The 72089-nt window shown below is 38.1% G+C and overlaps 4 pseudogenes; 2 read left to right on the top strand and 2 right to left on the bottom strand.

Annotated features, from left to right (window-relative positions):
- The first annotated feature begins 1596 nt into the window (after positions 1-1596).
- On the top strand, positions 1597-8933 carry LOC142434575 (serine palmitoyltransferase 1-like; annotated as a pseudogene).
- Positions 8934-34233: 25300 nt separating this feature from the next.
- LOC142433562 (E3 ubiquitin-protein ligase SIAH1A-like) lies at positions 34234-37123 on the bottom strand (annotated as a pseudogene).
- A 10086-nt stretch (positions 37124-47209) lies between these two features.
- On the bottom strand, positions 47210-48308 carry LOC142433561 (E3 ubiquitin-protein ligase Siah1-like; annotated as a pseudogene).
- A 2831-nt stretch (positions 48309-51139) lies between these two features.
- On the top strand, positions 51140-52236 carry LOC142433560 (E3 ubiquitin-protein ligase SIAH1A-like; annotated as a pseudogene).
- Positions 52237-72089: the final 19853 nt, after the last annotated feature.

Genomic DNA, 72089 nt, shown 5'->3' with positions numbered 1-72089 from the left:
AGCCTATATTTGTATAATTTACTTTTCTCAACAATGTCTCAGTTAGATACCATTGGCTAAACCAATGATACTAACAATTTAATTGCCTTATGCCCCAGGGGGATGATTTATAATGTTCTCTGTAATAAAACGATAATAATAACTCTAAACTGAACCAGAGACCTGTGTAAATCATAGGTAAATGAATGGATTTTGGCTTGCGCTTAATTCTAGACTGAATCTAAGACCAAAGAGTTCTTATTACATGTACAATTACTACACTGATTGCACTTATGAAGAGATCATTCAAGATATCCTTATTGAAAAGGGTGTGAAGAAATCAGATGGTGTCTGTCTATCAGAAAGAATATTGTCTGGGCTGTTAATGATTTGTCTTAAAAACAAGCTGCCAACTAATTAAGGCATCAACTACACCCACATTGAAGTAGCACAAAAGCTTGTATGATCCAAGGATTGTGAATTATAAAATCCAAATTGGAAATAGGAACTGGTTTCAGAGTTTAAAACATGAAAATCCAGTTTTCAGATAGGTATGGATGACAGTGGAAGCCAAAAATCCATTTTCAAGAATCAGACATGGATTATGATTCTAGTGAATCCCCTCTGACAATAATCAAGAGATGTGAACTGCATTGCTATTACACAGACAGCATGGTAAAGTTAATGATGACAAAGATAGTTAGGTTAAAATGTAGTACCTTATCATTTGATCTCCCTTTGACCCATTTTAAAGTAGTTTCAGTTTTTAATATTCTCTGCTATCTTTTTGATTGAGGTTTTCCTATGTTTTTTCTACTCATTTTTGTTGGATGGCTTTTTACGTATGTTTTTTGTTTGATTGCTTCCTGTTTGTGTTTCTATGATTTTCTGTGTATGAAATCCAGGATAAGTAGATGTGTAGAGACAGTAACTGGATTGATAATTGCCTACTGGCATGGCAAGAGAGGTTGGGGGAAATGCAGAGCTACTAAAAATGAGTAAAAGAAAATATTCTGAAATTGATTGTGGTGATGATTGTGCACATTTTACTAATATGATTGGATGATTAACTTGGATGTTATATGAAATATATCCCCAGAACTATTTATAAAGTAAGATCTAGGTGGGAGTAAAACTTATTGAAAACATTAAGGTGGCCTGCCTTCCTGAAGGAATTCCCTGGAGCAAATATTTTGGCTAGCATGGAGCAGTGAGTATTGGTGAAAATGGTACAGGCACTTTATGAGTATCCTGCTTACCATCTTATTTTGGAAGGAATTCTAATATTCTAGATAATTAGACTTTTTTTATCTAAAACTTTTAAATTGCCAGAATTATCAGATCTCACAGTAAATGAAAAGGAAGAATAGATTGAAGACTAGTAGTGAGAACCACTTGTTCATCCTGTCTCCAAAGACCATCCTGCTCTAAAGTACATATGGTTTCAGGCCCTCCAAGGCACAAAAATGTGGTGAAGGGAAGATAATGCATAAACTTTGCCTCATTTAATTTTCTTGGAATGTTGGATAACCCTAGGGTAAAAGCAGCACCATTGGCATTTCTTAAAATGTATAGCATAAGCACTTGTAGACCTAAAGAATTTTATGGCATTTTTATATGCACTTGGATTTGGAATATTGCCTAGCAAAATTTATGGAGACAGAAGAGGCCATTATCTACTCATATGGATTTGACACAACTATCGTGCTATTGCTGCTTACTCTAAGAGAGGGGATATTTTGTTTGTAGATACAGCTTTCTTCTTAGTTATTCAGAAAGGATTACAGGCAACACGTAGTGACATTAAGTTGTTCTAACATAATGATATAGCTAACGTAGGGAAACTACAGAAATAACAAGAGAGGGGGATGAGGAGTCAAGCCAGCATCCAGGTACAATCACCTGCCATCGCTCTTGTTGTTACCTCAGAAAATTAAGCGGTAGAGAGGCCAATATTGGGAGACTGGGTGATAAAAATAGAATCGGTGTAATAGAGTCTGATTCAGACCTTCTCCTGTGATTTTTGCCCATGGAGTAATTCCAGAACTCACTGAAATGCTTTAAGTTTACTGAGGCTGCCTTTGCACTCCGCTTATTTCTCCACAGATCCAGTGGTACAGTGTCTGCCCCCTTTTCTGCACCTAAGATACAAGACTTGCAATGTGTAGTAATTTCCCCAGGCTGCTGCCTAAAGGTAGTCATAATTCCAGGCTCACAGAGAGCCTCCAAGAACTAGCCACAAGACCTCACACTGGTTCCCCTATCTGCTATCCACCCTGCTCTTGCCTTCTCCATCCCCAGCCAGGGATGAAAGTACTATATCAGCAATCCCCTTTCCATCTCTCCCCAGCTCCTTGCCTGCCAGTGTGGGTAACCATAGATAATTAGTCACTAATTTGCAGCCATTTGGGAGCCCCTGGAATGGCATAGCTGTTCAAGAGAGTCGAATGTAACACAGGAGTGAAGCCAGGGTACGTTTAGATTCAGTTGGTCCCCAAACCACTCAGCTAATCTTGTCCCACTTCCCTGGGAGACAGCTAAGCATAGTCCTAATACCAGGGAATGCCACAAGCCCAATATAAAAAGAAAAATATTTTTTAAAAATGCTTATGTTTCCAGGCTGTGTTCCTTTGCATAACTTTAAATGAAAACCTCCAGAAACCTGACTATGATCGTGATCTACTAGCATGATAATAGCATAAAAAGACAGGCAGAACAGTGATCACCAGAGCACACCCTAGGAATGTAACATAACAACACAGAAAATTCAGGCGCTGAAAAACACAGTCTGAGCCCAAAACTCGTTCTACCAGTCTTGGACTCCATAGAGAATCTTTTAATGACTGAAAATTGTGATCAAACAATCCAGACCAGCCCATGCCCACACTGAAGGCTTGGCTAAACTGGGTCCAATGGTATACCTACAGTCACTGGATTCAGCACACCTTTTAAGCCCCACATCACCTCTGGCCTCTGAATCACCACAGCACATCGCCTACACAGCAGCTTGTCCCACTACCATAGGAGGCCACAAGTGGTCCCTGAAAACAATCTCATCAATCACACAGAGAAAGAGCTCAGGGCCCCTTGGTCTCTGAAAACATGACACCCAGTTCTTCCCAAACTACATGTAAACAGCAACATATCTCAATACCCTCAAGGTGAACAAGAAAAACAAAATGCAACAGTGGAAGAAATCCTGAACCTAAAGATGCTCATAGAGGAACAGATGTTGATATGCAACCAAAAGAAATTTTCAGAATGCTGCTTTGAATAACGCAGAATATGAGGGAAATAATGAAGAATAAGGACAAAATGATAGAGGAGATGAAGTCCACAATAGAGAGGATGGTATCAACCATATAAGGAATGAAGGTCACAAATCAAAGGGAAATACAATAACTAATGGATGAGGTAAAAGAAACAAAATACAAGATAACAGATCTCACAAAAATATTAGAAGAAGCAAAGAATTGTACCAGTGATCTTGAGGACAATCAAGCAGACTTCGGCAAACAGGAAAGAGTAAAGCAAGATAATCAAAGAGGCACAAGAAAACCTGAGACTAATAACAGATGCTATGAAGAGAAACAACATTACTAGAACAATACACAATGAAGAAGTCTAAAGATAAATTAGAGAGGGAATTCCTGGAAGAAAACTTCACACCTTAATGAATGAGAATCAGACATTCATACAGGAAGCAGATAGCACACTGTGTTAGTCTGGGTATTTAGTGAAACAAATCCACAGCAACTCATGTATAAGAGAGAGTTTTATATAAAGGTTAGGTGTGCATCAAGAAAACATCCCAACTCAGCGTTTCCAAAGCCCACAAGTCCAACATTAACCCATATGTCCAACACCAGTCCACAAAGTCTTCCTCCATCTCACAAAACAGATGCAATGATGCCAACTTCAGGATGAAAATCGAGTCAGTGAATGTGTAAACATCTCCACGCTGGCAGGGATCTCCACGCGGGTGCTCCAGCACCCAGGGCTGCATCAGAGTAGCTCCATGTGGCTTCTCCTTAGGAATGTCTTGCAGGAAGTGAGGCTTGCCAGCTAAAGCAGGGAACTGCCTAAGGCAGTTGGGCCCTGGTCCGAGCTCATTAAAAAAGAGACCCAAGAACTAGAAAGGCGAGGCTCACTGAGTCATTTATCCCTCCGCCCTTCAATTTAACTCACATGTGCTTATCGGCCAGGTTGTCACAATAAACTAACTACCTCAGACACCAATTAAACTAAACCCCAGGAAGACCTCACAAAGGCATATAATAGTTAAATTATCCAATTTTGAGGAAAAAGAAAATTTTAAGAGCAGCAAGAGGAAAACAAAAGATGGTCACGTACAATGGTGACCAGGTAAGAATATCCTTAGACCTATCAGCAGAAGCCATAAAGAGGAAGAGAGAGTGGAGTGACATCTTCAGAAAGCTGAAAGAATAAAACGCCAACTTGAGAATCCTCTATTCTGCCAAATTATGTATTAAAATAGACAGCGATGTACGAAAATTCATGGACAAGGAAAAACTCAAAGAACATGCAGTAAAGACCCAACCATGCAGAAAATACTTGCTGACACATTATGGTCAGAAGACCATCATCCACCAAGCACAAGCAAGAGTTCACCATATATCCCAACTCCATCCAGTAGCAAATGTACCAGTAAAAATTACCAAGATAACATGACCTCAGAGGGAAAATAAGGCAAGAATGAAACCCCACACACAAACATAGCACACTGATATGAAGGGAGATAGTAAAACACACAACACAAAAAGTACAAGTTGACAGCAATGAATCCACAGATCATAATAAGAACTCAGATAATCAATTGCCTCAATTCATCCATTAAAGACAATGGCTAGCACTGGTTCAGAAAACAAAACCTATCTATGTGTTTCCTGCCAGAGACGCATCTTAAGCTCACAAACAGAAATAGACTAAGAATATAAGACTTGCAGAAAATATCCCAGACAAATGTCCTAAAATCTCACAAAATTGACATCAAGGTACAAACCATTACAAGAATCAAGAAGGGGTACTATACAATGCTCAAAGGATCAATAGACAAGGAACCAGTGAGCATAATAAAAATATACGCACCTAACAAGAAACCAATGAAATTCATCAAACAACTATTCAAGAGATGAAAAAAGAAATCACAGACTCTACAATCATAGTAGGTGACTTCAATACTCCACAATCAGAGAAAGCTATATCACTTGGAAAGAAACTCGGCAAGAAGGTTACAGAGCTACACACTACAATTAGGACACTGGACCTGAAAGACATTTATAGAGCCAGAAAAACAAGGGCAAACAATTGGAGGATGAATAACAATCTTCTGCGACACAATTGGGTACTGGCCCAGAAGGGAGGATTTTAGGAAGTTTCCAGTAACTAAAGAGAATGAGAATACAACATACTAAAACCAATGGAATATTCCAAAATCAGTTATCAGAGGTAGCTCGATAGAAATAACCGCCTATATGAAAAAGGAAGAGAAACATACGCTATCACAAAACCTCCAGAAACTATAACTGAGTCAAAAACCAACCCCTCCAATAGCAAAAGAAAAGTAATAATAAAAATGAGGGCAGAGTTAAACCAGTGGGAAGACAAGAGAACAAATGTAAAAACTATACAGCAAAAAGTTGGTTCTTTGAACGGATGAAAAAGAATCAACAGTCTTCTTGCAATCCTAACCAAGGAAAGGAAGGAACAAACATCAATAGCCAGGATGAGGGAATAAACAATGACAATAAACCCTGAGATTGAAAGGATACTATGAAAGTCTGTATTTTAATGAACTCAACAAGGTGGTAGACGTTGACAAATACTTGGAAAAACATTCCCTCCCTTGATTATCCCAGATAGAGGTCACGAATTTCAACAGAACCATAGCAAAAGATGAAATAGATATGACTATCAAGTAACTCCCAATGAAAAAAGTTCCTGGACCAGATGGCTTCACAGGATGTACATGTCATTCCAACACAAAGAAGGGGAAACAGGGGTGGTAGGGGGAAAAGGGAGAAATTTAAAATTTAAAAAAAAGAGGGAGATGATGGCACTGGGGAAGTAGGGCAATAATCCACCAAGGGGAGGGTATCTTTTATATCTTTTATATCTTCACAGAAATGTGAGTGTGAATGCAGACCCTACTCAAACCTTGAGTGCAACATAACCACATGAAGCAACTCGAACAGGGAGGTCTATAGGGCTGGCCCAATCACAGTCAAACTGACCTCTCCCTAAAATTATGTGCTACGGAGGACACTAACCCTGTAGGTTAGGCAAGGCGCCAGCCTGCCACGTCCATACAGAAGCAAATCAATAGGGGAAAATAGAGAGAGAGAGAGGGACTAGACCCCATACTGGCACACCAAGCCCTGAGGATGATGTCCCTGCATGGAGCTGTTAAGACACAGAGAGGACCTGTTGTAGGGCTGTCAACAGCTTGAGACTTGATGTCCCCTCGCTGGAGCATACTGCGTCAGAAAACAATAATAGGGACACATGGCAGAAGTGTGTCCAGTATGACTACCCCCACAGTGGGGCCAACCAAAGAGGGAACATGGCAGACCAATAAAGGGAGCATAGCAAAGCCACAAAAACCCTGAGGGCTCCCAAAATAGACTTCAGGTTATGAGGGGCATTTCCCAGAACCCCACAGGACTGGTGGGGAGATAGTAATAAATGTCATCTGGAATTATGCATGCTTTCTCGTTTTGGGTTTTGTTTTGAGCTAGCTTTTTTCCCTTTTTTCTCTTTTTATTCAGCCTTTTATTTTGTTTCTGTTATTGTTCTTTTGCCTACCAATATGATAGGCATGGGAAGCATGCCTGCGAGGAAAGTAATTTAAGTCACAGTTCTAGAGGGCCCTGGGGAAGGAGGAGGCCAGGCAAAGGAGTGGTGATCAAACAACGTTATAGGCAGGGGAATAACTAGGGCATTAAAAGCCAACAATGAGGAGGACATAGACATTTCAGTGATGTTGGAGCAAAAGCAATCTAGCTGAGAGTAATTACTAAGAGGTAGAAGAAGGGTGAGTGTGATGATGGGGCAAGAGACAGGTAAAAGGAAACTGAGGAAAGATCTTGGAAGCAAAGCAATCAATACAGGTGTAAACACAGGTGTGGACCTATGTAAATATATTAATTCACAAAAACAGAGGTATTGGCCTATGTACATATATTCATATGGCAATACATTGAGGAAGGTGATGGACTTTGGGCCTCTGCCCAATCCCTACCTCAATGACAGACCACTTTGTTCTAATAATCTGGACTTCTGTGATGCTCATCCTCCAGACATGATCGGACATGATCGCTGAAGACAATGGGTGCAAAAGCAAATGTGGTGAAGAAAGCTAATGGTGCCGGCTATCAAAAAATATTGTTATCTGACATTTTAAAGGCTTGAAGTAAAACAAGTAGCCATCTAGCAGAGAAGCAAAAGGCCACATGAAAGAAGCACACCAGCCTGTGTGAACATGAGATGTCAGCGGAATTGGGTAACAGGCACCAGAAGACCCAAAACAAGCAAACAAACAAAAATCATATTGTTGAGAATGAGATGAGGGTGAAGACCAGAGATACCAAGCCCATCCTTAGAAAATGGACCATTCCCTCACAGAAGGGCCACAAGGAAGGGATGAGTAAACCAGGGCAGAGTCCACCACTGATGAAACACACAATATCCCTTTGATTTTTTTGAGGGTTCCTCACCCCCCACTATCATGACCCCAGTTCTGCCTTTCAGTCCTAGCTAGACTATAACATGTACACTGGTACAAATATGAGCTATTGAAACACCGCATGAAATCCAGTTCAGATAAACCCCTCAGGAACATAATTGGAAGAAACAATACCAGGAGTGTAGGGAGAAGGTGGGAGAAGGAGGAGAGGAAAGGGAAATTAATCATAATGCTCAATGCATAATCCCCACCCCCCACTGCCAACAACAGAGACAAGAGTGATGGTAGACAGTGGTTGCTGTAAGACATGAAAACAATAATAATTTTTAAGTTATCAAGGGATTGCGAGTGGAGGAGGGGGGGCGGGAAAGGGGGAGTTGATATCAAGGTCCAAATAGAAAGGAAGGGTTTAGAAAATGACAATGCAACATATGTAGAAATATGCTAGAAACAATAGATCTATGGAATTTTATGAGCTGTAAGAGCCCCCAAAAATGTTTAAAATAAAAGAATAAGAGATCAAGCAACAAAAGAATCCTCACAAGACTCATGTAACTCGATGTTTCATTGTAGTGAAAGAGTTGTGTATGAATACTGGAACTATTTTTCCTTGTCCAGAATTGGTTAAGTTAAAGTATAGATACAAAGCAAGAATCTTTCTGTAAGAATGCCTTTTATTTGGAGTTCCAGGAGAACACGACTGAGGAGTCACTGAGCATTATGGAATCAGCATAGATGATATTGATCTTATCAGTGCAAACATGGAGAACACCCTTGCTCTTATTGGTGGCTTCTGCTGTGGCAAGTTATTGATCATCAGCAATTTTCTGGCCAGGGTTACTGCTTCTCAGCTTCATTACCTCTTCTATTAGTGGCTGCTGCTGTAATTGAGGCCCTCAACACCATGGGGGAAAATGCAGGTATTTTTGTACTGTTGAAAGAAAAATTCAAACAAATTCATAAAGCTTTACAAGGCATGGCGGGGAGCAATTTTCGCCAGTGTTTCACCTACAACTAGAAGAGAACACTGGTTCTCAAGAAAAAAAATATGTTAAACTGTTTCAGGAAATTGTAAATCAATGCATGCACAGAAGTATTGCCTTAACTCGGGCACACTACTTGGAGAAAGAACAGTGTCTCCGCCCCCCCTCCAAGTATTAGAGTTGTGGTTACAATGGTACAAGCAGTAAAAGAACTGGAGAAGGCTGCATCCACATTCAAAGATGTAGCTCAAGCCATTCTGCTTTAGGCTGTGTCTCTGAGCACGGTGGCTATCTTTCACATAAGAAGCTGAAGGTTGCTGTGGAGCATGGACTTCTCAGAGACCTTGTGCTGGCCATGGAGAACTTAAAGGAAGATTTATTGATACTTGAAAGATTTGTTAGCAGACAGTATGGATATGGACCAAATGTGTGACCATAAGGAGAATGCTAATTATTTTTAGAAAGAAAACACTTCTACAAGGCTTGGAAGTGATTTTTTATAGAGGAAAATTAATGACAGTGTATAACTGGTATTTAAATTGTGCTATTTAGTACTTTTAAAATGTTTTATTATACTAGTATTGTATATTTTTTGTTGTTTAAAAATGGAGCTCCACTGTCTCTTCTCTTCCTTCTAATAGTAAGGAATCTACAAGTACTCTTTGGCACCCTCCTGGTTGATATAAAAATAATTTTGGAACATTTATATATATGTATGTGTGTGTAAATATATATATTTGATTATATGTTTATGTATATATGTGATTATATATGATACAAGATTTATTATTGAAGATATAATTCAACCACATATTTTCCAGTCTTCATCATGTGTATCTATTTAAAAGAACACATTTTGTGTGATTAAACTTTTAACTATAAAAGAAATTTTATATACACTAAATATTGGTGCTAGACCCTAACAGCTAATCTTGATATCACTAACCACAAAATATTTATTATACAACCCAAGTGAACAATAATTTTAAACTACTATTTTATTTTAATATATTTTGTTGACCTTTACAGTTTTATGAATTGACTTCCAATCTGTTTTAGGAAGAGGGTTACTGTGATGATTCCAAATTATAAATTATGTTTTTGATATTTTAAAATATCTTGAATATAGGAGTCCTGGTGGCATAATGGTTACACTTTGTGTTGCTAAGTGCAAGGTCAGCAGTTTGAAAACAGTAGTTGCTCCACAGGAGGAATATGAGGCTTTCTATTCTCATAAAGAGTTATAGTCTTAAAAACCCACAAGGGCAGTTCTACCCTGTCCTATAGGTTCTCTGTGAGTTAGAATTGTCTCAATGGCAGTGAGTTTTAGTTTGAATTGATTTTTTTTGTATAATGAATTTGCCTGTTGTTAGATGCCATTTGGTCATTTCCAACTCACAGCGACCCTATGTACAACAGAGTGACATATTTCCCAGTTGTACACCATCCTGACAATTGGATTTGCCTAGGAATGTGTAATTGCAAGCTTTTTTTTAATTAAGTAAAATGGAGGGTTTGATATTTATTGTTTTTCAGCTAATGAATACCAAATAGCTAAAAATAAAAAAAATGCCTAAAGATAAACATTTTAAGCTGTACTTTAGCTACAGCTACTTTTTTTTGAGTAATACAAGTAAAATGGCATAAAAATATGTGATATGTGCCACAAAGTAGCTCATAAATATTACACTGCTAATCCTTTTCTTATTGATCAATGTTAAAGGAATAAAATGGTAAAAGAAAAAAAAATCATTTTTATAAGCTATGCCCATATTAACAGATGGGCTTCAACATCTTTTAAAATTACACACACTATATTTTATTAATGTTCATTTATATTTCTCTTGAGGCATTTCATACATATGTTCCTTGTGACTGCTGATGCTTTCTTTGGATACCATGCTCTTTGGGAAGATGAAGCTGTTTTATTTCTTGATGAAATAAATGTACATTTGTGATTATCAAAAAAAGAAAACATTCAAATCAGTAGTTTTTAAGAATATCAACCATTGTGCAAACTTCAACAAAATTGATTATAATATTTTCAGCATTTTTAAAACCTCATATTCAGAAAGCAAGAAGCATCAGGAATGAAAACAAAAAAACAGGAAGGAAGTGGGATACATGATATTACATTGTAGGAATTGCAATTATAATAGTAGTTTCTTTTATAAGAATTAATACCAAACTAGTCCCAAGAAAATGGAGATCAGAAAAGCCTCAAAGTCCAACTCTTGCAAGATGGTAGTTTTCTCCACTTCCCCTCCCCACCCTCCATTCCCCCATTGAACATATTTCCTCATGTCTCTGGGTTCTGTGAATTGCTGCAGTGTCCGACAGAGTTCACAAAAGTTCAAAAAAATGTGTCATGCAGTAGTGGGTGCAGTTTTGTCTGAAAGCTAAAGATAAAATAGGAGTAAATCAGAGGGTGGGGCTAGAGAACATATTCTATTCCTGGCTCTTGCCAATGATAAGTTCACACCCTCTGCTTCTCAGCGCACTAATTTTCTATGAAGCAGTATGGCATTTCAGGGAATCCTGTTTACAACTACTCACCGGTCTCCTAGTATTATCCCTTATCTTCTAACCAAATCCATGAAGGGAAGGTCACTGGGTGGGAATTACATGGTGCAATCAAATGTCATGCCAATGTCGTAATCTATTTTCAACCCCTGGACTGTATCTTATTTACGCATAGATGACTTGGGCCCTCTGGTAAGATGTTTCCAGTAGGCATTGCCCTGTGCCTAATCTTAATCAGCTAGGCTTTTCTCTCTTCTCTCAGCTGTAGTACACAATTCCTTACATCCATTGAAAGTAATAGTAATTAAGATAATCATTAAACAAAGAGTGTGGTACAATTCACACTTCTACTAAGATCAGAACTCAATCTCATCCTACTCTTGTTTGTTAGAAGATAATGTCCTCCAAAATGAGACCACAGTGACAGATAAGAAATCCAGAATTATCATATATCATATAAGAGATTATGGCTGGAAGGGACATTCTAATTAAGTATAACTCAGCAATCAATGATGTGAAATAAAATGTGTATTATTTGTTTAAGGTAAAAGTGATCTGTTAATTTTCATCAAATTCATAACAAAATGTTTTTAAACAGTTATAGGACACAAGGCTTATTTCTGAAGTAAAGAAAATATTCTGGAATTAACTTATGATTATAGTTGGACAACTCTAACTATATACTAAAACGGAATTATACATTTTAACTGAGTGAAGTTTATGATATGTAAATTATATCAAAATAAAGCTACATGGAATCCCCACTGTCATTGGATCTATTCCAACTCATAGTGACCCTATATGACAGAGTAAAACTGCTAAATAGAATTTCTGAAATTGTAAATTTTTGTGAAGGTAGAGATTTTCATGTTTGTTCCTAGAATTGGCTGGTGATTTTGAACTGCTGACCTTTTGGTTAGTTGCCTAATGCCATATTCATGGCATCATAAAGACTTCCTAAAAATATTTGGAAACTGAGAAAAAATTATGTGTTCTGTTGTTTTTAGGTGTTACCAAGTTGATTCCAACTCATAGCAACCCAATGTACAACAGACGAAGCACTGCCTCGTCTAGTCCCATGCTCACAATTAGTCTAATGTTTGAGGCTATGGTTTCAGTCAATGTGTAAATCTTGTTGAGAGTTATGTTAGGCTGGATTTTCGAGAAATACAAATCACTTACATATGTACATAAAGAGAAAATCTTATATCAAGAAACACAACTCACACAGTTAGAGAAGCAGTTAAGTCAAGTTAGGTTGTCAAATATTACTCTAGAGGTTTATCCTGACTCATGTGGCTCTCTGGAATTGGGAAACTGGGAAGCCAAAAGATCATAAACAAGTAGTGGCAGAGAGGTATCAGTAGATCAGATGTTGACAGGCTGTGGATAACGCCCAGAATTGGCATGCAATATTCCAGACCTCAGGTACATGTCCCAAGAGACCAGATACAGAAGTCTTGACAATAGGAAGGCGAGAGAGAGAGAATCTAGTTCTCTACTGTGTCTTATTGATAGATATAAAAATAACCCACGTCCCCAAGAAAATATCATCAGGCACTTTATAGGGAAAGGTGTATTGTCAAATCACAGAGAATCCTACCAGACCAAGGTGACTTTTCAAAGTTCAGAGTATAGGAAGCCAAAAACTGTCATGATGAATTTCTAACCTCCAATTCAATGGAATTAGTGTTGCATCTACAAATTGGGGTGTTCCTATCTTTGAAAGTAGGAGCTCCAGAACTGAAAAGAATAAGCTTATAGGGACAGAAAGCAAAAATATTGCGGGCATGTCTCTAAGAGTAATAGTGAATATAAAATATAATATAAAATATAATAGTGAATATAATAGTGAATATAAAAACCACTCCTTGGTTCCTAGACTTGTGAATCCTGGCTATTAGAGAAACCCACACTTATTTCGTCCGATGGTTTAGGGAATAAACAGTCATCTGGAGAACAAGGAGAACCTGGAGAACACCTAGCAGGCACTATAATTGTGTCTTTAGAAGATCATTCCATAGTTCTATGAAGGCAGCTTTCAGTATTTGGCAAGGCATTGATGCTATGCATAAGGTTTTCAGCGGCATCTTCCTCTGAAGTGGGGAGCGGAAAAATTTGCATTGTCTGTTCTTGGTCTAAAAGCACAGCTGCAACCTGTTCACTTTGGGTGACCCTGCTGGCATTAGAAATACCAGTGACATAGCTTCCAGCATCATCGTTTCCAGCATCACAGCAACACACAAGCCCTCGCAGGACAACAAACTAACAGACAAGTGGTGGCAGCTGCAGCAGTGCATTGACAGAGGACTGCCAGAAATTTAAGGCAGATCCAGAAGAGGATGTAGGACAATGGATATCATTGCTGATGCCAGATGCTCTTAGCTCAAAACAGAAAATACCAGAAAGAAGTTTACTTTTGTTTCATTGACTATATAAAAAAAAACATTTGACAATGTGGATCATAAAAAATTTTGGATAACCTTGAGAATAATGGGAATTACAGACACTTCATTATGCTCATTCAGAACTTGCACATGGTTCAAGAGGCAGTTGTACGAACAGAACAAGGGAATGCTTTTAGGTTTTAAATCAGAAAAGGTGTTCATCAAAGTTGTATTCTCTCATCATATGTGTTCCAATACAGATCAGTCTGTCATTTTAGTAGTACATGACACTTTCAATATTCCTCTCCAGCACCACTATTCAAATACATCAATTCTCCTATGGTCTTCCTTATTCAATGTCCAACTTTCACATGCATATACTGCAATGGAGAATACCATGGCTTGGGTCAGGCACACCTTAGTCCTCAAAGTAACATCATTTCTCTTCAATACTCTAAATAGGTCTTGTGAAGCAAATTTACTAATGTAATATATCATTTGATCTTTATGCTGATTTCATGACACTTGATTGTGGATACAAGTAACTCACAATCCGGGACTACTTCAACCTTTTCTCCATTGGTCATGATGTTACCTGTTGATCCATTTGTGAGGATTTTGGTCTTCCTTATATTGAGTTTTAATTTATACTGAAGGCTACAATCTTTGATCTTCATGAGTAAGGGCTTCAATTCCTCTTTACTTTCAGCAAGCAAGTTTGTGTCGTCTACATCCCGTAGGTTGTTAAGCAGCATTCCTCCAATCCGGATGCCACACTATTCTTCGTATAATCCAGCTTCTCCAATTATTTGCTCACCATATACACTCACACATTTGGCCATTTCTCCTGCCAAACAAGATGAATGACCAGGCGTTCTGCTTGAGTTACTGCATATTGTGGATTTTCTTTCACCACTGTCTTTCAGGGAGGTCCCAGAAAGGGACTGTAGTACTGCTCCTGTCCACATTCCAGTGCTCCTTGCACATCATAAAACCAAGCATGTGTTATACTTTCCTCAGAGCACCAATCATAGGGAATTCCCCATGAGGCCATTGGTACAGACTGGGAGGAGGATGGCACTTTGTCCAGTATGGAGACCACAGCATTTGAGCCACTTTTTCATGCAGTTTGCTTGTACTTTCATGTCCCACTATTCCTGATCTCATATATACCACTTCCATTTCATAATGGAGTGCTGCTGTGCATGTGCAAATTTATGCCTCCATGGATACAACATTCAGTTCATTATAGATAGCTCAGGCGACATAGTGACTTGGTGGCTACTAGTGAGGTGTTCAGTCTCAACTAAGGCACAGTAACAGGACACAGCTGTCTCTCTAAAGGAGATCAGATGTCTAAAGATTAGGAAAGAGCTTTGCTCAAAAACCCAAGTGTGTGTGCTGTGATTCACACTGCCAAAAACTCCAAATGTAATGTCTGTCTACCACAAATACTTCTAAAATTATTAACCAGCTAAATCATATGAACAGATGAGGAAGAACAGTTTGCATGGTAGCCAAAACCTGCTGCAGGGCCTTCTTTTGTTCTGGGTTCTACTTAAAGATAGCAACTTTTGGAGTCACTTGATAAAAAGGCCAAAGTAGGAAACCCAAATGAGAGATATGCTGCCTCTAAAATCAAAAGAGGCCCAGCAGGTATTATGCCTTAGTTGTGGGGAGGGCCAGATATGATAACTTATCCTGCACGTTGGTAGGAATACCTCTGGAAATTTTACTGAGTTGTTTTACAAATAAGTCTCGAGTTATAGATACTTCTTCCTTCGTAGATCCAATCAGCATAATGTTATCAATATTAAGGTCCAGTGTGACATTTTATGTAAGGGAAAGGTACCTTTGGATTAAATCATTATGTAAAGCTGAAGAGGTGATTGTGTTAGGCCAGGTTAACTAGTAAAGTAAGTCCAGAGACATTCATATACAAAGGGGTAGCAAAAAAACCCAGGATTGTTCTGGGTGGAGTGGAACTTTCATATTACACATTTTTTCCCATTAGGCAAGCTCTGAGTTAGTGCACACAGTGGCATCACCTGGGAAGGTTCTCTCCGGTCACAGTGAATTTTTCATAAAAGCAACTTCCTTCAAACCGCATTTTTGTTTTTGTTTTTTTGTAATGGACTATTTAAGCGAACAGTATGCAGCTGTGAAATTTTGTTTCCTGCTTAAGAGAAATGCTGCAGAAACTGCTTTGGTGGTTTAAACAGCTTACAAGGGCAGTGTCATGGGGAAAACTCAAGTGCAAGAGTGGTTTTCTCCTTTCAAAAAACGTGAAATGTCAAATGATTACAAACCTTGTTCTGGACATTCGTCAACTTCCCAAACGGGTGAAAATATAGTGCATTTGGAGTTCATTCCACCAGGTGTTAAGTGTTAATCAAGCTTTCTATTTAGAGGTTCTGAAAAGATTACATAACAGTGTGTGACAAAAAGGCCTGATCTGTGACAGGCAGGGGACTGGTATTGCCACCACAACAATGTGCCTGCTCATGCAGCCATCTCATTATGCCAGTTTTTGGCAAAAAACAGCATGCCTCTCTTGCCCCCACACACCTTACTCACCTGACCTTTCTCCATGTGACTTCTTTTTGTTTCCGTGAATGGAAGGATAGTGACATGATTAGGATGAAGAGGTGAGAAAAAAAATGAGGGAGATGCTTGCTGCCAGCCATTCAGATGAGTCTGAAAAATGTTTCCAAGAATGGAATCACAAATTTGACAAATGTATTAAGTGTAATGGAGAGTACTTTGAAGGTGATAAAGTTGTTTTGTAAAAAAAAAATTAAATACCTAACACAATGTAAAAAAAAGAAAAAAAATTAAATACATAGATTTGAAAAAGAAGTCTTTGGGGGGGAGGCACCCCTTCTATGTATAAAGAAAAAGCTTTTTATCAAGAAGTAATTGTATATAAGGAAAACATCCCAGATCAGTTTAACTCAAGTCCATAAGTCTGACCAGTCCATATGTCCCTCTTCAGACTCACAAACCATCTGTAATGATGTGGAATGCAGGAATATCCACATTACATGGATCCAATGGTGGTGGATGCATCTCCAGGGCTCTGGCAGGCCAAAGTGCAGCTTGCCAACAGGAAGGTAAAGGCAGAAAGAGAGAGGAACTGGCCTCCAGAGAGCCATTTATCTTGGTCTCACCTCCAAAAATGGTCATCAAGCTGCAACCTGATTGACAGGTTAAACTCCACTCATGCATATTTACAAGTGCCATGTTGGCACAAAAAATGTAACTATCACAGAGATATAACATGGAGAAAGTCATTAAATTATATTGCTTCCCTGGACAACGGAATGCAAATGACCTCTGGTGGTCTTGCAAACTTGGAATTAAGAAAATCTTTGGCCAGATCAATAGATGCATATCAGTCATGAGGAGAAATATTAATTTGCTCAAGCAATGAAACCCCTTCTGGAACAAATGGAGTCATCCCTTTTCATTAGCCAAGTTCCACCTTTTGTTGTTGTTGGTGAGTTGGTCAAGTAGGCGAGTTGAATAGGGATATGGGGGGGGTGTCACCACCCCTACATCCTTCATTTCCTTTATGGTGGCACTAATCTCTGCAATTATTTTAGGAATATTGTATTGCTTTTGATTTACTATTTTCCCAGGAAGTTGTAGTTGTTAGGTGCTATCAAATCAGTTCTAACTCATAGCCACCTTATGCACAACAGTATGAAACACTGCCAGGTTCTGCACCATCCTCACAATTGTCCCTGTGCCTGAGCCCATTGCTGCAGTCACAGTGTCAATCCATCTCTTTGAGGGCCTTCCTAGGAACAGACGGTTCTAATGACCTCTACTTGGCTTTTTGTGCCGTAATAATACTTATTCCACATTACAGGGATCCAGTATGTGGGTTTTGTCAGTTGCTGAGTATGTCTATTTCAACGAAGCATTCTGAGACTGGGAAAATTACTACAGAATGGGTTTAGAGACCCACTAAACTCATTGTGAGACAAACTTGAGGTAAGACTCAATTAATAACTTGACCTCCATATGTCCACAGTCTAGCTGGTAGGCCTTCAAAATACTTTGGGTCTCTTGGAATCAGTGGCAATTCAGGGTCCGTGTCGAGTCATCCCGAATTTCTTCTAAGCCAGTGAACTTTACTCTTTACTTGGTAAAAGGTCACAGATCCTTTTTGTGAAAGGCTAGGAGAGAAACTAACAGCATAAACCTTTGGTAATGTAGCACGGTCCTTTCTCAAAAGGACCTGATGTTCCCTTCATTGACTGTAGGTTTGCAAACTGACTTAAATCTGGAGGTTAATGGAAGGGAACGTGACTTTCTATTCTTATGATTCAAGTTAAAACGTTATTTACCTGATCTAGAATTCTTCTGCTTATACAAATCAAGTAAATATTTAGTAGGTTTCCCAACTATTTCACGCCTCAGGGCACCCTACCTAAATAGGTAACACTGTAAGTCCATACAAGTCAGGCTATTCTGAATATTGCTTTGACTCTTTTGTTTATTATGGTAGCCGTGTCCACCTTGTCACTGTCTATTATTTTGCTGTCAGTGGACCCCAACCTCCATAAAACCTAACTACCTCCATTACAGACAAGTGTCTGAATTCGATTAAGGCAGATCCCACTGTCAAGATTGGTTGAAATAAAACATCATTCCCAGGAGTCTTCAGATGCTAAGAATCCCTTCATAAATTTGCTCCTCACTGTTTTGGTAAAAGGTGTGCCCTCAGAGCACTCTATTTGTGTATCTATGGATTTTCCGGATAAATTCACACTACCATGCCAATTACTTAAAATGTTGGATACTTTCATCTACAATATATACCAAGGTAGGTCTAGTACTTTGACCTGACCTATTGCAGGTCATCTTGCAACCCATGTTTCAGTGAACCAAGAAAATAAACTATTAGATCCTCTCTTAACCACTTAATCTGAAACATTGAATGAAGAATCGATGCTTAGTGATCCCATATGAACAAACTCTGACTAATCCAACTTTATGTTCCTTGCACCTTTTTTTCCACACCGATAATAAGCATTCTCAAATATATTCTCCAAGTTTCCTTCTTTTTAGAAAAATCTGGCAGTTATTTAGTACTATAGTGTGCCTCTTCCTAAGTCATCATTTGTACTACACCTTTAAGGACTCACTGTGACTCAGATCTCATTATAGATTGAGAAAACACCTCACTGTGACTTAGGTATAGTTATAGGTTGAGAAAAAACAATGGATGATGAGGGTGTTTCTTGGGAACTTGCAGCAATATTTCATAAGGCATCTGCCTCAAGCAATGTTCTAGATATAAGTCCCATTTTAGCATGCACATTTGGCCTAATCTCCTCAAGCATAGGTGGAGGGACCAATGGTTCTACTGATAGTTGGCTAATCTCTTAAAATAGGTGACTGGAGTGGTCTTTCTGATTATCAGTTGATGTTTCCCCATCCTAAATTTCAATGCCTCATTTATTCCCAACGAGTGCCCTCACCTTGACATCAGACATGAATCTAGGTTGTGAAGTCAGCTGCTATTTTATTTCATTCACTCAGGATAAGACTCTGATTTTGATTATCCGAACTAACAGTTCTTTTACTAGAAGAAGTAAGACTTTCTTTCAAGCCAGAAATGGGAAGTTTCGAGTCTTTTGTGACATTTAAGCCATGCTTCTGAAACTCGGAGTTCACCTCTTTCATTTACCATTTTGTTTATTGTAATTCCAGTCAACCCGCTTTCCTATAGTGCTCATCCTGGAAAAATATTGCTTAAAAATAGAAAATATGCAAGAACCCAGAATCTCTCTTCTCATCAGTAAATTATCAATTGGTAGTGATATATCAGGTATTACCATTGTCACCTCACACCATGGATTAACAGTATCACCTGTACTAATAGTGGCAGACAGAGCCAGAATCTGCATTAGTGCAGACAGATTCAGAATCTCAGTGTTTTTAGGCCTAATATACAAGAACCTATTTAGAAAACTCATCTTTAAAATGTTGTTTCTCCAGAACCACTTATAGTACCAAAAGTGTTAGGCTAGATTTCCTAGAGACAAAAACGGAGACACTTATATATGTATAAAAAGTAAGATGTTTATTCAAGAGAATTGGTTTACACAATTGGAGTAGTTGGGTCATTTGGTTGTCAGATATTATGCTGAAGGCTTTTCCTGACCTTCTGGCTGCCTGGGATTCAGAAGCTAGGAAGCAGGAATGTCATAAGCTTTTGGAGGCAGAGATAAATCAGCAGATCACTGAATCCATGATAGCCGGAGGGAGAGATTCAGTTCTTTGTAGCATCTTTTCATAGATATCAAAATAGATCACACCTTAAGTAGATACCATCAGGAGTATGGGTGAGGATTTACTGCCAATCCATAGAGAATACTCGCCAGACCAAGTTGACACAAAATGCAACTATCGCTAGGCTCTTCCTTAAAAAAAAACAACTGTTCTTCTACTTTACTAAATATGATATCCTTTTTCTGGGACTGATCTCCACTGATGACATGTTCAAAGTACATGAGACGAACACAATTGTTGAAAGAAATGGAAAAACAATTCATCAACCTTATATGGGAAGGAAAGAAACCTAAGATAAATAAAACATTATTGAAAAATAAAAACCTAATGGGAGGCCTTTCCCTCCCAGAATTTAAAACCTATTATGTAGCCACGGTAATCAAAACAGCCTGACACTATTTCAATGATAACTATGAAGACCAAAGGTTTAGAGTTGAGAGCCCCCAAATATTACAAAATACCTATAGACACCTAATCTATGATTAAGGATTAAAACTCATTAAATGAGGAAAAGACTGCTGAAAAAACTGGATCTTCACCTACAAAAGAATGAAACAGCACCCATACCACACATTATGTACAAAAATCAAACTCAAGATGGATCAAAGACCTAAGTAAAAATCACTGAATTATAAAGACAATCAAAGAAAATAGAGAAAAACTTAAGGACTCTAATACGGGGCACAGACAAATTACCAAACATAATAAAAATTTATCTACACTCTAGAAGACACAATAAATAATGGGGACCTGGCAAAACTATGACATTTCAATGACATTCAAATGACCTCATCAAAAGAGGTAACAGAGTACCCACAGATTGGGAAAATATATTCAGTAATAATATATTAGATAAAGTGCTAATCTCCAAAATCTATAGTAAACTACAATATCTTAACAAGAAAAATACAAATCATCCAATCAATAAATGGAAAGAAGACATGAATAGACAATTTACAAATAGACAGATGTAATCCAGGTGGCCAACAAACATGAAGAAATCTTTGTGATCGTTAGAAATAAGAGAAATATAAATTAAAACAACAATAAGATATCATCTCACACTAATTCTTTTTAGGAAATTCACACAAGATAATAAATTGTGAATTGGATATGGAATGCTTTTACATTGCTGGTGGGACTGTACAATTTTACAACCACTATGCAAATCAGTATGACACTTACCTAAGTAAATGCAAATACAAATACCTTATGATCCAGCAATCTCTCTATTGGAAATATACTCTTAAGAAATAAAGAAAACAACTTGAATAGACATATGCACACCTATGTTTATTTCAACAATTTCCATAATAGCAAAAATATGGAAACAAAAACCCTGGTTATAGAGAAAAGAATAAACAAACTCTGGTACATTCTTACAATTGAATATAGTTAAAAAAATCCTCCCCCCCAAAAAAAACAAACAAAAACAATGAAAGCTCTCTTAAACATTTATAGGTATGGACAAAATTAAAGAAGAGAATACTAAACAAATTTAATCAATATTACAAAAATACATTAAAATCATTTTATTAGGGGCTCCTACAGCTCTATAACAATCTACACATCCATTGTGTCAAGCACATTTGTACATATGTTACCATCATCCTTTTCAAAATATCTTTCTACTTGAGCCCTTGGTATCAGCTCATTTTCTTCTCCCTCCACTACCCTCCTTCTCTCATGAGCCCTTGATAATTTATAAATTATTATTGTTTTCATATTTACACCAACTACTGTCTCCCTTCTCCAACATTTCTGTTGTTCATCACCCTTTGGGGAGGTTGTTATAAGTCAATCATTTTGATCAGTTCTCCCTTTCTTCCCCCATCTTCCCCCTACCCTCATGGTATCGCTGCTCTATTATTGTTCCTGAGGGGTTTATCTGCCCTGGAATCAATGTGTCCAGAGCTCATATCTGTACCAATATACATGCTCTAGTCGTGCCAGATTTGGAAGGTACAATTGGGGTCATGATAGTGGGGGAAAGGAAGCATTAAATAACTAGAGGAATGCTATATGTTTCCTCGCGCCTCATTGGCATCAATATGATTGGTTATTCTTGGTTTTTGATGTCTGATATCTGATCCCATCGACATTTCATGATCACACAGGCTGGTGTGCTTCTGCCATGTAGGCTTTGTTGCTTCCCAGCTAGATGGCTGCTTGTTTATCTTCAAGCGTTTAAATCCCAGACGCTATATCTTTTTTTTTTTTAATTATTATTTAAGTCTGTGTGATGCCACTCATCTCTTCTCTAATTCTAGATATGTGTGTCCGGTGTTTCTTTTCTTTTGTTAAGTTTGGCAGCAGTTTGTCAGTTTTGTTGATCCTTTCAAAAAATCAGCTTCTTGTAGTGGAATTTTTCCACTGTTTTTCACTTCATTTATTTCTGCTCTGTTTTTTTATGATTCCCTTTCTTCCGTTATTGGAGCATTTATGCTGTTGTTTCTATTCTCATTCTTGCAGATGTTCTGTTAAAGTGTTGAAAATTATTTTCTTTTTGTGTCTACATGTGCATGTGTGTGCATTAATTGTTATAGTCAATTCTGACAACTGATTTTTCTATGTCCCATGATTTTTGGTATGTTGTGTTACCATTCTCACTAGTTTCAAATAAACTACTAATTTCATCTCTTATTTGGGCTAATACAAAGTGTTTTTTTGAGGAGTGAGTTGTTTAATCTCCATGTGTTTGACTATGTTTTTGTTCTATTTTTGAATTTCCAGTTTTATGACACTGTGGTCTGAAAGGTTGTTTTAATGATCACTTTGCACGTATAGGTGTTAAGATGTGCTTTATGGCCTGATATGTTTTCTATTTTAGAGTATGTGCCATGTCTGTTGGAGAAGAATGTGTATTTTTTGCTTTGGGTTGGAGTACTCCATGAATATCTCAGAGGTTGAGTTGTTTGATTGTGTTTTTCAGCACATCGGTTTGTTCAATGAGTTTCTTTCCTCTTGATCTACCTTTCATTGAAAATGGAATCTTGAAGCCTCCTGCTATTAATGTTGATCTGATGATTACTTTTTTGATCTCTTTGAAGATTTGGTTGATGTATTTTGAGGCCTTTCTTCAGTTGCAAAAATATTTGCTATATGTTCTTAATCTATTGAATCTTTTATCATTATTCAGAGTCCACCCTTGTCTTTCATTGTATCATTTACTTTGAATTCCATTTTTGGAGAGTAATATTTCCACACTTGTCTTTTTGTTGGTTGCAATTGGCTAAGTAAATTTTTGCTATCCTTTGACTCAGACTTTTTTGTCTGCTGGTGGCTGTTGTTTATGCATCACAGTGGCCAAGCTGTAGATGGTGTGTAGGGTTTGAGTTTGTGTGTGTGTGGGGGGGGGGGTTGACTCTTTGAGTTAAAGGAGAAATATTATATAATGGATGGAAATTTTCTTGTATGATGACAAATAAGTAATGATAGAGTTGGGTGAGTTGCACCAACGGGAGGTAGTATCCCAAGAATATAATTTATTAATTAAAATAATCTTCTTGTTAAATATTACATTTTTAATACATTGGAAAAAGAGATATTGAGATGTGTACTAGGTCTTGTCAATTTATCTTAAAATGTGTGTCACTGAGAAAGAGGCAGCAAATAGGGTAGGGAGAGTACAGGCAACTGGTGTTAATGGGGATATAACAAAGGACCCAAGATTTGGGGAAAGTGTGCTTTCTTGGCTCTCAATAAGCTGATTGGTTGGTTTGGAAAATGAGCTCTTATAAGGAGAGGAAGAGTCTACCAGGTAAAAGGTGTGTGGTATGGAGATTTCATTCCATGCTAGGAGATCTAATCTCCACGTAGGGGTCCCAGGGGGCAGATGGAATGGGGCCACAAAGTGAGAGGGGCTTCTGATCAGTAAGAGTCCGGGAAAAGGTGAAGCCCATGAAAAGGCAGGGAGCCAAGCTGGGAAAAAGGAGGCCACAGACCCTTGCTGCAATGTGAAGTTCCAGATTGGGAGGAGGAAGGTAGTGGTTGTGAGGAGGAATTTTTTGCTTGTTTGTTTTAAAGAAAAAAAAATAACCTTGGAGCAACCAGAATTCAAGTTGTGCATCTGATTTCCCAAAATGCATTCCCTAGCTGTTAGATACTGCCAGGGACTGGCAGAGATTTGGATAGGAGGTGCTATCTGGTGACCTCACTTGGAGTTTCTGTATATGCAAAAAACTTTTGGATATGTTAAACGAGTCACAACATGACTTCTACAAATCCTCAAATCTGTCAATATAAACCTTTACCTGATGGTAAGAGCTTGTATTGTCCTCAGAAAGTGTCATTCCAGTTCTAAAAGGAGTAAAAGCATATCATTGGATGACAATTATTGCAATGTCCTGAAGTCTATAAGACCGTATAACGTGCACTATAGCAATCATTTGTGGTCAACTCCAACTGAACAGTGAGCCATCATTCTTCATCCTAGCAAATTCCATGTTTTAATTTGCCTTGAGGGTTCACTCTGGTAGATCATAGTACTCACGACCATCAAGTTGATTCTGAAGGTGTAAAAGCCCAAATTACAGTTTTAACAGTTCTGTGGATGAAGAGACTGGCAACCCAATGTGGTGACAGAAGAGGTAGTGTCTTCACTGAATGAGACCATAGAGTGACTTAGCATGCGCTCTCTACTGCCTCAGTTCAGGCATGACTCGTGTGTCCTTTCAGGGTAGATTCAAGGCCACCTTTTTTCTGGATGTCATTTTTTATGAACAGCCTGTTCTTGTTTTCTGCCCACTTTTAAATTTGGTTAGTCATTGTTTATTTTAATTATTGAAGTATTACAATTTTCTGTATATTTTAAGAATAAGTCCCTTGTATTTAATGTCATTGATAAAGATGATTTTTTTCAATTCCTGGAATATCTTTTTATTAAGTTTAACCCTAAGTTTCAGTGATTTTTATAGCTCTGGGATTTACATGTATGTCATTGATCCACCTTGAAGTCATTTTGGGTATATGGTCTGAGGTATTGGTTCTGTTTTATTATTCTGCAGATGGAGACCCAATTTTCCAGCACTATTTGTTAAATGTTTTCAAATGTAATCACTTTAAACTCTTTTCAGTGATCACTTGTCTGTAGGTGGGTGAATATTTTCTGAGTTTTCTATTCTGTAACATTGGTCTCTGTACCCATACTCAGATTAATTCTATTACTATCTTAGGTGACTAAAAAATCCACTTTTTGGGGGGGGGAAGTCCAACTTAAATTATTACATTCACTGCTCTGTTGTAAAACCCTGGGGTCTTGGTTGTCTTTTAACTTTGCTTTGCAGTATACTCATAACTTAAGAGAATAATTATTTTCTAGTTCAAAAAATAGTTTCCCAGCTCAGTTGCAGAGGTGCATCAGTGTAGGCAGAGATCATTGTTAGTGGTAACAATATTATTTAAAGGATCACAATTCTCTTTTGTGGGAAAAAATACAGGAAAAGGATGAAATGATAGAGGAGATAAAAGCCACAAACCAGAGAGAAATAAAGGAACTTAAGGAGGAGATAACAAAAACCAGTAGCAGAAACATGGACCTCGAGAATCAACTGGAGGAAGCAGAGAACCATATCAGTGACTTGGAGGACAGCCAAGCAGACTTTAACAAATGTGAACAAAAATCTAATAAGATCATCAGAGAAGCTGAAGAAAACTTAAGAGCTATGTCTGATGCTATGAAGCAAAATAACATTAGAATTACTGGCTTACCAGTGGAAGACACAACAAAGAAGTCATCTGCAACAATAGTGAGAGAATTCTTGGAGGAAAACTTCGCCAGCTTAATGAATGAAAACCAGGCAACCATTCACGTGGCTGAAAGAACACCAGCTAAACTCGATCCCAAGAAGTCACCAAGGCACATAATAGTTAAATTATCCAACTTTGAGGAAAAGGAGAAAATCATGATAGCAGCGAGGGAAAAAGAAGCATTCACATATAAAGGTTCCCAAATAAGAATATGCTGAGACCTATCAGCAGAAACTATGAAGAAGAGAAGAGTGGAGGAACATATTCCAATATTTAAAGGAAAACAATGCAAACCCAAGAATACTCTACCCAGCCAAGTTATCGATCAAGATAGATGGAGAAGAGTCTTCCCAGACAAAGAAAAACTCAAAGAATACATTAGAAGACACCCAGCTCTACAAAAGATCCTTGCCAACCCAGTATGGGCAGAAGAACAACAATCACCAAGCATAAATAAGATACTGCCATATAGAACAACCTCACCCAGGGGGCAAACAAAAAAAGAGAAAGCACACTTCAAGATAGCTTTGGCTTAAGGTTGGAAAGAATTCAAAGTCTGCTGAGGTAAGCTTTAAAAAAAATGCGAAAGGGGCATATGGAAAAAGCTACGGTATACGAACATTCCTGGTATGAGGACCAGGTAATATGGCAGGGACCAGACCAAATACAGGGATACACATGGTAGACAACTAAAAAGGAGGTGGAAAGAAAAATAATAATAATAATAATAAACAAATGTGTAGTGGGGGCACAGGGCACTAACCCAACCAAGGGGAGGATATTGTTTATATCTCCACAGGGAAAGAGGGACCAGACTTCAAGCCAGTACTCCAAGGTGTGAATGCAACATGCCAGCATGGAGTAGAGAACCAGCAGTGAGGTCTGGGGGACCAGCCCAACCCCAACTTTTAGGTGGATACCTGCCTGTCCCCTAAGAAGAATTTATTTCAAAGGACGGCACTGAATCTGCAGCTCTGGGAGAGGCACATATCTGATCAAAGCACATGGGAGCAGATGAAGGCGGAGGAGGAGAGAGTGGAGCACATCCTGGCCCACCAGGCCATGAGCACGATGTTCCCAATTAGAGCAGCCAGTTGACAGAGAGGACCATATGGCCAGCCCCACTATGAGACATGAGGCACATCACTGACCCATAGCCCTATAGAGGACACCAGAGACACAGTGTGGGAATTGCACCCAATCTGATCCTGGCACATCAAGGCAAAACATTAAGAGGGTGCAACAGAATGGCAACAGAATGGAGTGGCGATGTCCCCAGGGCATCCTGAAGGTGGACTTTGGGGCCATGGGATAGTGCCTCAACAGACTAGCCTGGAAAACATTCCTAAAGGCCAATAAACAGTCCTTGAACTAACTGCAAGCTTTTCTTTCTTGTGTTTTGTTTTGGTTTTTTTTTTTTTGGTCATTGGTTTGTTGTTGCTTTGTTGTATATTGTTGCTTGGTTTTGCTCTGTCTTGTTTTTGTGCATGTTATTATCTCCCCAGGTCTGTCTAAATAAAATAGGCTGAATGAACAATGGGAAGAGAAAAAAGTGGGACTGACAGTTCTGGGGAGACATGGGAGAGGGGGAGTTGGGAGAAAACATAGTGGTATTAATAAACCCAGGGACAAGGGAACAATAAGTGAACCAAATCGGTGGTGAGGAGAGCCTGGTTGGGCATGGTCAAGGGTAATGTAACCAAGGGGAATTGCTGAAACCCTTATGGGGACTAAGCATGATAGTGTGACAGGAGAAAAATCAAGGGAAATTGAGGAAAGCGCTGGGAGGCAAAGGGCATTTATAGAGGTCTAGATAAAGACATGTACATATGCAAATATATTTATATATGAGGATGGAGAAATAGATCTATGTGCATATATTTATAGGTTTAGTATTAGGGTAGCAGAAGGACATTGGGCCTCCACTGAAGTACCTCCTCAATGCAAGAATATTTTCTTCTATTAAATTGGCATTCTATGATGCTCACCTTCCTGACACAACCGCTGGAAACAAAGAGGGTGAACAATTAAATATGGTGAAGAAAGCTGATGGTGCCCAGCTATCAAAAGATATAGCATCTGGGGTCTTAAAGAGTTGAAGGTTAACAAGCAGCCATCTGGCTCAGAAGCAACAAAGCCCCCATGGAAGAAGGGCACCAGCCTGTGTGATCACGAGGTGCCGAAGGGATCAGTTATCAGGCATCAAAGAACAAAAAAAAAAACATATAATTGTGTGTTCACCTCCTTGATAGGACCGCTGAAGACAAATGGGTGCATAAGCAAATATGGCAAAGAGAGCTGATGGTGTCTGGCTATCAAATGATATAGTGTCTGGGGTCTTAAAGCTTGAAGGTAAACAAGCGGCCAATTAGTTCAGAAGCAACAAAGCCTACATGGAAGAAGCACACTAGCCTGTGAGAGCATACGGTGTCAAAGGGATCAAGTATCAGGCATCATCAGAACAAAAATCCTTACCATAGTAAATCAGGCGGGGAGTGCGGAGTGGAGACCCAAAGCCCATGTGTAGGCCACTGGACATCCCCTTACAGAAGGGTCTTGGCAAGAAGACGAGCCAGTCAGGGTGCGACGTAGTAACAATGAAAAATACAACTTTCCTCTAGTTTCTAAATACTTCCTCCGACCCCCCACCCCCCCCCATGATCTGAATCCTATCTTTCAATTCTGGCTAGACCAGAGGATGTACACTGGCACAGATGGGAACTGGAAACAAAGGGAATCCAGGGCAGATGATCCCATCAGGACCAGTGGTGTGAGTGGTGATACTGGGAGGGTATAGGGAGGGTGGGCTGGAAAGGGGTAATCAATTTTAAGGATCTACATGTGACCTCCTCCCTGGGGAAAGACAACAGAAAAGTGGGTGAAGGGAGACGTAGGACAGGGAAAGATATGACAAAACAATTTATAAATTATCAAGGATTCATAAGGGAGGGGGGCGAGGGGGAGGGGAAAAATGAGGACCTGATGCCAGAAGCTTAAGTGGAAAGCAAATGTTTTGAGAATGATGAGGGAAATGAATATACAAATATGCTTTACACAATTGATGTATGTATGGATTGTGATAAGGTTGTATGAGCCCCTAATAAAGTGATTTTTTTAAATGAAAATGAGAAGCATTGAGATACCAAATATATGCTGGTTCTGGGTCCCCTTTCATTGGACACCCTCTAAACCAGCAGTCTTAACTAAGGTTCATCTATAGTCATTTTCACAGTGTTAAGCTGGACATACTTTGCTTGCTTTTCCATTGGGGAATTTCAGTCCCAAAACCAAGGGCTACAGGTAGTTTTGAAGTAGGGCAAAGTTCATTCAGATCGCTTTACATGTTGAGTTCTTCTGGCCTGGTCTTTGGAGTATACTTTGCTCTCTGTAAGGTGAGCTTCTAAAGTCATCATAATGGTAAGCCCGTGGCATCATTCACCAAGGGTTGATATGAAACATATTCTAATTATCTACTAGGAACATAAAATCAGGTTTAATCTCCCCACTGGTTCCCTATAAATATTGATTTTTTTTAAATGTCTTTTAAAATAATTTTATTGACCCTTTTTGCACCTATCATACAATTCAATACATCAAGTATACTGAGAAGTGTTGCAAAATCTTTACCACGTCAATTTTAGAATATTTTCTTCTCCCTTGTACTAATGTTATTCTTCTGAATATTTTTTAATTGCGGCAAAATTATATGGAACAAAGCATTCTTGAATTCAGCTACTGCTACAAATTTAATTCAGTGACATTGATTATACTTTTCATGTTGTGCAACCAGTACTGATGTCCTTTTCAAAATTATTCCACCACCATTAAGATAAACTCAGTGGATCCTAAATAAAGCCACTTTCTCCTTTAACCAGGGTAGCCATTGTTCAGCTTTGCTTTTTTTTTTCTTTCTATTTTTAAGGGTTTTTTTGGATATAAAATTCAGGAAACATACAAGTCCATAGATAAAATGCTTTGGAAAAGAATTGTATATACATCATCACATTCAGTTCTATTCCTCTCTCCTCCTCTAGCATTCATTGTTTACTCCCCAATTTTCCTCACCCTACACCCCTCTCACTACCCCTATTCCTTATCAACCCTTATACCAATTATTGTCTGCATGCATCCCCTCCTACTATTCTTCATTACCTGGGAAACATAACAGAAAAATTTTTTTTAAATCCAAAATGAAACAGAAAGAAGAAAAATAATAATATAAAGATACAAATAAAGAGTTACAAAGAAAGAAAGACAACCAAAATTATTTTAAAAGCCAGATAAGAAACTTCTGTGGAGGAACAGGGGAGAAATGTTTGACAACCTATCTTTTAAAACAAATTATTTTTCTTTTAATTACACATACTGTGTAAAGTGTATCTTCTTTGCAAAATCAATAAAGGACAGATTTTAAACATGATTTAGCCAAGATATTTGAAATGAAAAACATTGCTCAATTTTCTCATCTTTTTGAAAATCAGAATTCATTACCTACCATTTCAAATGATACATTTGAAGGTATAACTCAAAAGAAATATAGTAGAATGAGACTATTTCATAACTGTTTTTAAATAACTTTTGATACTTTTTCCAATGTTATCTTTCCTTCCAGAAATTGTCATCTTCACAAAATTGCTAAACTTGAGGTAATGCTAGTGAACTGATTAAAGGGGGGAAAGAACCAAACATATGTAGAAACTTACATGCTAAAAAGACAGTAAATTTTAAAATATTCAAAAAAAGTGAAAGAAAGAAACCTGAATTAGCAACTAATCATTGACACAGAACCTGGAATTATCCAAAGGGACAAAGCCAGCTGCTTCAATAAATGGTGTGAGACAAACTGAATTTCCATATGCAGAAGAATGGAATAAGAATTAAACAAGCATTCCCTCCATGTGCACAAACAGAACCAAAGGTGGATTAAAGACGTAAATGAAAGCCCAAGAGCTATCAGGATCATCACTGAGAAAACTGGAACAAACTAAATGGTCCTATTAGAGAACATATATATATACTCCCAGGTATACTAAAGGAAGTACACAAAGGGGAAGATAAAACGAATAACTGGGACATGTTCAAATTATCTCATTTATGCACATCAAACACTTCATCAAAAATGTAAAACGAGAGCCCAAGATTAGGGAAATATTTTTACCAATGGCACACTGAACAAGGATCTAAATACCAAATTATACAGAACTCTATAATAGCTGAATAAGAAAATAACAAATGATCAAATGAAGAAGTGGGAAGAAGACATGAACAGATGGTTCATCAAAAATGAAGTACAAATGGTGAACAAAAACTTGAAAGAATTATCACAATCATTAGCCATACATAGATACAAATTAAAGGTAAAATGAGATATCATCTCATACCCACAGTGCTAGCCCAATTCAAAAACATACAAAGGAACAAATGAGGAAGAGGCTGTGGAGATAATGGAGATAATACACGGTTGACAGACTTGTAAATGCATCCAAGTACTATGGAGAATTATATGGCACAACTTAAAGCAACTGTGAATTGAAATTCCAAACCATCCAGCAATACCACTATTAGGCATATAACTCAAAGACATGAGATGAGACATGACACTAGGGGATGTATGCTCTCTCATGTTTATAGCAGCACAGATCACAATAGCAAGAAACTGGAAGCAGTGCAAAAACCCAGGGTGGAAGAATGAATATATAAACTATGGTACGAACACAAAACAAAATACTATGCATCTCTAGAAAGCTGTGATGAAAGTTGAAACACTGCATTACCTAAAAAGGATGTGGAAATCATTATACTGACTGAAGTTCGTCAATCACAAAAGAATAACTATTGGAAAAGTCCACCACTATAAAGAGAAACACCAATTAAATCTGAGACCAGATCCCAAAGTGGAGGAATGTCTACCTACCAGACAAACCTTACATCACCTCCCTTAGATGCACTTCATAAGATGCATTTTGAAAGAGGAGACTCACATCAGCTCATGTCACACCTTCAAAAGGGGGGAAATGGAGACCATCCACTTCATGCTATACAACAGGGGTTCTCAAAACGTCGATCAAGATCTACTAGTTGATGTCAAATATAGTGTGGGTAGATCGCGCATTGCATTAAAAAAATAGATGTAAGCCTATCATCTATCGCGACACTTAATTGATATAAAGCACAGATGGAATCTTAGGTGTTAAACGCATGCACAAACAACTGCCATAAATGCAGCAACACTGACAGCCTAAGTTATCGCCTATCTTTGGACCTTGGTTTATTTCTCATAAATGTAAGAAAGGGTATTAAAATGAGTGGGGGAGCTGGACCAAGTAAGAAGACAAAAATGTATCACTTTCATATGGAATGGGAGATTTTGACACTATAAGCCGACATGGTGCTGAAGTCCAGAGCACATGAACAGTTCTGCAACTTGCTCACAGAGGGAAAGTACCCAAACATGAGAAAATGTGCTGCCTCCTTGACTGCATTATCCAGCTCAACTTATTGATGTGAATCAACCTTTCCCATATAAGGACCATTAAGTCCAAGTACCATTCCACCATGACTGATGATCATTTGGAAGTGTGCTTGAGGCAGGCTGTCAGCAGTTCCTGTCCAGAATATGCATCCCTGGCTCGTTCCATTCAGTGCAAGTTATCAGAGTAAACTCAGGTAATGACAAAAAATGTACATAGTTAATTGTGTGGTGTGCAATATGCACTCATGCAGTTATTCAAGGAACATAAACATACATTATATGTATAAAATTCTCAATGCATTTTTAATAAATTAAATAAATACATAAATATATATATATATTGTATTTTTGTGGTTGGTAGGTCATTTTGACTTGATCATTTTATAAGTAGCTCGCATGTTGAAAAAGTGTGAGCACATTTGCTGTACAACATTGAGACAACTCTGCAATAAATCAACCAGCCCTCCATAGGAATGAGAGGAAAAACTTATAGGAAAATCATGTCTAGACAAGGGGAGAGGAGCATCCACATTTCAGAGGAGGCCCTTACATTTCTGTTGATGGGTATGGTGGGTAAATCGGGAGGAGCCATCTCACAACAGCAAGTGATGCTGAACAATAATTCTAGAGAGGCTAAGTGGAGACCAACCCTGATTATCTGTGTCTGGATAGATATTTTTAATATGCTTCTAGACAGATGAAATCTCTGGCAGATCCCCTCTTGCAACAGATCTGAGACTCAAACAACTTTACTCTCATACAGATATGGTTGTAAACTTGATATAATAGATCCAAACATAATAGGATATGATAAATGGAGAGATGCGATCTGTCTTGACCCAATATGAATTTGCTGTGAGCTCAAATAATTCTCACTGTGTCCACTACAGAAATTTCTTCTCTGGCTTTTAAAAATTAATTGGTAGTATTTCCTTTCTTACTATTTATTATTTTCAGCCTTATATTGTTATTATTTTCTTATTTTGTGTCATTTTGTTTGGTTGTTTATTGCTTCTGGTAGGTTTTCCATTTTATGAAGCATAGAAGGAGTGGATGCATAGGGAAAATAACTGATGGAATGTTTTCTTGGAGATGAGGGCTGGGCAGGGTGAGGGGAATTGAAGGTCAAAAATGAATTCAAGATAAAGAAAGAAAGGACACAAGAACTGGTTGTAAAAAGCTATTTAACTACGGAGATTTAGGATATGTGAACACTCTATCAAGAAATTTACTTTAAAAACAACCAAAGTTGTGGAATAGCTGCTATGAATAAAGTTGGAAGAAGTTTTGTTTAGGGGGCATTGAGATTTTGATAATGTCGGTGGAATCATTTTGAAAAAGGATATCAATAACGGTTGCACAACATGAAGAGCATAATTAATGGCACTTAATTATACATGTTGAATTTGTTGAAATGGAGAATGTATATTGTTTACACTATGTCTCAATTAAAATGATATTAATAACAATGATTCAAGAAAGAAGAAAATGTAAAATTGAGAGTGGTAATGATTGTACAACACTTCTTGATATAATTGAACATTTTTGGATGAAGGGAAAACAAAACTGTTTCCAACGAAAAGCTTTAATTACAAAAAATCAAATGTATATGTTTAATGAGAAAGTACAATTAATAATCATTAACAACACAGCCCCCAAAACACACACAGCAGAACTCAGTAGTGACTCACAAAGTGCTCCAAAGCACTTCACATGGCTTGTCAGTTAAACACAGAGGAGAAAACCACACATAAATATGCAACTTGCATGCAGGTGCACAGAACACACAAAAACATTTCTTTTCAGTTTCTCAATGGCACTAATCAATCTACATAAGCAAAAATTCAATTTTGCAATGCGTCCTATAGAATCAACTTTTAATACAAATGACGCCTTACTAGGAAATATATATGTATATATACATATATATCGTTTAAAAAGTAGTATAGGTTGACGTAGTTTATATTATGTTGGCATTAACACATGCTATTGTTTCATGAATTAACAGACTTCTTTGTATTTACCTTCATATATCTTGCTTCCACCTACTAAACCATTCAGGCTGGCTGGCTACTGGATACATTAATTCTCTGTGAAGAAAGAATGCTACGGTTTTAAACGCTGGTCAGATCATGTTTCATTACCCTCTGAACACCTGGAAATAGTTACATTCATTCTTAAATTGCCATTTTTTGCAAAAAGCCGTGCAATTACGATGTCAAAAACTAGACAGTCACCATTAAAAATGGCTGTTCTAATTCCGTCGCGAATAGATTGAGGATGGGCTTTCCAAGCCAAACGCCGCCCAGGACAAGCTAGCTCAAGTTGACAAACAAACTTTTCAGCTTGCTCCCGTGTTCCTATCAACTCCACAAATGCGAACATGGGCTCGTCGCCATAAAATCTAACCTGTTTCTCCATTACTATCATGAACTGAAAGCCAAAACAGGACTGTATCATCAACCAGTCAATAGAACCAGGAAGATCAATGCCCATAGCTAGGAAAATTGTGTCTGGACCCTCAAGGGTTGTAATGGGTATTGGATGACGCATCAGATGGGGCACAACAGCTTGCACAGGACCTTTCCATTTACAGGAAATACCAGGGAACGGACAGTAATAAGGCTCGAAATCACAGCGCACTTCATGGGCTGCTTTTTCCTCCGGTGGCAGAGTTTTTTCACATCCGGAAGCGGCATATTTACAAGGGAAGAGTCCAGAATCAGCCACATTCTCCATAGCCACGTTATGAATAGATCCTCCTGCAAATGGGACAACAGGTGAGCTTTGGGCGGCAGTTGCTACAAACAAGACGAGCTTTCTGACACTGGAGGACGGGTGGTAACGCAGTCAGAGGGCTAGACAAGCACAAAGACTCACCAAGTCCTGGAGTCGGCGGTTGTGCCGGGCAGCGCGGGCACCCCCTGGGATGGTGTGCAGTAAGTAGGAAAGCTGGGACCCCAAGCTTCGTGCAAACGCGCTCTGTTGCCAACAGCTTTGCTATATCCCTCCAGCACAGACAATGCAGCCACTTTTTCAAGGTGGCCAGACTGAGGAGACACAGGAGGCTGCGAAGCGAGGTGCTGATAGAGCCGTTAGTCACCTCAGAAAGAGCGGGACTCGCAAAGGCTGCTGGGATTCATTTCCCACCTTCCCCAGCCTGTTCCGCATCCCCACTTACTATTAATAACACATGTGGAAGCGCTGAGGCGCCTGCTCATGAGGGGCGTGGTTTAGCTCCCTCAAAGGGCGGGGCGGGACGGGGGCGGGGAAGAAAAAGCTCCTCATTTTTTTTTTTTTTGCTTTCTGAAAGTTTTAGGTAGGATTTCCAGTATGGGGATATGGACACTTTTGTCTGGTCTCTTGTTTTTTTATTTTCCCTATTGAGTGTGATGTTGCTTGCTACGTCTTTTATTATGTTGAGTATTTTCTCTTCTATCCTATTTTGTTGAGTTTTTAACCATAAAATGGGTGTTGGATATTGTCAAATGACTTTACATGATCATGTGGATTTTATCCTTTGTCTTATTTATGTGGTGTATTACATTGATTGTTTTTGGAATGTGGGACCATCTCTGAATCCCTGGAATGAATTGCATTTGAATTTGGTGATTTATTATTCTTTATTGATATGATCTTGCACTCTATTGGATAGAATTTCTTGAGGGCTTTAACTTCTATGTTCACGTGGTCTATAATTTTCTCTTTGTGATGTCTTTGTCTGATTTGGGATCATTGCTATGCTGTCTTCCTTGAATGAGGATGGAGTCTTGATGTCTTCTATGTTCTAGAACAATTGGTGTTGCATTGGTGTCAGATCTTCTCTGAAAACTTGATGGATTTCAAATCCCTGGGAATCCACCTGGTCAGGAACTTTTCTTTGTTGGATGTTTCCTAGAAACAGGTTTTATTTATTCTGTAATGGGCCTGTTAGGTTTTTCAAAATCTATCTGCATAAATTTGAGTGAATGATATTTTCTAGGTATCTTTCCACTTGTCTTATATTGTAAAATCTGTTTGAATAAACTTTTTCATAATAATATGTTATTATTCTTTTAATTTGATTTGGATCTTCTGTAAAGTCAATGTTTCCCACTCTTATTCTATGTATTTTCACCTTTTCTGTTTCATTTGTAAAATTTCCTGTGGTCTGTCAATTTTATTAACCTTTCCAATGAACCAGCTTCCTTTTGATTTTTTCTGTTGATTTTGTTTTCTATATCATTTATTTCTGCTTTCATTTTTATAATTTTGTTACCTCTTGTATTGTAGGGTCTATCATGTCTTCGTTTTACTGTTTGAAAGTGTTTTGTTGGGGTGCTGATTTTGGATTTCTCTTCTTTTTTCCTGTCTGGATTGGGGTCTGATTATTGTTTTTGCTGAGTCTCGAGTGATACGTTGTATTATTATTCTCATTTGTCTCAAGGAATTTTAAAATATTCTCCCTTATTTTCTTTATTACCCATTTTTAGTAGCCTATATACTCGAATATAACCTGAATTTTTCAGCACACTTTTAATGCAAATTTTGTGGTAAAATTCAGTGCCTCGGCAGATATTCTGATTAGCTTATACTCGAGTATATATGGTACTATGTTGCTCATTCTCGAATTGTCTCTGAATTTCTGTCTGCTTCCTCATTGACTTCAGTTTTATATCTTTGTGGTCTGAGGAGATAAGTTTTAGGATCTCAATGCTTTTTACTTTATTGAGGCATGCATTCTGGCCTAGAATGTGGTCTGAGAACATAATTTGAAGGATCTCAATGTTTTTGAATTTATTGTGGCACGCTTTGCATCCTAGAATATGCTCTATTCTTGAGAATGTTCCATATGTCAGGTGAAGAACATATAATGTGTTTTTCCGGGTGGAGCATTCTGTATATACCTGAGATCAATTTTGTTGATTTTATTGTTGAGCTCCTTTCTGTCTTTATTGAGTTTCTTCTTTGATCCTCTGCCTTTCCTGGAGTATGTCAAATTGAAGTCTCCTGTTATTATTGTCCAGCTGTCTATATCCATTTCCAGTTCTGTGAGGATTTGTTTTATGTATTTTGAGGGTCTTTCATTGGGTGCACATATGTTTATTATAGTTGTACGTGCTTGGTGTTTTATTCCCTTGATCATTATTTAGTTTCTGTTCTTTTCACTTATTACATTGTTTGCCTTGAAGTCTCTTTTTTCAAAGACATCTACTCTCCTTGGGTTATTGTTTGCTAGTTATGTTTTTGTCCAGCCTCTGATTTTTAATTTGTTCATGTCTGTGTTTCTGACGTGTGTTTCTTGTAGGTAGCATATTGTTGGGTTTTGTTTCTTTGTTGTTTGTTCTACTGGTGCATTTAGTTCATTAGCACTCAGTGAGATTATTGACATGTATGTAATTATTACTGTCAATTCACTTTATATTTGTGTGTTGCATGAGTGTGTGGTATTTATTCTTTTTCTGCCTGTATTACTTAATTGATTTAGATGTTGCACTGGTGTTGCTCTAGTGTGCTCTAGATGATGCTCTGGTGTATGTTGGTTTCAGGTTTCTTTGTTGTGGTTGCGGGTGGTTATTTTTTTTACCTTAGTTCTTCAGTGAGTATTTTTGTAGTGGTGGATATGTTTTTGCAAATTCCTTTAATTTCTCTTAGTCCTGGGAGTCTTTTAATTCTCCATCATACTTGAATGATATTTTTATTGGGTAAAAAGTTCTAGATTGATATTATTTTCCTCCAGGACTCTGTATATATCACTCCATTTCATCTTTGTCTGTGTGGTTTCTACAGAGACTATGGTTATTCTAATTGCTGGTCATTTGTATATAATTGCTAATTTTTCTGACTGCTCTAATAATTTTTCTTTTTCCTTGATGTTCGATACCTTGACTAAAATATGCCGGAGAGTTTTGCTTTGGGGCTCTCTCCTGGTTGCAATAGTTGCAGCTTCATGTATAGTTATCTTTTCATCTTTTATGAATTGAGGAACGTTTTCTTGTAAGCATTCTTGGACTACTGTTTGGGGGGTTGTTGGTTTGTTTTTATTTCCTTCCTCTTCTGTTATCACTCTAAATTCAGACCAGTGGCCTTGATTGTGTCTCATGTTGTTCTCTAGACTTTCTGGGTCTCCTTTGCATTTTGTTTCTGTTTATTCTTCTCTTAGATTGGAGACAATAGATTTATCTTCAAGTTCACTAATTTCAGTTTCCATCTTTTCAATCCTGTTTATTATTTATCTTCTAGTATAGTGTAATTCTGCTAATATAGTGTTTTACTTTTCTGATTCTCTTTTGAGTTTTTTTTAGTAAGGTGTATAGTGGTTTCTATGTTCTCTATTTTGTTCACTTTTATTCTCTGACTCTTTCATCATCTGTTGTAAGAGATAAATCATGATTTTTAAGTTCTTTTTCTGTTAATTCCATAGTCTGTTCAATTTCAGGCATTTGATTTAGGTATAGCTGATGTTCAGAAATTTGAGTCTGTTTCTCACTTGTTTGTGTGAACTGGTATCTTCTGTTGTTTTCTTGACGTCTTGGTGTCGAAATTAGGGGTATTTGGGAGTTAGGGTTATCTGGGGATAGTTAGTTCTTAGGTGTTACACTAAGGGGTGATAGATACTTTATATTATATATCTGGGGGAGAGTGTTAGAATAAGCATTAGGGGGTGAGGTCAAAAAGTGGATGGGGAAGTGTTAGAACAGGGGAAAATAAAGGAAAATGAATCAAACATGGGACATGGGACGGAACAGGTAGTGTTAATCGACAATTTAATAGAAAGGAAATGAAGCCAAACAATTGCCTTATTTTTGCTGCGATGGAGGAATTGCTAATAATATTTGAGGGGGAAAAATTGGGTGGTGATGGAAGTAAGGGTGTTCTCCACATTTGGTGAAATGAGGATGAGAAGGAATGTGAAGGATTCAAAAGAAGAAAAGAAAAGAAGGAAGATTAGCAAAGAGCGTTGTGAAATAAAAATTTTAAAAAATAAAGATAGAAAGCATGATACTAGCTTAAGAAGTGGAATATCTTTTAATGTATGATTGTGCTCTAAGTTTTCCACTGAGATTTTTCTTTTATGTGGGTGCTAACATCTGGTTTGAAAATATGTTGAGGGATTAAAAAAATAAAAAGTAAATTGAAATAAAAAATGTAAAATAATATATATTTGTGTCCTTAGGTAGACCAACAAATGGGGAAGTCCTAAATAGACATGAGTAATAAGGACATGGCATGACTTTGTTTTAAAGAGGCAGAAAGTATAGGAATGATAGAACACACAGCAACAATAGTAACAGCAAAAGAAGAGCTTGGGTCTAGAGCTTGTCCTGATGGAAAACAGTTCTCTTTGGAGTAGAAGTCTTTTGAGAAGTTGGGGGTAGTGTCTGAGAGTATGTTATTTTACTACCTTGTGGTTTTTGAGAATGGCAGGACAGGGTTGAGATTAAGGCTAGGGGAATTATTTTGGTGTCTAATAGGACTGAGCATCCTGTATAATTTTGATTTAGGTTAATTATCCCAAAGAAACAGACCTCTGGTAGGTCAGATTGGAGGGGATGGAGTTCGAACTTTTCAGACAATGGAGCTAGATGGAGTTCGAACTTTTCAGATGATGGAGCTATCCAAATGGTGCTGGGGAAGTGGGTGGCTATAATTGCCTTGATCTAGAGGGGAGAGATGAAGCTACTCAGAGAGCAGGTTTGGACTCTGAAAGGTTTGGGGTGCAGACCAGGCTCTGGTACACTGGACATTGCTCAATCTATTTGGTACCTCAGCTGAGGGCACCCTCTGAGTCATGTTGCTCATGGTCTTTGTCTCATGCAGAAACTTCCTGCCTGTGCTATATATAGTCTTCTGGGTGGACACCTGCCCTGGAGCACCCACATTGTGTAGAATGTGTCAGTTTTGTGCATTCTCTGGAGGCCATGTGATGTGGTTTAAATTGAAGAGATCGACTATTTCATTAGGGTCTGTGTGCTCAGTTTCAGTTCCCTGGTCTTGTACCACTTTACTGGTATTGCTATGCTAATGTCTTGTGTGAGATCAAAGGAAAAAGAAAGCCTGCAAATGGCAATGCATTTTATTGCATGCTGTAAGAAGACAGGCCCTGCGGAGCCTACCTCTTGGATGGGGAATTAGTTTTGTTGAGTGGGGCTGTAGTTACCCTGGCTTGTGTGGAGAGTTAGCTTATTCAGTATTTATGTCAGTTCCAGGATGCCCTGTAGAGTTATCCTCAAGTGCCTTGGTAGTCTGTCCTATCCCAGCTATCTGGAAGGTGTGGTCGTGAGAGGGCCTGAATGGAGCTTTCTTGGCTTGGGCTGAGAAACTATTTCTAAAAGGGCATAGGGAGGGTGGGTTGGAAAGGGGAAACCTATTTCAAGTATCTACATGAGACCTCCTCCCTGGGGGACATACAATAGAAAAGTTGGGGAAGGGAGACGTGGGACAGAGCAAGATATGACAAAATAATATTTTATAAATTATCAGGAGTTCATGGGGGAGGGGGGAAGGGGGAGGGAGGGGAACAAGGAGGACCTGATGCCAGTGGCTTGGGTGGAGAGCAAATGTTTTGAGAATGATGAGGGCAATGAATGTGCAAATGTGCTTTACACAATTGATGTATGTATGGATTGTGATGGGAGGTGTATGAGTCCCTAATAAAATGATTTTAAAAATAATAATGAGGGTAATGAATATACAAATGTGCTTTACACAATTAATGTATGTATGGATTGCATTAAGAGTTGCAGGAACCCCTAATTAAACGATTAAAAATAATAATAAATTAATATATTTACATATGTACATGCTCTGTTTATCCCTCTATAAATGCCTTTTGCGTCCTAGTTCTTTCCTCTATTTCTTTTTAGTTTCCCCTGTTCCACTATCATATTCTGCCTTCATTCAGCTCTCTGTGCACAGGATTGAACCCTACCTGCCATTCTATGCCCTCTTCACCATTGATTTTAGATCTCTTGTTGTTCCCTTGTCCCTGGGTTTGTTGGCTCCCCGCTTCATTTCCCCCATCTACTCCTCTCTTCTGTCCCCCAGAACCATCCATCCCCTTGCTTTCTCCTAGGTCTTGCTTATCCTGCCTATCTTATATAGATAGACATGGAAATTTTCAAGAATGCTATTTTCATGCAAACCAGACTGGTGCCATAAAGAAAAACCTTGCCTTAGTCCAGAAAAATGTAGGAAGACATCAACAAGAATTAAAGGCAGGCAAACCCAATCCAGGGATACATATGGCAGCCAACTAAATAGGACGGGGAAAGAAAGACAATTTAAAAAGACATGGGTAGATGGGTAGGAGGGCACCAACCCAACCAAGGGGAGGGTATTGCTTATATCACCACAGAAGAGGGAGACAGACCAGGCTTCAACCCGATGCACCAAGACGTGAATACAACACACCGGTGTGAATTCAACACACCGGCATCTACCAGGGAACCAACAGAGAGGCTTGCAGGACAAGCTCCAATCCCAACTATGTAGATACTCCCCTCCCCACAGACAAATGCAATTCAGAGAACAGCACTGAAGCTACAGGTAGGAGAGAGGGGCACATCTGATCAGAGCACACAGGAGAAATGAAGAGGGATGGAGGGGGAGGGGAACATATCCTGGCCCACCAAGTGCAGAGAACAATATTACTGCTTAAAGGAGACACGCAAAGATACACCAGTACTACATAATGAATAACACCGATGCCCACTGGCTTTCAATAGTAACAGTTACTGTGACCAAGATTCTAAAGGAAAAAATATTCTCCATAGTAGGTGTGAAAAATTCAAATTTGGTGTCACAAAAGCTTTTGTATATATTGTTCCAATTGAATGAAAGCTACTGGGGTGACAACTAGATAACCCACTCATGAGAAATTACAGAATCAGACACACCAAAATTAACCTAAGGTTTCCAAAGCCTGCAGAATTGTATTTCTATGAAAATCATGCTCAAAGGAACAAAGTAAACGGTGTTCTCTGAAAGGTAGAAGACCCTACACACTAACTTTGAACTAGAGAATGCAATGACAATCTAAATCTTTGAGAACACTACAGACATTGCAAAGATTTTAACATATAAGATAGGAAAAGACAATGACTTCAGAATTCTCCTCACTGATGGAAACCAGGTTGCGAAAGTTCTCCAACATCACATCCTGATATAGCGTCTTCTGAGCAGGGTTCAGGAGCAGCCATTCATCCCAGATGAACTTTATAGCCACATTGTTGAATGTCAGTGATTCCTGAGCGTTGGTCATTTTCTTTGGTCCTTAGGACACTGATGGCAAATGAGATGCTCTATTTTTGTCTTATCAGGATCAGCTCTAATGATGTTCACAAATTTGAATCTCCCATGAGGACACCCAAGCAATAATAAAACCCAAACAAGGCACTTCTCCCTCTTTCCTCTAAGATGCTGTTGATGCACAATCTACAGGCCACTGAATTCTATCATTGAGGGAGATGAGCAAAGACCTTGGACCCTGACAATCAGGACAGCCTGGACCCTTGTACACTGGTGCTCTCCTAGGGTCAGACCTCAGGAAACCCGGATCCCTTCTGTTTCCAATCAAGTTTCTCGCCAAGTGCTGCTCCCAGGGACCTTAGAGTGGCTCACTCTGTTTGGAGTCAGGTGAATGGATTTGGTTTATAACCCAGTCAGAAGTTGAAATCCTTCCTTATGATGCTTCAATGTGCAAGTAAGAGTTTTCTAGCTCCCTAGACTCAACCATATTTCTTTGTTCTTCCAGGAAGCACAAAACATCTAACCAAGAATGCTCCACTATCTTTCCACACAGCATAACCAGATCTGAGATCCCCATCTGTCCCAATTTCAGCACCTCAAATTATTTGCCTCCAGGATCACCTTGGTCTTGAACTTCGTGGGACCCTTGCACTGAACCTTCTCAGGCAACAACCCATTTTTTAAAACAAATTATTTCCTTTTAATTACACATACTATTTAAGATATACCTTCTTTTGCAAAAGCAATAAAAACAAGGACAAATTTTAAACATACAATTTAACCAAGTGTTTGAAATGAAAAACAACTCTCATTTTTTCTCATCATTGAAAAAAATCAGAATTCATTGCCTACCATTTCAAATGATACATTTGAAGATATGACTCAGCTGAAATATAAGAGAATGAGACAATTTCATAACTGTTTTAAATAACGTTTGATACTTTTTCCAATGTTATCATTCCTTCCAGAAATTATCATCTTCAGAAAATTGCTAAACTTGAGGTAATTCTAGTGACCTGATTAATGGTGGTAAAGAATCAAACACATATGTAGAAATGTACATATTGAACTGTGCACATTAAAAAGACAGTAACTTTTAAAATATACAAAAATTGAGGGGAATAAAACCTGAACTAGGAACTAATCTTTGACACAGAACCTAGAATGATCCAAGGGAACAAAGCCAGCTGCTTCAATAAATGGTGACACAATCTCGATTTCCATATGAAGAAGAATGAAACAAGACCCATATCTCTCCACATGCACAAACAGAACCGACGGTGGATTAAAGACCTAAATGAAAGTCCAAGAGCTATCAGGATCATCACTGAGAAAACTGGAACAAACTAAATGGTCCTATTAGAGAGCATACATATACTCCCAGATATGCTAAAGGAAGTACACAAAGAGGAAGTTAAAATAGATGACTGGAACATGTTCACATTACATCATTTATGCACATCAAATACTTCATCAAAAATGTAAAATGAGAGCCCAAAATTTGGGAAATAATTTTACCAATGACACACCAAACAAGGATCTAAATGCCAAATTATACAGAACTCTATAGTAGCTGAATAAGAAAATAACAAACAATCACATGAAGAAGAGGGAAGAAGACATGAACAGACAGTTCACCAAAAAAGAAGTATAAATGGTGAACAAACACACAAAAGAATTCTCATAATCTTTAGCCATACATAGATACAAATTAAAGGCAAAATGAGATATCCTATCATGCCAACAGTGCTAGCCAAATTCAAAAATATACAAAAGAACAAATGAGGAGGCTGTGGAGATAATGGAGATAATACACGGTTGACAGGCTTGTAAATACATCCAACTATTATGGAGAATTATATGGCACAACTTAAAGCAACTGTGAATTGAAATTCCAAACCATCCAGCAATACCACTATTAGGCATATAACTCAAAGACATGAGATGAGACATGACACTAGGGGATGTATGCTGTCTCATGTTTATAGCAGCACAGATCACAATAGCAAGAAACTGGAAGCAGTGCACAAACCCAGGGTGGAAGAATGGATATATAAACTATGGTACACAAAACAAAATAAAGCTCTGATGAAAGTATGAAACACTGCATTACCTGAGTAATGCAGTAATGCAGAGTAAAGTTCGTCAATCACAAAAGGACAACTATTGTAAAAGTCCACGACTATAAGGAGAATCACCAATTAAATCTTAGAGAATGTCTACCTACCAGACAAACCTTGCATCACCTCTCTTAGATGCACTTCATAAGATCCACCTTGAAAGAGGGTACCTCACATCAGCTGGCATCACACCTTCAAAAAGGGAAATGGAGAAGACCATCCACTTGATGCTATAGAACAGGGTTCTCAATACGTCTATTGTGATCCTCTAGTTGATCGCAAAGGTAGTGTAGTTAGAATGCGCTTGGCATTGAAAAAATAGACGTAAGCCTGTCATTGATTATGACACTTCATTGATATATAGCACAGATGCAAACTTAGCTGTCAAATACATGCACAAACAACTGTGTTAAGTGCAGCAAAACTGACAAACTAAGTTATCACCAATCTTTAGGTGTTGGTTAATTTCTCATAAATGTAAGAAAGGGTATTAAAATGAGTGGAGGAGCTGGACCAAATAAGAAGACAAAAATGTATCACTATCATACAGAATGGGAGATTTTGACACTACAAGCCAACGTTCAGCTGAAGTCCAAAAAACATGAACAGTTCTTGAACTTACTCACAGAGGGAAAATACCCAAACATGAGAAAATGTGCTACTGCCTTGATTGCATTATTCAGCTCTACTCATTGATGTGATTCAGCCTTTACCCACATAAAGATTAAGTCCAAGTACCGTTCCACCTTGACTGATGATCATTTAGAAGTGTGCTTGAGGCTGGCTGTCAGCAGTTCCTGTCCAGATTATGCGTCCCTGGCTCATTCCATTCAGGGCAAGTCATCAGAGTAAACTCAGGAAATGACAAAAATGTACGTAGTTAATTGTGTGGTGTGTGCAATATGGACTCATGCGGTTATGCAAGGTATATAAACATACATTGTACATATAAAGACTTCTCAATGCATTTATTAATAAATGTAATAAATAAATAAAAATATGTTTTGTGTTTTTGTAGTTGGTAGGTCATTTTGAAAAAGTGTGAGCACCTCTGCTGTACAACATTGACACAAGTGTGCCATAAATCAACCGGCCCTCCATAGGAATGAGGGGAGAAACTTACTGGAAAATCATGTCAAGACCAGGGAAGGGGAGCATCCATATTTCAAAGGCGGCCCTTACATTTCTGTTGGGGGGATGGTGGAAAAATGGGGAGGAGCCATCTCACATAGGCAAGTGATGCTAAGCAATAATTGTAGGGAGGCTAAGTGGAGACAAACCCTGATTATCTGTGTCTGGGTGGACACTTTGAATGTTTCTAGTCAGATGAAACCTCTGACAGATCCCCTCTGGCCACAGATCTGAGACTCAAACAACTTTACTCTCATACAGAGATGGTTGTAAACTTGATTATAATAGATCCAAACATGGTATGATATGATAATTGGAGGGATACCATCTGTCTTGACCCAATATGAATTTGCTCTGAGCTCAAATATTTCTCACTGGGTCTGCCACACAAATTTCTTCTCTGGCTTTTAAAAAATTAGTGGTGGTCTTTCCTTTCTTACTATTCATTGTTATTTTCATCTTTATCTTATTATTTTCTTATTTTTGTTTCATTTTGTTTGGTTGTTTATTGTTTCTGTTAGGTTTTCCATTTTATGAAGCCTAGAAGGAGAGATGCATAGAGAAAATAGTTGATGGAATGTTTTCTTGGAGGGTGTGGTGAACTGAAGGGCAAACAATAAATTCAGGATGATGAAAAGATAATTGATTGTGATGATGTATACACAACTCTTGTAAAAGGTTATTGAACTATGGAAATGTAGAATACGTGAATATTATATCAAGAAATCTACTTTAAAATTAACCAAAGTTGCAGAATTAGCTGCTATGAATAAAGTCGGAAGAAGTTTTTCTCAGGGGGCGTTGACTTTATGTTAATGTTGGTGGAATCACTTCAAAAAGGATACCAATAATGTTTGCAGAAAATGAAGACTATAATTAATGGCACTGAATTATCTATGTAGATTTTGTTTAATTGGAGAATGTATTTTATATATATTCTGTCTCAATTTAAATATAATTATATTTATAACAATGACTTCAAAAAAGAAGAAAATGCTATAAAATTGAGGGCGGTAATAATTGTACAACACTTCTTGATATGATTGAAGTATTGCATTTTTTATTGAAAGGCAAATAAAAACTGTTTCCAACGAAAAGCCTTCATTACAAAAAATCCAATGTATTAATTTAATGAGAAAGTACAATTAATAAACGTTTACAACCCTGCCCCCAGATATACACAGCTGAACTCATCACTCACAAAGTGCTCCAAAGTACTTCACATGGCGTTTACGTTAAACGCAGAGGAGAAAACCACACACAAATGAACAACCTGCATACAGGTGCACACAACAAACGAAAACATTTTATTTTCTGTTTCTCAATGTTACTAATCAATCTACAATAAGCAAAATTTCAGAATTACTTTATACTGCATCGTATAGAGTCAACTTTTAATACAAATAATGCTTAATTTGGGAATATATATGTTTTTATGTTTATGTGGACATAGTTTACATTATATTGTGATTAATAAATGCTATCAGTTCGTGTATTTAGATACTTCCTTTTATTTATCTTCATATATTTAGTTTCCACCTACTAAAACAATTCAGGCTGGCTTGCAACAGGGTACATTAATTTTCTGTGAAAACTGAATGCAATGTTTTTAAACACTGGCAAGATCATGTTTCGTTACCGTTTGAACACCTGGAAATAGTTACATTCACGCTTAAGTTGCCATTTTCTGCAAAACATTTTGCAACCATGATGTCAAAAATTAAGCAGTCATGATTCAAAATGGCTGTTCTAATTCCGTCGCGAATAGATCGAGAAGGGGACTTCCAAGCCAGAGAACGCACAGGACTACTTAGCTCAAGTTGACAAACAAAATTTTTAGCTTGCTCCCTAGTTCCTATCAACTCGACAAGTGCAAAGAAGGGCTCCTCGCCATGAAATCCTGCCCGTTTCTCCATTATTACCATGAACTGAAAGCCAAAACAGGACTGTATCATCACCCAGTTAATAGGCGCAGGAAGATCAATGCCCGCAGCAAGGAAAACTGTATCTGGTCCCTCTACCATTGCAATGGGTATTCGATGACGCATCAGATGGGGCACAACAGCATCCACAGGGCCTTTCCATTTACAGCAAACACCAGGGAACGGACAGTAATAAGGCTCGAACTCACAGAACACTTCGTGAGCTGCTTTTTCCTCAGGAGGCAGAGTTTTTTCACATCCGGAAGCGGCATATTTACAAGGGAAGAGTCCAGAATCAGCCACATTCTCCATAGCCACGTTGCAAATGGATCCTCCTGCAAATGGGACAACAGGTGAGCTTTGGGAGGCAGTTGCTACAAACAAGACGAGCTTTCTGACATTGGAGGACGGGTGGTAACGCAGTCAGAGGGCTAGACAAGCACAAAGACTCACCAAGTCTTGGAGTCGGCGGCTGTGCCGGGCAGCGCGGGCACCCCCTGGGATGGTGTACAGTAGGAAAGCTGTCGCAGTGTGAAGGCTCACTTCCGGGAGCGGAGAGAGCGCCTGGGACCCCAGGCCTCGTGCAAACGCGCTCTGTAGCCAATAGCTTCGTCAATTCCCTCCAGCAGAGACAATGCAGCCACTTTTTCAAGGTGCCGAGACTGAGGAGACACACGGGGCTGTGAAGGGGACACTGAGCACAAGCGAGGTGCTGATAGCGCCGTTAGTCACCTCAGATAGAGAGAGGGCCTCACAAAGGCTGCTGGGATTCCCTTCCAGCTTTTTCCAGTCTGTTCCGCATCTGGACTTTTGCTTAATACCACACGCGGAAGCTCTGAGGTGCCTGCTCATGAGGGGCGTGGTTTATTTCCCTCAAAGGGCGGGGTTGGGTGGGGCAGGGGCGGGGATGGGGACGGGGCGGGGTGGGGAAAGAAAAAGCTCTTCAGTTTTTTTCGCTCTCTGATAGTTTTAGGTAGGACTTCCAGTATGGGGATAAGGACATTTTTGTCTGGTCTCTTATTTCTTTATTTTCCCCATTGAGTGTGATGTTGGGTGATATGGTTTTTATTATATTGAGGAATTTCTCTTCTATCCTATTTTGTTGAGTTTTTATCAAAAAATCGGTGTCGGATATTGTCAAATGACTTTACATTATCATGTGGATTTTATTTTTTGTCTTAATTATCTGGTGCATTACACTGATTGTTTTTGGAATGTTGGACCATCCCTGAAACCCTGGAATGAATTCCATTTGAACTTGGTGAATTATTATTATTTTTTATATGATATTGCACTCTATTGGATAAAAATTGCCTGAGGGGTTTAACTTCTTTGTTCATTGTGGTCTATAATTTTCTGTTTTGTGAAGTCTTTGTCTGATTTGGGATCATTGTTATGCTGGCTTCCTTGAATGAAGGTGGGGGGTTGTTGTCTTCTACTTTCTGGAATAATTTGTGTTGTATTGGTGTCAGATCTTCTCTGAAAACTTGATGGAATTCCCCTGTGAATCCACCTGGTCAGGAGATTTTCTATGTTGGGTGTTTCCTAGAGACAGGCTTTATTGCTTCTGTTATGGCCCTGTTACATTTATCAAAATCTGTCTGCATTAATTTGAGTGGATGAAATTTTCTAGATATCTTTCCATTTGTCCTACATTATAAAATGTGTTTGAAGGAACTTTTTCGTAATAGTGTATTATTCTTTTAATTTGAGTTTGATCTGCTGTAAAATCATCCTTTTCTTCCCTTAATCTATATATTTTCCACCTTGTTTGTCATTTGTACAATTTCCAGTGGTTTTTCAATTTTATTAATCTTTTCAAAGAACCAGCTTCTTTTTGAGTTTTTTCCGTTGTGCTTTTGTTTTCCATATAATCTATTTCTGTTTTTATTCTCATTATTTTGTTACTTCTTGTATTGTAGGGTTTATCATGTCTGTTTTAGTGCATGTAGGAGTTTTGTTGAGGTGCTGATTTTGGATTTCTCTTCTTGTATCCTGTGTGTGGATTGTTATATATTGTGTTTTGATGATTGCTTTTGCTCTGTCTCAAAGGTTTTGATATTTTGTATTATTATTTTCATTTGTCTGAAGGAATTTTAATGATAAACCCAACAATACTAGAAGTAACACAATTATGAGAATGAAAGCAGAAATAAATGATATAGAAAACAAAAACAACACAAAAAATAAAAAAGAAGCTGGCTCTTTGGAAAGGCTAAAAAAATTGACAGACCACTGGAAATTTTACATATGAAACAAAAAAGGTGAAAATACATAGAATAAGAGGGGGAAACAATGACTTTACAGAAGATCCTAATCAAATTAAAAGAATAATAACACACCATTTTGGAAAAGTTTATTCAAACAGATTTTACAATACAGGACGAATGGAAAGATACCTAGAAAATATCATCCACTCAAATTTATGCAGACAGATTTTGAAAAAACTTAACAGGCCCATAACAGAAGAAATAAAAGCTGTTTCTAGGAAACTTCCAACGAAGAAAAGCTCCTGACCAGGTGGATTCCCAGGGATTTGAAATGCATCAAGTTCCCAGAGGAGATCTGACACCAATGCAACACAAAATATTCCAGAACATAGAAGAAGTCAACAAGCCCCCACCCTCATTCAAGGAAGACAGCATAGCAATGATCCCAAATCAGACAAAGACCTCACAAAGAGAAAATTATAGACCACCGTGAACATAGACGCTAAAGCCCTCAAGCAAATTCTATCCAATAGAGTGTAACATCATATAAAATCTGGAAGCACAGGGAATCTAGGACAGATGAACTCCTCAACACCAGCGGTGGGAGTGGTGACAGCAGGAGGGAAGGGGGTGTAGAAAGGGAGAACCAATCTATGTGTGACCTCCTCTCTGGGAGATGGGCAATGGGAGGGTGGGTGAGGGGAGACACCGGGCAGTGTAAGATAAGATAAAATAATCATTTATGAACTATTAAGGGAGCAGGAGGGAGGGGGAGGGGAAAAAAGGAAACCGAGATGATTCCAGAAACCCAAGTGGAAGGCGAATTTTGAGAATGATGAGTGCAACAAATGTATAAGGGTGCTTTGCTCAATTGATGTAAGTGTGGATTGTGATAAGAGTTGTATGAGCCCCAATAAAAAGATTTATTAAATAAATAATAATTCAAAAAAAATAATAATAGGGGTGGGAGGGGCGCCTAAAAATAATAATAAATCACCAAATTCAAATGGAATTCATTCCAGGGTTTCAGGGATGGTCCAACATTCCAAAAACAATCAATGTAATCCATCACATAAATAAGACAAAGAATAAAATCCACATGGTTATGTAAAGTCATTTGACAATATCCAACACACATTTTTTGATAAAAACTCAACAAACTAGAAGAGAAATTCCTCAACATAATAAAAGCTGTATCACACAACATCACACTCAATGGGGAAAATAAAAAAAACAAGAGACCAGACAAATGTGGCCTTATCTATATCTGTAATGAAAATCCTATCTAAAGCTTTCTGAAAGCAAAAAGAAATGAAGAGTTTTTCTTCCCCCACCCTCGCCCTGCCCATTCAGGGAGCTAAACCACGCCCCTCATGAGCAGGCGCCTCAGTCCTTCCGCGTGTGGTATTAAGCAAAAGTCCAGATGCGGAACAGACTGGAAAAAGCTGGAAGGGAATCCCAGCAGCCTTTGTGAGTCCAGCTCTCTTTCTGAGCTGACTAAAGGCTCTGTCAGCACCTTGCTGTCAGTCAGCGTCCCCTTCGCAGCCCCTTGTGTCTCCTCAGTCTTGGCACCTTGAAAAAGTGGCTGCATTGTCTCTACTGGAGGGAATTGACGAAGCTGTTGGCGACAGAGCGCGTTTGCACGAGGCCTGGGGTACCGGGCGTTCTCTCCCAGAGTGAGCCTTCAGACTGCGACAGCTTTCCTACTTACTGCACACCATCCCAGTGGGTGCCCGCGCTGCCCGGCACAACCGCTGACTCCAGGACTTGGTGAGTCTTTGTGCTCGTCTAGCCCTCTGACTGCGTTACCACCCGTCCTCCAGTGTCAGAAAGCTCGTCTTGTTTGTAGCAACTGCCTCCCAAAGCTCACCTGTTGTCCCATTTGCAGGAGGATCCATTTGCAACGTGGCTATGGAGAATGTGGCTGATTCTGGACTCTTCCCTTGTAAATATGCCGCTTCCGGATGTGAAAAAACTCTGCCTCCTGAGGAAAAAGCAGCCCATGAAGTGCGCTGTGATTTCGAGCCTTATTACTGTCCGTTCCCTGGTATTTCCTGTAAATGGAAAGGTCCTGTGCAAGCTGTTGTGCCCCATCTGATGCGTCATCCAATACCCATTACAACCCTTGAGGGACCAGACACAATTTTTCTTGCTATGGGCATTGATCTTCCTGGTTCTGTTGACTGGGTGATGATACAGTCCTGTTTTGGCTTTCAGTTCATGATAGTAATGGAGAAACAGGTTAGATTTTATGGCGACGAGCCCATGTTCGCATTTGTGGAGTTGATAGGAACACGGGAGCAAGCTGAAAAGTTTGTTTGTCAACTTGAGCTAGCTTGTCCTGGGCGGCGTTTGGCTTGGAAAGCCCATCCTCAATCTATTCGCGACGGAATTAGAACAGCCATTTTTAATGGCGACTGTCTAGTTTTTGACATCGTTGTTGCACGGCTTTTTGCAGAAGGCGGTAATTTGAGAATGAATGTAACTATTTCCAGGTGTTCAGAGGGTAATGAAACATGATCTGACCAGCGTTTAAAATTGTAGCATTCTTTCTTCACAGAGAAGTGTATCCAGTAGCCAGCCAGCCTGAATTGTTTTATTAGGTTGAAGCTAGATATATGAAGGTAAATACAAGGAAGTCTGTTAATGCTCGAAACAATAGCATGTGTTAATGCCAACATAATATAAACTATGTCAACCTAAACTACTTAAAAAACTTTGTATATATATGTATATATTTCCAAGTAAGGTGTCATTTGTATTAAAAGTTGATTCTATAGGATGCATTGTAAAATAATTCTGAAATTTTGCTTATTGTAGATTGATTAGTATCATGGAGAACTGAAAAAATTGTTTGATATGTGTACATGCTTGCAGGTTGCACATTTATGTGTTGTTTTCTCCTCTGCGCTTAACTGACAAACCATGTGAATTGCTTTGGAGCACTTTGTGGGTCACTACTGAGTTCAGCTGTGTTCTATTTTGAGGTCAGGGTTGTTTATGTTTATTAATTGTACTTTCTTATTAAATAAATACATTTGATTTTATGTACTTTAAACTTTTCGTTGGAAAAAGTTTTGTTTTCCCTTCATCCAAAACTGTTCAATCATATCAAGAAGTGTTGTACAATCATTACCACCCTCAATTTTATAGCATTTTATTCTTTCTTGAATCATTGTTATTAATATAATTTTGTTTTAAAGGAGACATAATATAAACAAAATACATTCTCCAATTCATTGAACTCTACATAATTCAGTGCCATTAATTTTCCTCTTCATGTTGTGAAACCATTATTGATATCATTTTTAGAAATGATTCCACCGACATTAACATAAACTCAATGCCCCCTGGACAAAACTTGTTCCAACTTTTTTCATAGCAGCTATTCCACAACTTTGGTCATTTTTAGAGTAAATATTTTGATATAATATTCACATATCCTACATTTCCATAGTTAAATAAATTTTTACAAGAGTTGTGTCTACACCATAACAATCAGTTCTAGTGTCCTTTCCTTTCTTTATCCTGAATTTATTGTTTACCCTTCAATTCCCATCACCCTGCCCACCACTCATCTCCAAGAAAATATTCCATCAGTTATTTTCTCTATGCATCCATTCTTTATGCTTCATAAAATGGAAAATTTAACAGAAACAATAAACAACCAAACAAAATGAAACAGAAAGAAGAAAATAGTAATGATATAAAGATGAAAATAACAATAAATAGTAAGAAAGGAAAGACCACCAATATTTTTTTAAAAGCCAGAGAAGAAATTTCTGTGGGGGATCCAGTGAGAAATATTTGAGCTCATAGAAAATTCATATTGGGTCAAGATGGATGACATCCCTCCAGTTATCATATCATACCATGTTTGGTTCTATTATAATCAAGTTTGCAACCATCTCTGTATGAGAGTAAAGTTGTTTGAGTCTAGATCTGTGGCCAGAGGGGATCTGTCAGAGGTTTCATCTGACTAGAAACATATTCAAAGTGTCCACCCAGACACAGATAATCAGGGTTTGTCTCCACTTAGCCTCCCTACAATTATTGTTTAGCATCACTTGCTGATGTGAGATGGCTCCTCCCCATACCCACCAACAGAAATGTAAAGGCCTCCTCTGAAATGTGGATGCTCCCCTCCCCTGATCTTGACATGTTTTTTCCAGTAAGTTTCTCCTCTCATTCCTATGGAGGGCCAGTTGATTTATTGCAGTCTGTATCAATGTTGTACAGCAGGGGTGCTCACACTTTTTCAGCATGCGAGCTACTTATAAAATGATCAAGTCAAAATGACCTACCAACTACAAAAATACAAAACATATATTTTTATGTATTTATTTATTTCATTTATTCATAAATGCGTTGTGAATTCTTGGTACGTACAATGTATGTCTATGTACCTTGCATAATCGCATGAGTCCATATTTCACAACACCACACAATTAACTACGTACATATTTTGTCATGACCTGAGTTTACTCTGATGACTTGCACTGAATGGAATGAGCCAGGGATACATAGTCTGGACAGGAGCTGCTGACAGGCAGCCTCAAGCACACTTCCAAATGACCATCAGTCATGATGGAACGGTACTTGGACTTAATAATCTTTAGGTGGGAAAAGGCTGACGCACATCAATATGACTCACATCAATAAATGGAGCTGAATTATGCATCAAGGAGGTAGCCCATTTTCTCACGTTTGGTTACCTTCCCTCTGCGAGTAAGTTCCAGAAATGTTCATGTGCTCTGGACTTCAGCAGCATGTCGGCTTGTAGTGTCAAAATCTCCCATTCTGTATGAAAGTGATAAATTTTTTTGTCTTCTTACTTGGTCCAGCTCCTCTCATTTTAATACCTTTTTGTACGTTTATGAGAAAAAAAACCAAGGTCTAAAGATTTGCAATAACTTAGCTTGTCAGTTTTGCTGCTCTTAGTGCAGTTTGTGCATTCTTCGACACCTATGATTGCATCTCTGCTGTATATGAATTAAGTGTCATGATCTATGATAGGCTTACGTCTATTTTTTAATGCCATGTGCAATCTAACCACACTACATTTGAGATCAACTAGTAGATCTTGACTGACGTTTTGAGCACCCATGTTGTATAGCATCAAGTGGATTGTCTTCTCCATTTCTCCCCTTTTGAAGGTGTGACACCAGCTGATGTGAGGTCTCCTCTTTCAAGGTGGATCTTATGAAGTGCATCTACGAGAGGTGATGCAAGGTTTGTCTGGTAGGTAGACATTCGTCCACTTTGTTTGGGATCTGGTCTCTAAGATTATTTAATTGGTGTTTCTCCTTATAGTAGTGGAGTTTTACAATAGTTGTCCTTTTCTGTGTTTTTTTTTGCTTTTGTTTTTTTATCATTTTATTCGGGGTTTATTCAACTCATAATTATCCATACATACATCAATTGTGTCAAGCAAATTTGTACACATGTTGTCATCATCATTTTCAAAACACCTGCTTTCTACTTGAGCCCATGGTATCAGCTCCTCATTTTTCCACTATCTCCCACTCCCCCTCTCCCCTGAACCCTTAATAATTTATAAAGTATTATCATGTTGTCATATTTTGCACTGTCCGTCATCTCCCCTCAGACACTTCTCCGCTGTGTGTCCCCCAGGGTGGAGGTTATATGTAGCCCTTGTAATCTATCTATTTATCTACCTATTTATCTATCCAGGGTTTCTTCCCTTTCCATAAGAAATTGGTAATCAGGTTTTTCATTTCTTTGAAGAGTGATACAGGAATTTGGATTGAGATTGCATTGAATTTGTAGAGCTTTAGGTAGTATTGACATTTTCACTATATAGAGTCTTCCTATCCATGAACGTGGAATATTCTTTCAATTGTGTAGATCCCTTATGGTCTCTTGTGGTAATATTCCATAGTTTTCCTCATACAAGTCTTTGGTTTTTCAGTTAGGTTTATTCCTAGGTACTTCAGCTTTTGCATGGCTATAGTGAATGGTTGTGATTCTTTGTTATTTTTTCTGTATTCCCATCACTGGTATATAGGAATCCAATTGATTTCTGCTTGATAATTTCTACTAAACTCCTCCATTGTTTCCAGTAATACTACTGTGGATCCCTTGGCATTCTCAATATATAAAATCATATCATCTCCAAATAGCGAAAATTCCGCTTCTTTACCCAATCATAGACCCTCAATATCTTGCCATTGGCTAATGGCTTCCTAAGACTCCCAGCGATAAGGGGCATCCTTGTTGGTGTCCCTTGCTCAATAGAAATGTTTTCGAAGGGGGGAAGGGAGACTCCGGATAGGGCAAGATATGACAAAATAACGAGGTATAAATTACCAAGGGCACATGAGGGAGGGGGGAAAGGGGAGGGAGGGGAAAAAAAAGAGGACCTGATGCAAGGGGCTTAAGTGGAGAGCAAATGCCTTGAGAATGATTGGGGCATGGAATGTATGGATGTGCTTTATACAATTGATGTATGTATATGTATGGATGGTGATAAGAGTTGTATGAGTCCCTAATAAAATGTAAAAGAAGAAAAGAGGAGAAAAAAATGATTAGGGCAAAGACCGTATAGATGTGCTTTATACAATTGATGTATGTATATGTATGAACTGTGATAAGAATTGTATGAGCCCCAATAAATTGTTAAAATTAAAAATAAATAAATAAAATGTAAAAAAAAAAAGAAATGTTTTCAGCTTTCCTCCATTGAGTGTAATATTAGCTATTGGTTTTTTGTATATGACTTTTATTGTATTGAGGATTTTTACTTCTAATCATATGTTTTTGGAGTTTTTATTAGGAATACGTGTTGGATGTTATTAAATGCTTATTGTGCATCAATTGATATGATCATATGGTTCTTGTCATTTTTCTTGTTAATTTGGTGGATTATATTAATTGTTTTTTGAATGTAGAACCATTCGTGCAATCTGGTATGAATCCCATTTGGTCATGATGTATTCTATTGATATGTTGTTGGATCTGATTAGTCATGATTTTTGCATCAATATTATGAATGATATCGGTCTGTACTTCTCTATCCTTGTGGGTCTTTACCTGGTTTGGGTATCAGGGTTATGCTAGAGTCATAGAATGAGTGTGGGAGTTTGCTATCCCTTTCTATGTTCTGTGGAAGAGTTTGTGTAGGGTTGGTGTGTGCTCTTCTCTGAATGCTTGGTAGGATTCTCCTGTGAAGCCATCTGGACCTGCGTTTCTTTTAATTGGGAGTTTCGTGATGACCTTGTCTATTTCTTCTTTTGCTATAGGTCTGTTCAAATTCTTAATATCCATATGTGTTAATTTAGAGAGAGAGGGATTTTCCAGTTATATGTCCACATCCTCTAAATTATCGAAGTTTTTGGTATACAGTCTTTTATAGCATTGCATAATTAATCTTTTATTACATTAAGAACTGTTGTGACTTAGCCCATTTCATCCCTAACACTAGATATTGACATCTGCTTTTCTTTTCCATTGTTAAGAGTGCCATCAGCTTGTCGATTTTGTTGATCCTTTAAAAAGACAAATTTATTACTCTTGATTTTTTAGGTTATTCTCTTTTTTTCCAGTTCATTTATTTCTACTCTAATTTTTTGACACACACCCCCACCCCACCGTCTGCTCTAATTTTCATGAATTATTTTCTTTAGCAAGCTGCTGGAATTGCTGAAATAAGGTGCTGACCATAATTCTTTCCTCTTTTTTCATGTGTGCATTTATTGTAATAAAGTGACCTCTGATAACTGCCTTTGCTGTGCCCCCTAAGTTTTAGTAAACTGTATTTTCATTCTCATTGGTTTCTAGGAACTTCCTAATTTCCTCTCTAATTTGGGCTAATATCCATTCCTTTCTGAGAAGTGTGCTATTATGTCTCCACATGTTTCCTTTTTTTCCTTGTTCTTTCTAGTAGTGATTTTCACCTTTATGGCTTTGTGGTCAGAAAAAGTTGTTTGAATGACCTCTATGTGTTTGTATTTTCTTAAGCTTGCTTTGTGTCTCAGCATATGGTCTATCTTTGAGTATAAACCATGTGCATTGGAAAAGAAAGTATATATTTTTTGCTGTTGGTTGGAGAGTTCTGAAAATGTCTATTAGGCCTAGTTGTTTGATTGTGTTGTTCAGGCCTTCAGTTTATTTTTTTGAGTTTCTTACCTGTTGATCTATCTTTCTTTGAGAGCAGCATATTGACATCACCTACTATAATTGTTGATCTGGTGATTTCTCTTTTCATATCTTTGAGAATTTCGTTGATGCCTTTCGAGGGTCTTTTTTGGGAACATATGTTTATTATGTTTATGGGTTCTAAGTCTACTGGTCGCTTGAGCATTATGTAATGCCCATTCTTATCTCTCTTTATGTCATGTACCTCGAAGTCTACTTGGTCAGAGATTTGTATTGCCCCTCTGCTTTTTTCATTATTGCCATTTCCTTGTTAAAATTTTTGCTATTCTTCTACTCTCATTCTATTTTTTTCTGTGAGTTTGAGATGTGTCTCTTGAAGGAAACAGATTGATGGATTTTGTTGTCTAATTCCATCTGTTACCCTTTATCTTTTAATATATGCACTTAAATCACTAACATTCAATGTAATAAAATCTTAGTGCAGATTAGTTATAGTCATCTTGTACTCTTTGTGCTGGTTATTTTCCTTTCTTCTCTTTTATGGGATGGTGTGTGTGTGTGTAGTTTATTCTTGTCTTCGTAACTCTGATTTTGTGGTTGTTATATAATCATTTAATCAATTTGAAGATTAAGAGTGAAGGGGTAGAATCTAGTCTGTCAATCAGATCATAGCCAATGAGGCCTCTGTGTGGGTATGGCTCTCTCCTGAGAATTCTAGGAAATCCTGTATTTCTTTCTTGAAGGCAGGAGACTCTGCTCACTCCTTTGAAGACACTCTACTGACAAGACATAGGGGAGATGATCTACTGACAAGACTTATGGCACTACACTGATAGATTGCATGCTCTGGGAACTGGAGAAAACATGGGGGGGCACCTGCCAGTGCTGAGACGCTTCTACCACCACTGACTTTGCACCCCCTGGCCTGTGATCATCCTGTATTTGGCGTCACTGTATGTGTTTTGTGAGTCTGAAGAGGACTTCATAGATTGGCATCAGACATATGAGCTAATACCCAACTTAAGGACTTGATCTGGACTGGGCTTGGATGCTTTATTAATGTACAATTACCCTTTATATAAAATTCCCTCATACACACAAGTGTCTCTGAATTTGTTTCTTTAGTCTACCCAGTATAACACAGATCTGTAATTCTTGGGTACTGTTTTCAGTGTGTTGCTTTATGGAAGATGTCACACTTGTGGTGGTCCCATGTTTGTGTGATATTTTTGTTGGCTTTATGCGGATAAAGAACTGGAAAGTATTTCTTATAATGGTGGTTTTGTTTTTATGAATATTCCAAATGCTTCCTTATTAGAGAAGACTTTAATATAGCTTTCAAATTTAATGGAAAGCTTTTATGGGTATCAGCTTCTTGGATTGCAGTTGTCTTTCAACTTTTGAAACACGTTATTCTGGTTTCTTCTTTCCTGCATGGTGACTGCAGAGAGGTCTGAGCTTATTCTTATTTGTTTAGTGTTATATGTGACTGCTATTTTCTTTCTATCTCTTCTCATGATTCTCTCCTTGTCCTTGAAATTAGATCATTTAAAATAATTTTTTAAAATATTTTTATTAGGGGCTCTTACATATCTCATCACAATCCATACATTCCTTCAATGTGTCAGGCACACTTGCACATATGCCACCATCATCATTTTCAAAGCATTCTCTTCCGAACTGAGTCCCTGATAGCAGCTCCCCAATTCTTCCCCCTTCCTCCCTACCACCCTCCCGCACAAACCTTTGATAAGTTATAGATTACTTTTTCCATATCTTACATCATCCTCCATTGCTCCTCATCCACTTTTACATAATTCGTCCCCCTGGGAGGTGGTTCTAGTCTGATCCTTGTGATCGATTCCCCCTTTCTACCCCCACCCTTTTGTAATGCTCCTGGTATCTACTCTCCTTATTGTCCTTGGGGGGTTTTATCTATCCTGGATTACCTGTGTTGCAGGCTCTTATCTGTAGCAGTGTGCATGCTCTAGTATAATGCAATTTGCAAGGTAGAATTGAGGTCATGATAGTGGGGAGAAGGAAGCACCAAAGATCTAGAGGAAAGTTATGGGGTTCATTGATGCTATACTGCACCCTGACTGACTCATCTCTTCCCTGTAACCCATCTGTGAGGGGATGTCCAATTGTCTACAGATGGGGATTGGGTCTCCACTCCATGCCACCACCACCCCTATTCACCTTGGATATGGTTTTATTCTGGGTCTTAGATGTCTGACACCTGATCCCATCGATACCTCATGATCACACAGGCTAGTGTGCTTCTTCCCTGTGGGTTTTTGGCTTCTCAGCTAAATGATCGCTTGTTTGCATTCAAGCTTTTAAGACCCTGGATACTATGTCTTTTAACAGCCAGGTACTATCAGTTTTCTGCATCACATTTGCTTATGTACCCATTTTGTCTTCAGTGATCATATTGGGAAGGTGAGCATCACAGAATGCCCGATTGTTAGAACAAAGTGTTCCTGTGTTAAGGGAGTACTTGAGTTAAGGCCCAATGTCCATCTGCAACCTTAATCCTTAACATATAAATATGAATACATAGTTCTATTCCCCTCTCATTATATATATATACATACATGCCTGGATTTAGGCCTCTATGAATGTTCTTTGCCTCCTGGTTCTTTCCTCTATTTCCTTTATACCACCCTCTTGTCCTAGCATAATGTTTGGCCTTCATTCAGGTTTAGTAATTCCTTGCTTCTGCATTGCCCTTGATTGAGCCCCACCAGGCATCCTATGACCTTCCTTCCATTGATTTTAGTTCACTTGTTGTCCCCTTGTCCCTGGGTTGGTCCCCATCCCCACCTTCCTTTCTCCCACCTTCCCTTCTCCAGTATCCCCCCAGAACCATTGGTCCCATTTTTTACATCTCTGAATTATTTATCCTGCCCATCTTATCTAGATCGACATGCAGATACATTAATAAGTGCAAAAACAAGGCAAAGCCAAATAAAACGACAAAGGAAGTCAAAACCAACTAACCAAATAAAACAACAGCAGAAAGCAAGAACAAAATAACAATAACAAAAAACCACTGAAAAAAATGAAAAAGCCTATAAATTGTTGAAGGTTTGTTTGTTTTTCTTTACGAGTTTTTTCAAGTTGAGTCTGATGGGGTACAACACTCTGTCTCCCAAGTCCATTTTTGGTCTTCCCTGAGGGTTTCATCAGTCTAGTCCCCCTGCTGCTCTGCTGCATGACCACAGTGCCTCACCCAAATTTGATGGGACCAGACCATGCACTATTCCTGCACCGTGTCTCCAGTACTGTCCCACGCAGTGTCATGGTTCAGTGAGGGATGCTGTGTCCCATGGTGGAGCCAGCCCTACGGTCCTCCCTGTGTGTTGTCTGCTCCAAGGAGAACATCGTCCTTGGGGCTTGGTGGGCCAGGATGCCCTCTCCTCCCTCTCTATCCCTTGGCATTTCTCCCATGTGCTTTAATCCAAAGTGCGCCTCTCCCCAAGATGTACCCCCAGTGCTGTCCTCTCAAGTGCATTCTTCTGAGAGGGAGGGGGGTCTACATAGTCTGGATTGGGGCAGGCCTAGCAGACCTCTCTATTAGTTCCCTGGTAAATTCCAGTATGTTGTAATCACGTCTTGGCACATCGAGTTGAAGCCTGGTCTTTCTCTCCTCCTATGGAGATATAAACAATAACCCCCAGTTGGGTGGATTAGTGCCCTGCTCCCCCCTACCCATGTCTTTTTATATGTCTTTCTGATTTTATATGTCTTTATATGTCTTTCTGATTTTTGGGGGGGAAAGCGAATTTAATCTAATTGGTGTTTCCTCTGCTTCCTGAATTATTATCTTCTCCTTTGTGATATTGGGGAAATTTTCTTCCAAGAATGTCCTTCCTATTTTAACTGTAGACCTATTAATTTCTTCTCAATAATTCAAATATTGTTTCACTTCACAGAATCCCAAATCATCCTCAGGCTTTCTTTAGATTCTTTTGCTTTTTTGTTTGACTCTTTTTTTAGTTTGCTAAATTCTGCTTGGTTATCTTCTAGATTGCTGATTCTATTTTCCATCTCTTCCCTTCTATTGTTGTAATCATTCACCTCTTTATCTATTTCTGCTATGTTATTCCTTTACTCCTTTGATGTGAGGATACTAGTAACTCTTTTTTCATTATTTTTCAGGATTCATGCCCTAATTTCCTATATGACACTAAACAATATTCTCAAGTATTCATCTCCTGGCAGTTCAAGGGCTGCTTTTTCTGTATGAACCATCATGTTTGGGTCATCTTCAGTCACTGACCTTTGTTTTTCTAGATTTTTTACTATAGCTGCTGGTGTTGGCTATTGCTTGCATTGCATCTTGAGTAAGCTGATGGTGGAGCATAATCTGGGACGTGTAGGGGGCTGGCATTTTAGGTTATAGGAAGATCAGATAGGTTCTGGAAAACATATTTTTCATTGATGAGGAGGGAGTATTAGTTGGGTGAGAAGGGTAATAAGGATTTAGGTGCTCTCAGCTAGGTTTTAAGTAGTGGTATTAATCACAGGAAGCCTTCCCTTATGCATAGTAACTTCTGATGAGTTGGAGAAGAGGATTAAGGGAGATGAGACTTTATTTGGTAACTTAAAGCAGGTTGTGTGTTGCTGTTGTGGGGGGGGGGGGGCAAGTTGCAGAGGTTATCAGGCTAGGGGTAAGGGTGGAATATAATGAATATACCAGAGTCCCTTATCTACCCTGTGTATTATGTAGGCAGAGTACACTCTTTCCATTATTGTACTTCTCGTAGTGGATTCCTGTACATCTCAGAACTATCTGCTCCTTACTCATGGTCCTAGGGTATAAATGGGCCATTATAGTGGATGTCCAGGGAAGAGGGGGTTCTGACCAGAGGGTGAACTGGCTAGTGTCCATGGGCCCTGGTTCTGCAGGATTCCTAGCCTGTGGTGGGAAAGCCACCAGGAAACCCAGAAATTCTGAATCTGTTTCTTCTGGTGGATGAAGAGCTTTGTGTTTCCTTTCTCAAAACAAAATAGGGATACTTCTACCAACCTCTTTAAACCTGTTGTGTTGTGGATTCAAACAGCTCCTCTGCTTCCCTGGTGCTGAAACACTCTCCAACTGGCTGGAGCTATTTATCTGCAGGAGGGAGTGGGCCTTGGCTTGATATTATCACCAATGGAAACTCTCCTCTATGAACTTCCATGGCTTCCAGCATCCAAGGTCTCCAGTTGTCCGTGTGGGAGTGTGTGGGATGCCCCTGATGTATAGACAGCATTGGTCACTTAGCCAGGCTGATGAGACACCAAAATGGGGCTGGAGGGTGGCAGGTGGGGAAGGAAAAAGGGAAAAAAATGCTGGGGTTGTCGCCTCACTGTCAAAGGATGGGTGGGTGCTGAAAAAAATGGACCATGTGTGTGACAAGCATAGCTGTGCTGTTTGTGGGATAACCAAGTGAGGACACTGGGTTGTTACAAGACCCTGTCTCACGTCCCACTCCCCAACATGGCTACTTTATCCCCACATCTGGCAATCCTCAGTGAGGTATTCATGCCAGCAATCCTACATCAGCACCATCTTCCTGGAAACCCAGGATGATCTTATTTAATGTGAAAATTGAAACTCAAAGAAATCAAATGATCTGTCCAAGTTCACACAGATAGTAAATGGAAAATATCACACAGATGGTATTGGAAATGTTTGAATTTACATCCATGACTCTCTGACTCTCAAGCTTCAAATGTCTGTCTATTCATCAAGTCACTTAGGGATTTATAAACCATAATCTGCATCTATAGGAACTAAAAATAGCCAGTTTCCCCCTTTATTTTGAAGTTAATCTACCATAAACAAACAAAATCACCACTTATAAGTCAATTCCAACTCATAGGAACCCTTTAGAGCAGAGTAGAACTCCCCCTATGTATTTTCTAGACTGTCACACTTTACAGGAGTAGAAAGCATCATTTTCCCCCATAAACTACCATACTATTCCTTAACATACACTGACCTTTGTACTATCCTCTAGAAATTATATTTCACATTCTTCGTTTTCTCCAATAATGTAGGTAGAGTATACTGAAACACACATTTAATTATGGGCCAAGAATTAGTGTGTTCTGCCTCTGATAAAAAGCTGTGGTTTGCCCTTAGTTTAAGTCTAATGCAAGTTTCAGAAATTAGTGACCGAATAACCTTCACTTATGATCCATCTTTTTAGCATTTCTATGCTTACAACATTCAGAACAATGTCAAGTCAGATAACATATGATAATTTTGACCAGATTCTGAGTATAACAAAAATATAATTGTATGGAATTGAAATAAAGCAAGGAATTCTTATTTATCCTTTTAAGACTATATTAGAGTACAAAAAAGCAGCAAAGAGTAACAACTAATCACTACTCTTTTATATCCCAGGAAATATAAATATGCTTTTCAAAGCCTTTCGCTACCAGGCATTGTCTGTTTTATTTTGTTTTCTAAAGTATCCTTTGATCATGTTTAAAGAATTTCTAACACCCCTAATTTATTAATAACATTTAGGAAACAACCAAATATTTAAGATCAATATAATTTCCAATGACATCCTAATGTCTTATTTCCAATAATCATCTGAAGGGAATTATAATGCATCAGTGTGGGCTCAAATATAACAACAATTATGAGGATGGTGCAGAACTGGGACAGTATTTCATTCTGTTGCACACAGGGTCTATGAGTTGGAACTGACTAGACAGCACCTAACACCAGCAACAACATAATGCATTAGCCCTGCTTTGTGCATTATAGAACTTAAGAGTTTTGAAGAGTAGAAAGGCTAAGTACAAAGAGAAAGGTCAAGCCAACCACATAAAATTCCATATTTCACAGAATTACTTGTTTTACTTATCATTCTGTTTGATATCTGAAAGGCATCCTGGGGATTTAGTTAACTCCTTCCAATAGATTTATATGCTCTGAGAAATTTTCATTTGACCTACTTGTGGAGATGTTTTTGTGTACGTTATTTATTCTTTAGCAGTGTGGTAGTTCTTAAAGATCTTAAGGCTTGATGAAGGGCAAACACATATATTATGGGGTTCAGCATTATGTGTGCCATTTATGAATTAAGCTTATGGGATGGGAAAGCAATTGCAAAGAGTAGTAATAATGCATACAGAGTTTTTACTTACTGATTTATAACTGCTGAATCACAAAAATTTCCAGGTTTATACCAGGTGTGCATCATCTGCAGCATTCGTAAGCCACATAGCCAAGTAGGTTTTCCTTTTCAACATATTAAACGTGTCCTGTTTTCTCATCTGTGGCACAGCTCAATAAGAAGGCCAGGTGTTTCGTAGTAGATAGCCAAATAAAACTGTAATGAAATTAGACTGCAGAATAATAGGCATCAAAGCTTTACAAAGAGAACACAGAGAATAGATGTTAAACGGAGTACAGACAATTTCCTTAATTTTCCCCATCAGTCAAAACTAGTTTCCTGGAGACTGCCTAATAAGGTATTGCACGTCTGCCTGTATCTTATTATTTAAATGATTTACTCATTCACTATGTCATATATTCCCCCATATTTTGTTAGCTATTAAATTATTCCAGTCCTTTGGAAAAGCTTTTAAGAAGTGTAACCTGAATTAAATAAAAATAGGTTAGTATTATAAGCTATAAAATTGGTGACTCTTCTATTTCACCTCTCATCCTGCTGGTATTAATAACCAAGTCTTTCCAAACAGGAATCCACAGTGCCTTCCATTACCGCATCTCAGAAGTCACAAACTGTCGTTTCTGCAAGTTTCTACCTGTTCGACCGACCCAAGCCACTAATTCTAACACATACTTATGGCAGGTGGAATTTAACTACTCCATCTTCAAAGAAATGGGAGGAAAATGATCCTGTAAAGGGTTACCATTTCAGAAATCCATAGGACCAGCTCTACCTTGTACAATAGTGTCACTAAAGTGTAATTGTGTGAATGGCAGTGAGTTTGGGCTTTTAAAGAAATTGTCAAAGCATTTGTAGATATTTTAAGCCACCATGTTTAAGAGTGGTCATACCAATAGAATGTTACTAGAAGTAATTTTTATTACTTCTGGCCCAAATCAATTAAGAGACAAATGGCTTTCTCAATCTTCAATTGGCATGATGTTAAAAAAGGAAAGAGTGAGCGAGAGATTTGAGAAGAAAAGGAAAAAAAGAAAGAAGGGAAAATAGAAAAATATGTCCATTTGCATCAATCGATGACAAGTGATAGCTACCCTAGAAGACAAAAAGTGGGTCTGCCCTTTAGGATTTCTGAGGCTGTAGATCTTTAGAGAAGCAGACTACTACAATTCTCTCTCATGAAAGAGCTAGTGGGTTTGAACTACGGACTTTTGGATGAGCAGTAGGGTGTTTAAACCTGATACCACCAGAGATTTAAAAAAGAGAGAGAGAGAAGTGACTAGAACCTGGGAAATGGCTGTAAATAAAGATTAAAGAGAGGCTTTCACCCAGGAAGAATATCTACTTTCTTCACTAGCTTGAATGAGAAATGAAATCCTTTTGCATTTGAAAAAAACTCAAGATTTTAGTTGACATCACATTTTTTATTACACAGTCTTGACCTCACCTTCATACTCAATCTTTCTCTCAAAGTAATAAATTTTAGTTTCAAAATATGTAGCTCTATTTGTGTACTTCTATTTATTTTGACAACATCATAAATCATGGCAATCCTTTTAGAATGAATCCGGAATATGTCCAATATATCTCATAAAATCCCAACTATCTCACAGTAACAACAAAATTATCTGTAGATACATGGTGGGGATTGGTTACTACAGAGATACAATATCCAGTTTTCTCCAGCTTATTCTCTTGAAGCATCTAATATTCACAGTCAAGTAAATGTAAAAAACATTCAAATGTGTATTTCTTGCATCAGCCTGGTATGAGGCAGAGAGTGAAGTGCTTTAAATGTATTAGAATAGTAACTTCAACATTATAATGTTGAGATTAAATTTAGGTGAAAGGCACCCAGTGATCAACACTAAAATGAAGTGTACTGAGATAGTGAATGCACCTACCCATCATCTAAATTGCAGGAGGAACTGTGTTACGAGGTCATTTCACCATATTTTACAATGGACAGGATACAATATTATTGTTACCAAAGTTGTATTAATACTCACTCATTGCCTTTGAATCAAATCCTACTCAAAGCAACTAGATAGGACAGAGAACTGCTCTTCATGGTTTCCAGGACTGTGAATCTTTATGGGACCAAAAAGGCAACCTGTTGGTTATCAGAAGAATAAGCTAGCTGTATTCTTCTGATACTGACTAAAACACTTATTTTTGTTGAGTCCTTTAAACAATCATGCTCTCTTCTGCCTCAGAAATTTTACCCATATGAGGCTCCCTTTCTCAGTATAAGGTGTTCTATGTGGCACAAACAATTTAGCATGCAGCTACTAACTGAAAGATTAGTGGTTCGATGCCACCCATGACCACTGTAGAAGAACAGCCTTGCAATCAGCCACCCAAAGTTCAGAATAATGGAAATCCAGGTAGCGCAGTTCTGCCTTGTAGCACACGAAGTGACCATGATTCAGAACCAACTCAATGGCAGAGATGAGTTCCGTCCCTAAAACATGCCCCCACTACCCATATGCCCCACTATATACAACACAGCACACATGAGCACAGTCATATTCTCTATTTCTGTGGCCAGGTGTAAGTCATTCTTCAGTTCTCAATTTAAATGACACTTCCTCAGAGGGAAGTGTGTTCACTATTGTACTGTAAGTCAGCTTTCTTTCTCATATATTTTGGTTTTCTTCATTTATATATTTTTTAAAATGTGTATCTATATAAAAATATGTGATTAATGTGTTAATGTCAAATTTCCACATTGGGCTATAAAATGCCTATGTATTCCTATTTTGTTCATCACTATAAATTCAGAGTTTGGCCCTTAGAAGACCCAATAATTTTTAATAAATCAATATATAGATTATCTATTTTAATTACTATCATATTATCTCTATATACTGCATATCTCAAATTCAGAGGGGACCATAATATGGTAAAGGTATTTTTTATGGAGTAATGACCAAGAATATTTCAGGAAAGCATCGCTCACAAATATAAAAACATGTTTCTATTTTGTAACATCTTTTCCTCTAAACAGATCTCTTTATGAAGCAACATACTATTCACAAAATTTTGTTGTTTTTAGGTGCTATTGAGTTGGTTCAAACTCATGCTGACACCCATATACAAAAGATTGAAGCCCTGCTGTGTCCTGCATCATTCTCACAATTGTTCTTATGTTTGAGCTCATTGTGTCAATCCATCTTGTCAAGGGACTTTCTATTTTTTTCCCCTGCCCTTCTACTTAACCAATCCTAATTTACAAGTGCTAAAATATAAGAATCAAGAAAAATACCTTGTTGGATTCTCACATTAGGCTGGGTTCTCTAGAGAAGTAAAATAATAAAGTGTATATATATAAATATAGAAAGAGGTCGTCTCCCCCAAGGAAATAACTCACATACTTGTGGATAAGTACCAAATCTGTGGTCAGGCATCAGGCTGGAACCTTCTCATGACTCATGTCCCTGTAACTGGAAGTCAGTGACTGAGGAATCAGATGCAAGATAGAAAGAGATCAAGCTTTGTCTGAACACACACACACAGATGTAGATATAGACACACACACACAACCCCAAGCAAATTGATTAGTGTTCAACTGATTGCCTTTTCAAATAATTAATTCTCATATCAGACCATAAAAATAAGAGGATCATGGCACTATATTGCATATGGAAGAAAAATTAGTCCATTGATTACCAAATATAGTGCTTCATTTTCAGTTATTGATGATTTCTGGATTTACTTAGTTCAAGAAATTTGTTTTTCTGGCAATTCAGAAATCCGAGGATTTCTTCACCACTACTTCCATGACTTTGATTATGAATCTAGAAAATCCTGAAAACTTAAATCATTTCTTTGTTCATCAGCATGTTTATTGGTCCAGTGAGAATTTCACTTTTCTTTACATTAAGTTGCAACCCATACTGAAAGATAAAACTTTTTAAAATATAAACCAGTGAGCAAGCATATTGCAGGTGGTTAGTGTGTCTACCTCCCATCCTGGCGCATAATTCTTGCTTATATAGTCCAGCTTCTCCAATTATTTGCTCAGCCTAAAAAATGAGTCACACCTTTCTTTTATATATTTTTATGTGATTATTAAATTAGGAGTTAACATAGATATCATATCATTCCATAGTTCAAACATGTCAAGCAGAACTGTGCAATTGCTACCACAATCAGTTTCCAAACAATCTTTTCCTTCCTGGACTTCTTGCCATGTCTCCCTTTTACACTGCCCCTCTACCCCCCACTGTACCCTTCACCCCCTACTTGCTGTTCTTATATGTTCATCAATCCTGAGTTTCATATACCTAAACACATATAACAAATCTTCAAGAGGGTGACCTCCGATGAAAACACCTACCACATTTTTCTGTTCAAATAATTCCCTCTTGGTCTATGTGCGGGTTCCTTGTGAGCATAATTAAGTGTTCAAAAATTCAGATTATTCCCATGGTTATCCATTGTTAGTTGTGATCCACACAACCAAGCCCCTTTATGTATACAATAAAACACAAATAAACATAATGTCAGTAATGATATCCCTGTTTCCTTGTCCCCCTTTTATTCTGGCTTAGATTTCTGGCAGCTTCCTTTTGATGTGTTGTAATATTTAAAAAATCATTTTCAGCAAAATATTAATTGCATATGATATCAGTGATATTGTTCAATCATTCTTGCATTCCTTTTGACCATCTTTCTTTAGAAGGGACATATATATGAATCTCTTCCAGTTGGTTGGCCAGGTTGCTGTCTCCAAACTTATGGCATAACCTACTGAGTTTATTCAGTCCTCCATCAGTTTATTGAAACATTTCAATTAGTGTTCTACCAAATCCTGGGTCCTTGTTTTGCATTAATGCCTTCAGTGTAGCTTGGACTTATTCCTTCAACCCCATCAGTTGATAATTTTTCACCTCTAAGATTGGTTGAATGTCAACTAATTTTTTTTGGTATGTGGCATTATCATTTTTTGATACTCCCTACATAATTCAATATTCTGTCCACCAAAATCTCTCTTAATTGCAACTTGACATTTGATTTTTTCTTCAGTTCTCTCAACTTGAGTAATGCTGAATGTGTTCTTTGCTTTTTGTTCTTTGCCAATTTTCATTATATTACTTTACTTCGTTTTTTAAAGTTGCGCTTTAAAATTGTCTGTTTAGTTATTTTACTTCATTATTCATTGTGCCTTCACTATTCTATGTAGAAGTCAGATTTGATTGTATTTTTGTAAGATCATGGTACTTTCAGTATCCTTCACCAGCACCATAAATCAAATACTTCAGTTCCTCTTCAGTGTCCTTATTCAGTGTTCATCTTTCACATGCATATGAAACAATTGACAATGCTAGTGCTATGGCTTGAGTCAGGTAATTTTTCGTCTTCAAAGTAACATTTTTTAAATTTTCAGTGCTTTAAAGAGGTCTTGTGCAGCAGATTTACCCAATGCAATGAGTCATTTGATCTCTTTACTGCTGTTTCCATGAGCATTCATGGTGGATCCAAACAAACTTAAATCTTTGACAACTTCAATGGTTTCACTCTTTATCATTTACCGATTGGTCCAATTGTGAGGATTTTTGTTTTGTTTGTTTTTTTTTACATTGAATTTCAATCCATGCCAAAGGCTGCAGTCCTTGATCTTCATGTCACCTTCATATTGTTGATATCAATAATATTTTTCTATAATTTGTACATTCTGTTGGCTCACCTTTCTTTGAAATTGGTACAAATATGGATCTCTTCCAGTCAGGTGGTCAAGTAGCTGTCTTCCAAATTTCCTGGCATAGGCAATTGTGTGTTTACAGTGCTTCTTCAGCTTGTTGAAATGATTCAATTGGTATCCTATCAATTTCTGAAGGCTTTTTGTTTGTTTGTTTGTGCTAATTCAGTTAGGGCTGTACCCACTGTCAAATCTGACACATAAAACTAATCACAACATTCGTCAAGGATGTTGGTCCTCCCTTAACTAATTTGTTCCTCATCATTGTGGAAACAGGTGTGCTCTCTGGGCAATTCATCTCACGACTGCTTCTGTGAGTCCAATCTAATAAATCCATTCTAATAGGACATTTTCCCTAAGCCTTAGGATACCTTCTTTGAAGATATAACAAGGCAGGTTTTTAATTTTAACTTGGTATAGTGTTGGCCACCCTGTCATTCAGTGACTCCACCAAATAAACTATTAGAACCTTTCTTAAACTCTTTACTGAAACCATGAATGAAGTATCTGCCTAGGTGGCCCATATCAATAAACCCAGATTAATAGAACTTTGTACCTTCTACCATGACATTAAACTTTTAATAATCATTCCCACACTTATTACCCAGCTTTCTAATTTGATATGAATATATTAGAAACGTATTTAAAAGCACTAATTTTGGAATGTATCATATCTCTTCCTGAGACAAACTTTGTGTGTCACCATTTAGGACTTAAATTTAATTCTTTAGAAATAAAAATGGTTGATGAGTCTAAGGGACATTCAACAATGGTTGGTGAGGTCTAAATGTTGGTGAGTCTAAGGGACATTTAACAATATCCTTTAAGGCTTATGCTTTAAGTGATGCTACATCTATGCAATTTTCTAGGCATCACTCTAAGTGATATCTCAGATAAAGACTCTTGAGGTACAGCTAGCTTCATCGTATTATATGGGAGTGGAAAGGATGGTTTTATTGGAGAAAATGGTTTAGTACAAAAAGATGGAGTACTCTCTTCAGCTGTGACTAAGAGGCTTAGTTCTGTTGGCAACAGCAATCTTATGGAATTGAGAGACTCAATGTCCAAAATTTCCTAATTATCTGCCGAATGTCCCCATCCCAAAGCATCAGGATCTCATTTTTCACAAGCAATGCTCCACTTTTAACTTCAAACACCATTTGGGTTTAGAAATTCAGTTAGTATTATATTTCATCCACTCTTACACTAAGACTGGGGTTGTTTTTCAATGATACCAGCTCTGTTACCTTGAGAAATAAAGCTTTATTTTAGAACAAAGATGGCAACTTTTAGCCCTTAAAAGTGGCATTTGAGATGTGACTCCAAAGTTTTTAGTTTATTTCTTTCATTAATCATTCTAGTTTTACCCATATATATTGGGCCAGACACCCAGCTTACTTATCATT

The sequence above is a fragment of the Tenrec ecaudatus genome, chromosome X, assembly GCF_050624435.1.
Source record: "Tenrec ecaudatus isolate mTenEca1 chromosome X, mTenEca1.hap1, whole genome shotgun sequence".
Lineage (NCBI taxonomy): Eukaryota > Metazoa > Chordata > Mammalia > Afrosoricida > Tenrecidae > Tenrec > Tenrec ecaudatus.
Note: the sequence above shows the minus strand (reverse complement) of the source record. Positions and strands in the feature narration are given on the sequence as shown.